The 72,089-nt window shown below is 41.6% G+C and overlaps 3 protein-coding genes and 1 pseudogene across 5 annotated transcripts in view; all 4 read right to left on the bottom strand.

Moving 5' to 3' along the window:
- LOC144702461 (oxidoreductase, zinc-binding dehydrogenase family protein) overlaps positions 1-1,860 on the bottom strand; it is a 6,615-nt gene extending 4,755 nt beyond the window's left edge. The window contains exons 1-5 of one of the 3 annotated variants that reach the window (XM_078574518.1): positions 1,640-1,860; positions 1,342-1,575; positions 1,143-1,238; positions 958-1,046; positions 323-451 (exon numbers count right to left, since the gene is read on the bottom strand). In XM_078574518.1, the coding sequence (XP_078430644.1) occupies positions 323-451; positions 958-1,046; positions 1,143-1,238; positions 1,342-1,575; positions 1,640-1,720 (629 nt within the window). In that variant the 5' untranslated portion in view covers positions 1,721-1,860. Of the gene's footprint in view, positions 1-322; positions 469-957; positions 1,047-1,142; positions 1,239-1,341; positions 1,576-1,639 lie in introns of those variants that run through there. The other 2 variants (XM_078574519.1, XM_078574520.1) reach the window with 2 other exon arrangements.
- A 22,271-nt stretch (positions 1,861-24,131) lies between these two features.
- Positions 24,132-25,675, bottom strand: LOC144702570 (small ribosomal subunit protein uS4m pseudogene; annotated as a pseudogene).
- An 11,356-nt stretch (positions 25,676-37,031) lies between these two features.
- On the bottom strand, positions 37,032-65,603 carry LOC144702458 (fatty acid amide hydrolase-like). Its single transcript, XM_078574513.1, has 21 exons — positions 65,213-65,603; positions 64,995-65,104; positions 64,830-64,890; positions 64,476-64,666; positions 64,268-64,397; positions 64,129-64,206; positions 63,910-64,057; positions 63,017-63,129; positions 62,867-62,942; positions 62,455-62,526; positions 54,743-54,794; positions 48,530-48,610; positions 48,373-48,456; positions 48,141-48,241; positions 47,926-48,018; positions 47,397-47,465; positions 37,927-37,991; positions 37,780-37,841; positions 37,609-37,704; positions 37,409-37,519; positions 37,032-37,327 (listed from the first exon to the last, which is right to left on the bottom strand). The coding sequence occupies exons 1-20, from the start codon at positions 65,298-65,300 to the stop codon at positions 37,433-37,435; spliced, it is 1,857 nt and encodes a 618-aa protein (XP_078430639.1). The 5' UTR covers positions 65,301-65,603; the 3' UTR covers positions 37,032-37,327; positions 37,409-37,432.
- Positions 52,394-54,217, bottom strand: LOC144702459 (uncharacterized). The gene is made up of 2 exons (XM_078574514.1): positions 53,008-54,217; positions 52,394-52,669 (listed from the first exon to the last, which is right to left on the bottom strand). Exons 1-2 carry the CDS (start codon positions 54,128-54,130, stop codon positions 52,641-52,643), a joined length of 1,152 nt encoding a protein of 383 aa, XP_078430640.1. The 5' UTR covers positions 54,131-54,217; the 3' UTR covers positions 52,394-52,640.
- Positions 65,604-72,089: the final 6,486 nt, after the last annotated feature.

Below are 72,089 nucleotides of genomic sequence, written 5' to 3'. Positions count from 1 at the left end.
GAACCATTAACATAGTAATTGAAACCAGGGAACCACTTATCGACAGAGAAACTCTGGATGCCATTAAAACTGAAACGAAGCAAACAAAAACTGAGCAGCAGCAACCAAGTCCTGATCCAGATGTTCCAAAAGGCCATCAGGTTTGCTTTCAGCGATCCTCCAGAGTTTAGGGGGAAAAACGATGAGAAAACCAAAACAGTGTAATAGATTGACAATGGCTGAATTAAAAATTAGACGGATAAATCATTTCTTTCAAGCGTCAAATTTTTGGTACATGGATATAGCACGAAGACCAAATTTTGGAAACGGCTGAAAATGTTACCGTTGGTCAAACTTATAAATGCATCGAAATAATTGCAGAGAATCCAGCAGCTTTCCCCATTTGAAGTCGCAGGGCTTCAGACTAGTTGACACATTCATTGATGCTATCTCGCAGTTTCTGCAGGTCCACCTGTCCTGCAGTTGTTTCTGATGAGAAAGATTCATCTAACCAAGTGTAAAACCAAGAGGAATAAACGGGGCAAAGGAAAGGAAGAAATAGCATTCGACAACAATGTCTTACGAAGGGTAAAAGCAAACAGTAAAGGAAAAAATAGATAAACATTACAAGAAAAAACAATGGAGAAGCAACGAACATACACAACAACCGATCAGTGTGTTCTCTCCAGAGTCCAGACTGCCCATTTGCTCTTCAGTTAAGAAGAATTGACAGAGATAATTATAGATCCCATGATTCGAATGTAGGGAGAAATTCGAAAGCCAGCGAGTCAAATGCAAAAGAAGCAACGGACATCACTCCGAATCGAAAATCAGGCAAATTCAATGGAGAAGCAAGTAAAAAATGGAAAAAATGATCCAATAGCCAGAATATAGAACGTCACGGCAAAACAGGAAATAAAAATAGCAGGCAGACATCGTCTGACGTTCAATTAAAATGGTGACAAGATAAAAGAACACCTCCTTGGGCTGTACGATGCATGGACGAGAAGTCTTTCCGGCGGATTGTTCGAGTAGATGGACGCCGCCCGAGCCACCTCCCTCACTGTCTACGCGGCGAACATTACGCGTAAAGCAATCATGTTTAATAAAGAGATCTTGCTATGCTCTACGACAGGGGAGGGTATTGAAGGGGGTCTAGAGACCTGGCAGAGAGCCAGCGTAGATGCCTTGAAAGAACTTTCGGAAGCCCACACGTAGATCCCCACGACATGCATGCCGCCGAGCAACAGCCTGGCAACCTGATAATCGACGAATTCACAGAGCGCAGGAAATTAAGAATCGAGGATGGAAGCACAAAATTGATAACTGATGAGTTTGGATCGATCTTCCGAAGACACAAACCTGACGAGCGTGCTCGGCCACCCAGTCCACATCGATGATCAGGGGAACCGTCGCTTCCGCAGTCCACATCGATTTCCCGGCTCCGCCCTTTGCCCCTTTCCTCTTTTCGGAGCCGCCGGGAGGCCCAGGAAGGGAGCAAGGGGCCCGACCATCGTCGGTGGGCGGAGTGGGAAGTAGGTCGTAGACGAAGCCCCGGTCCAGGGAGGTGCTCAGCTTCCCAACCAGCAAACCCACCTGCAGAAGAACATCGTCCGCGTAAGTTCGGAAACGAGAAGAGAAGAGAAGCGAACCCGCCGACCTGCGCCAAGTCCGTCGATCGGAAGAGCCTCTCCTCTGCAAGCTGCAGCCGTGTCTCCTCGGCGACGACGGATTTCACCATTCTCCCGGTCAGATTGGTGATTTCGCCGGCTCAAACAGCTCCAAGAGACCGGTTGAGGGGGTGTTGTTCTCGTCTGCCCGACGATTCGCCGCCTGCATTGATCTGTCAATAGTTGTAATGCTCGCTCCTCTGTTGCATAGATGCCGGTCAACTACTTGTGACAAGTATTTATCGCATGGATGACTATTTACCGTAGAAAACCTATTTGACAGTGCAGAGCAATAAGGTATTTGAATGAGTATAATTCTTTTACCATAGGTGAGAATATAGTCCTAGAAACAATCCCCCCGGATTTTCAGTAATTTTGACCATTGACAGGCAATAAAAGGAAACCATCCATGGTTACTTTGGGAGTAGATTGTAGCTTGAACTCTGGGCAGTAAAGCAGGATTTGCGCCTGAGTAACCATCCATATTGTAGTCATGTCCCCCCCCCATTGTCAGTTCCACTAACACTTGACATTGAAGAGGGTTAGGATAGACCTTTCCTTGGACGACTGGGCTCCTTGGTGGTGATCAAATGTTTTTGACTTTGGTAAATTGCAGCTTGATTTCCAGTTTTTAGAGTCATATTCTTGGTCTTGGGATTATGGCTTTCTGTTGGCTTCTTTAGACAAAATCATGAATTTTTTGCCTTAGTTTGTGTTTTGAGAATGCTATTTGCCTTTGCCTGCTTATAGTACTTTTGGATTTTGAAACTCTTGGCTGCTTTACACATAGCTCTGTTTATGTTCATCCATTTGACCCACAATGTTGGGTCCTTCCTTCTCTTTTGATTAAGGCCCATTTAGATTATTGTTTTCCCCATTCGTTCATAAGTTTCCTGACGAAAGAGCCCATTGGAAAAAAAAAATCACTAAGTTTAGCTCTTGACTCAGAGTCTGATTTACTACTTTGAAAGGCAATGACATCCCATTCCCAAGGTGAACATCGAGAACCTTCAATTGTCTGGCTTCCACTATCTTCATCACATCATATGAAGGGATACTCGACAAGGACATCAAAGTATCAAGATATAATAGCACTATCTACCCCACCCATATGATGGATGATCATGTACCAACTGGTGTGGAGACACTAAGGATACATAATGAGTGTTCTTTAGTAGAAAGAGTTCACTAATTGAGCCATATGGATCAACATGTAGTATTTTACCAAATTATCAATCACGATAATTCATGTAATGACTGTGTAAGTGGTCCTTAGACTTGAGACACCAAAGATGTCTTGTGGACGTACTGTTGTATTTTGATTATGACCTATAAATTCTTAGAATTCCAAATACTTTTAGCTCAATCCAACTAGGAGTTCACAAAGGTGATTGAGTGGTTAAGATGGGATTGTCCACCCTCGGTTTATGAGGAGATAACACAAGGAAGAGAATGAGAAGATGTCCTTGGTCAATGCAATGGCATAACAATGAAGAGTTTTCTAAGGATTTCCCAATGCATCATGATTGAGTAAGATAATTTACTATGATTTGGCAGTTGACCATATCCTAAGTCCTTATATTGCATCATATAGATGAGGGACAATACATATATGGTTATCGATGACAAAAAATTCATGATAGAACCATTATACTCCTTTGTATCTTCTAGAGCACAAGGTGTAGCTTGACAGCCCAAAGTTTTCATATCCTTAGTTGTCAACTAAACCTATCGATTGGGTCAAATTGATCAATAATTAATTAACCTATGTGTTGATAAAGATAGTTAATTAGGTTATCCAATAAAGGTTATTGAGTCTTTAGAGTTGCTAATTAGGTTATCCAAAAAAGTTTATTGGGTGATTGTGTTTTATAAAAAAATATATCAAGTATAAATGGAAGAAAGCCCTTAAGAGTTCGTCAAGTTTATATCCTTATTTTTCCTTCTCTTCTTGGATGCCTCTCAGGATGTGTTTGAAATGGAAAAAGAATGATGGCGGATGAGTAACATGACACATCGCAAGATATACCTTGTGGGGATGGTCCCTTGGGCATAGTCCTTGAAGGCAGTGGCTGTTTAGTCCATGGTCCATTCGATGGTCGGTGCAAGGCCAGAAATTGGAACACATTGATTCCACTTGTTCCTGTCTTTCGCTTCAAGGCCTGTTCCAAATTAAGTTATTAGTCTTATCCGGTATATATATTTATATATGATATAAGATCGTCGTCTTAACAAGTTTATCAATGATCACATGGATATGACTAGAGGTTGAAGACTTGAACAGTTCAACATGACTTGTCAAAGTAAATGAAAATTTATGGATACAATCTATGCAAAGTAATTCGATCATCATGTTGTTCAATTGTTTAGAAATCCTTTTCATTATGTTTGGCTTCCGTGGTGCAAATTGTATATGTAACATGTTGATCTCTATAGATGATATATGGTTTAAGATATTATCTGAAATATTAGATGTATTTATAAACATTTAATTTTTAAGTAAATAATTAAGGTATGTGATCTATGTTTCTTTAAAACTTTCAATGGATAAATGTTTTTATATTTGATTTTTTCTTGATGATTTAGTCCGCACATGAGATTGTAACGACCTTGAAGTTCATCAAGTCATCTATCTGAATCAACTTATCCTTTTAGTTCTCATTGGTAGCAGAAGTATTTTGAAGATTCCCATTATAAAAATCCCTGACATTACCCTTAAATGATTCAAAACAAAATGAAGTTATAAACTGGGCTGGTTGAGGGTACATGTCAAATGGTACTAATGATTAAATCATTGAACATATCAACGGGATTTCCACCTGTTGACCAAAGTATTTTTGGTAAACTCAGCATTAGTAAGTAAAAGAACCCAAGGTAATTTTTGTTTTAATAATTCATATTTTATAATTGACTAAATCTAGAAGTATCACATCATCTGTTTAATATGAGGAAGAACTTTCATTTTTTAACCCGTCATGTGGTCCAATTATTTTAAAACAATAACTGATAAAAATTAAGTATTTATCTGAGAAACAAATTAGGCAGCCCGTGAAATTTCACATTTTGATTGAAAAATTATTTAGTGTGATATATTAATCAGGAGTTAATTAATAAAATAAACTATCTCTTTCTAAGAGAAATAAACAAAACCAAAGATTATCTAAAGACCTAGTGTTATTGGCTTACATTCTTCCAAGGACTACAAATACTTTAAATTTAACTGTATTTGACAACACACTAATTATTGCATCAATATCATGAAGTCTATATGTTTATTTGTATTAAAATTATTGTAGATGTGTGATAATAAGCCTAATATGATCAAAACTATTTTTACAATGATATCCTACTGTATACATTATTTTGGTATTTTATGGAATTTCATGACATCATATCTACAAAGAAAAAAATCTGAGTTATAATATATGTTTCTGAACGTTCTAAAATTATATCCATGTAGATATCATTTTTCAAAGTCAGAATATATTTCATTTTCTTATGAACTATAATTTATTTTATGGGGAAGGTTTTAGGGTTTCTAGGTTTTTTCTGTCCTGGCCACCTGCCCCCATTTGATTTTATATAATGATGACCAATCAAGTTTTAACTCAATGATTAGCACAGTTTATCACTGCCAAAATATCTCCTTATGGCATTGCACATAGAGATGCCTAATGGACAATCATTAGCCGACACACTTTAAAATTGTAACTGCGAGGAATGATGTGGACCAATAGAAAAATATATGAATAAATGTGATTACAAAAAACGAGATGGAAAAACATGTAGCGGCTATCAAAAACTGTCTATTTATCTTTCATCAAATGTTTTCTAAATAAAATTGATGCTGCTAATATGTTGCATCACATCATTGCCCAAAAATGAAAACATAGTTATGTAGCACTTTTGATAGAAAAGAAATTGGGGTTAATTTACATAATTTAAGGTTTCTAATTTATACAATGATATTAATAATTTTCCTTATGAGCATAGAGCGTATAAGGTTTGAATCCCTATGGAACAAGTATTAAATAACTGAATTTTAAGTTTAAATTTATTTTTTAGATTACATATATTTAAGAACTAATTTTATTCAATACCATAAAATAGTCAAAATTAATTTCAAATTCGCCCCATCCCTATAAACTCTCCTAGAAATTCAACCTTACATATATGAAAACCCCAAGGGTGGCATCGAGATATTGGTGGATTGGTCTAGGAGCTAGTTTCAAAACAATGTCTTTGCCATTTGATCCAATAGCCTTCTGTTAGATAGGTTATAGAAAGAGTTTGCAAATAAAAAATTTAATTTCAAAGAGTTCAAAAATGAAGATAAAATAAATTTAGCTATTATCCTAATTTATTTAAAAATTTTAAAATAATTTTTTGAATTTAGTAATGGAAAATACCAATGAATTATAAATAAATACCTTAGTTGGCGCTTTAGCAGTGCTGGATGATGGTTGATGGCGATGGCCTAAATGGAGTGAGCAGGTGAGTTTGACAATCACAGATTGTAGAGGAGATGGCTAAAGCTACACGCTATCAAGCAGTGGAGCGAGGTGAATGATGATAATTTCATCCTCAATGGTGGTGATGGAGATGGAAGTAGATACACACCGTCAAGTAGCAGAGTCAGTGGTGACATATGTGATGGTGATAACGTAGGTTGTTGACAATGATAACCTAGAAAACAGGGTAAACCTGTGAGTCCAAAAAACAGAAGATCTTACTAACATCTCTGTCATGTGCCTAATGGACTGAGTGGTGCTTTTTATTCATATGTCTTGATCAGAGCATCGATCTTTTAATCCTTCACCCTCAAAATGCAAGAATAACCCCAAATGAGATTTTGAATAACCATAGTACTCTAATAACTATTATTAGGAGCAAAGTCCAAGGGTGTATTTTTTACAGCGATCAGGGTCTATGATAACATGAAAATTAAGCATGATAATTCATGATTAATCATACATTTCAGAGCATAATTAAGCTATTTATATGTATGTTATCTTAAATTATAGGTAATTTTAACCAATAATAGATAAGTTCACTAAACTATCATTATTTACATTAAAATTATTTTTTGGGGTTTTTATGGTTTTAGTGGATAATATATTTAATTTGGTGAAAATTTTGTTTTAAATGAGTTCTAAGTTGAGAGATATTTAAGTTTGAATTTTTGGATTTTTTGTGGAATTTATTGAATATTTTATAGGTATTTTTTTCAGGATACAAAAGAGTAAAAAATAGGCCCATTATCCACCAGGCTGATGTGGCATGCTTGCTATGCAAGCGCACATACGTGGCGTGCCAAGGAGGCACTGACGGGACGCACATGTGTGCGCACGTGAGAGGAGATGGGGGGCGTGAGAACTGTTTCAAACATGTGAACAAGCGCCGGCTTTATAGTCAAGGAAATTCAGCCCATGTGGGACTAAGCCCCGACTTACCTGGAGCATGAAGTGGAAGCACAAAGACCGCCTAATCGTGATCAGGTAAGGCGATTAACTTACCTCTGTTTTTTGTCATTTTGTGTAGGGTGATCAAACGGGGTGACGTGGCAAGATCGGGCGCGATGGACCTCAAGTCCATCACATCCAACATGCGTAAATGCACCTGGTTGGATTGCTGACGATCGGACGGTTGATCACAAATTCGCACTTGATGAACAATCAGACTACCCAGATTCATCCTGCACTTGATGATTGGACGATCGGACAAGTGAGGATGGCAACGATCATTATAAACAATCAAACGGCTGAAAAAAATTAGAAAAACTTTGGGAAAAATGCCTTAAAAATTTGAATCAGTATCCCTCTCTTCGACAGAACCAATGGCCATTGTAAAGAGGGCACAGGAAGGTCGAGAAAAGGGTACTTATTTTGTCTCTCACCATTGGGTGACCTTGTGAAACAAGACTTGGGAGTGACATTCTCAGTTTTTTATCTTCTTGAAAACGTGAATTCCTTCCCTTCATTGATCAATCCTTGTGTCTTTTGCAATATGCCGAGCTCTGGGCAAAATGTATGGGCTGACGAAGTGAGATTAGGGCTTGGGAGCATCACCAAAGAAGGAGGTAAATATTAGTAACTAGGCTTTCTATCATGTACATTCCATTTCTCCCATCCTCCATCCTTCCCTTGTTCTAAACATCATTTCCACTCTCTGTTATAAGCTCTTCATGCCTAGGGGTAGCAATCAAGAGCCTATACACCCATTTCATCCTCCATACTCATTATGTACCCCAAATTTGGGTGTTTCATCTTATACATTCCCTCTATTTAATTCTTTTATCATTCCAACATCCTAAAATTATCTTATCATCTATGTTCTAAGTTCTTAATATCTAAAACTAGGAATTAAGAACTTATGAACACAAATTATCTATTTAAAATCATCATATGCACCTAGTTATCTCTCCTTTCACACTCTCTTACTGTGAGTTTAGGTGGCCAAGGAACAACCTAAGAGGGGGGGGGTGAATTAGGTTCTCTATTTATATTTATTTTTGTTTTAATTAGCCTAGAATTTTTCTACTTAAGAAATGAGGTAGAGGAAACGGAACATACATATATTTTTTTTAGACAGCTTAGGCTAATCCTTAATGCTGTTCAGGGATATCCGTCACGAGGTGATGATGTGACCTTACCAAGTTTTTGTGAATGCCCCCAAGAAAATCACTTGGAAATAAGGCTGAACAAGGATACCAAGAAAAAAAAAAGTCGATGAAGTTTTGTCATCCTCAACCCTCAAAGGCTTCCACGGAATGATGCTGCTTAATCTACTTCAACTTAGCCCCCAAAGCCTTCTCCTTATGGCCCCCAAAGCCTTGACCTAAGTGATCACAAAGATCTAGCAATAGCCGTATATTAATGAATAATGTATTCTCCTCAACAACACTTAGTGTTGATGGCTAATCGAAATAGTATTCAAGACAGTGATCAATTTTAAGTATTTAAACAAGAAAAATTATATGTCAAAATTATATTGAATTAAATATTCATAAATCTAACTATGACTTCCCTTTAATAATACCTCCTTGTTTGTGGTCGTTCTTTCTTCAATCCTTTTCTCCTCCATGTTTTTCTTTTGATAAAATCCTTGATTCGCATTTGACCTTTGATGCATAAAATGCAATGCAATGCAATGATTCTACCTGCACCAAATCCTGCACCAAATGCAATGATTCTACCTGGAACAGTTTTGTAACACAATTTTGCACATATATTGTCTCTCACAAAATATCCAAAAATGAATTAGAGAAATCTCCAAAGATCAATCTTTCAACGTCCTTTGTTCAAAGCTCGACTCCATCGTGTTCAATTTCAAACCCCTGTAACTCTTTCTAAACTCAGACAAAAAATTTCTTTGGTTTTGTCTGGATGTTAGGAACAATTCATATGTTGAAAAAAAACTCAAAACAAGTATAAAAAATATGCTAAAAATTATAAACTTATCATAGGGTCGAGGATGTGTGAAGTTCAGATCCCAGCCTTCTTTTCTTTGAATCTTGAGAAACCCTGCACCAAAAACCACGATTCCAAGTTCTATGGACTTGGATTGATGTTATCAACAAATAACCTCTTTAAATAATGCTAAAAAACTACTTGAAAATTGCTCCAAGAGTTGAGAGATCTCTCTGTCTTTTGGACTGCGATTTTCAAAGGGCAAAGAGAAAGGAGTTTGAAATTAGGGCTGAAAACTGCATGTATGGACTTGGAAATCCAAAAGGGGCATAATGGTAATATGTCAAAAGTTTAACAGTCATATTCATTGATTATGATTAAGAAATATAAAATAATAATCATTTTAATTTCAATTTTTTATATTTACAATTTTTCCATCAATTCAAAATACCTTTCAAGAGTTAAGAGCAAAAACTAGCCGTTATACCAAGGATTTGAGATTTAAAATAATATTAAATTTTTAGATATGTTAAAAAAAATTAAAATAAAGATATCACCATTGGATAATAGTATCTTGATGTAATTAATTTGCATTAAAAAATCAATCAATTAAGCTTTAAATATTTGAAGGTAGTAATTAAGATTTTGAACAAATTATTCAACAAAACAAATGAAGATTAATTTACACAAATATCTGAATAGTGGTAATGACTATGTTTATCTTCATTTCCTGAAATTACAAGTCCTAAATACATAGTTTGACTTTTTCTGTGTATGGCCAAACTAAGTAACCATTTAATATATCTATTCTCTTATTTTATCTTTACATACAATCAGTCAACTACTTGACCGAGGGCCTATTGTGCTTTGATCACAACCCATATTAGGCATGCATCACTTTGAACATTCATCAAAACACATATCAAAGCATTCTGTTAAAAATACCCTTAAAACGTAATCTTCACTTACCTTGTACACTTTCTTAACCATTTAATTGCTTTAAAAAAATCAATCTTAATCACATATCCCTCTCTTTGGTTTGACCCCATACTCACCATTTACATTAGTAATTAGTACAAAAGGGTATAGTGTAAATTTATTGTATAAGTCTCGAAATTACACATCGACTAGGTTAATCACCTAAATTTTGACTTATCAGTCTATTTATAGATCAAAAGATTGATCGAGCAGGCTGGTTGATAAGATGATACTTTAGGCGTGGAGAATGGTTCTTTAAGAAGTCAGAACGAATAAAAGATATAGTGGTAGATGTATAACAGATCATAGTCGTTGATATTTTCTCTGTCCTTGTCACGAAAAGGCAGTGTGACATAGAATCATAAGATTTTACAAAGATTTCATATTGTTCTCTCCAATTGGAAGCATCTTCTAATTATTTGCTTTAAATTTTATGCACAATTCCCACCTGTTATGTGTACCTGCAAAACAACAAAGACAAAATAATAAAAGTCCATTCATTGTGCATTTTCTCCTTAATCCTTTGATGCCACTTGTCCTATGCTTCAGCACACATCTTGATGGCGCACGCCAAGGATCACTGATGATGTCATCCACGCCGCCGGTCCGCCGTCATCGAAAGTCGGGTGAAAGATGCTCGATTATCACATTTTGTTAATCATCATTCTTTTCTCGTGTTTTGTGTTTTCCCGTTCTCATCGTTGTGTTTTCACCGTGTTTGCGATGCATCCTGTACGTCCGTCATTTTATTGTCATGGGAAAGGGGCCTCCCTTTTTTCCCTTTTCCTATTTTATTTTAAATCCCCGTTCCCTTCTATGTGTAATGGGGGTCCAGTTTATAAGGGCCCCCTAATGGACCCATTTTCCCCTTTTTGACCCACTAAGGGGGCCCAATTGACCTGTTCCCCTTTATAAGGGAAGAGGGGGCGCCCTAGTTCAGCAGACCAGGAAGAAGAAGGAACAATTTTGTGTTGAATTTCTGGTCTCCCCCTTCTATAAAGAAGAGATCTCAGAGAGGAAGGGGAGAGAAGGATGATCGAGCAAGACAGGGAAGCAGAAATTTTCACTCACAGTGGGATTCTTTGCCTCCTGTTCGAGGTAATTGTGGAGAAGAACTAGATCCAGCAAGAGTTTCCGGCCATCCTCAGGCATCGGTGGGAGAATTTGACGACGGGGTCCTTGGAGAATGTCCCTCTCCCCCTCGGTCTTGTGGAGGAACGCCACCTCAATTCGACCATCTGACCGATCAGAGGCGCCACTGCTTGGCCGAATTGGCGGTGGATCTTCGCCGACTGACCATGTTCAGATCCCACGGAGGCCGATTGACCCCCCCTGCTTCTGCCCCGCACCGGTGGCGGACATCCAGGATGGCCTTTGGGTGGCTGTTGCCTGCCTTCGACAACGTCGAAGCTCCCCGTCAGATTGCTGACTCGACCACCCCGTCGGTGGTCCTCCTCCGTGACTGGCCCAACCGACCGACCGATCGGCCAATCGTTCTCCCGATCTGATCGTCCGCTCTATAATGGTTCACCAAGTTGACCCAGTCAACGGATCCGACCAATCCAGCAGCCAATCCAACCAACTCGAGCGACCGGTCCGACTGACCAAAGCAACTGAACGACCAATTCGATTGATCGACCCAACCGATCCAGCTGACTGATATGACCGATCCGGCCGATCGACCAGACCAACCTGACCGACCCGACCGATCGATCCAGCTGACCGATCCAACCGGTTCGGCCGACAGGTCCGACCGACCCAGTGCAAGACGAAGTCAACCAGTGTCAACTCGGATGGTCACCCTCGACTCGCCAGACCAGTTGTCCGTGTGAGTCTACGTCAGCCACCCACACTACCTCGATAGTTGTCGCACGACCGCACAGTACTCCCTGGAAGGGCGACTCCATTCGTTGCCGCCAAGCGCTTTGGCTGACCATGCCAACTTGATCGTCTACTAGCTTGAGCCGCGACCGCTGCTGATCGCATCTTCCTCCTCTCCTCCGATCTTTATCAGTAGCTCCGGCACCTACATCGCTTGTCGAGCTGCCATTCGCTCTCCGGCGCCTCTCTGCCCCATCCGCTTCGACCACCGCCAACCGTCGACTAAATTCTGCATGGCGAGCCATGCCAACGAGGTACGTCGTCCTCTCCCGTCACTCATTTAATTATCGCTGGCAGTATAATTTTGTCTTGACTCCACCGCGCTCGAGCTAGGTAGATGAGAGAGATATTTGAGAGAACTAAAATATATTTGAGTATCTTACCAGTACAAACGAGTCCGTCCGCTATGTGCGAGCCCAACGGATTGATTCTGTTCGGTCATAGATGTCCGTGTCACTCTGATGAGGTTCGAGAGGCCACCGTCGCCGTCACCCATCGACCCCATCCAAGCTTGGAGCACGGTGCCTCCTTCGAGTCGAAGCCTCCACGTACGACACGTAGGGCACTCATTTATCACGTCATAGCCACATAACCCATTAGGGTTTCACCTGTTGGACGATGACACCGCCGATGTTCGATACCACCATCCCTTATCGGTACCGAGCCATCATACTCGGTGCCGAACGGACGACATCCTAGACGACGTCCGACATCACATCTATTATGAAAAATTATTTTATTGTATTGGTTTCATGTTTCAAGTTATTAAAAATAATAAACCATATTGAAGACCTAGTATTAATCATTTTGCACTATCACGATGAATCAGATTGTGACACGTAATGAAATAAAACCACAATCTTTCATTTTTAAACCCTTGAAAATATTAAATTAATTCCAAAAGTATATATTCAGAATTATAAAAAAAAATTACTCTATGGTGTTAACATCATAATATTCCATAAAAATACAAGAAAATCCGTAAAATTATGCCATCATTTAAGTGGTCTAATAAGCCCTTGTCAATATTTAAATACTATTTTGAGTAGTAATTTTTTTATTAGTGAAATTAATATCATACCATAAAATCCCGAAATACCAAAACTCATTTGGAAAATATAATAATCCATGTCAGAATTTAATAACATGCACTTGTGATTAATTGAATTCAAATAAACACAAAATAGGCATGAAATTACTAAAAAAAATTAGCATTCTAGTAGCGATTATCAGCTCACTAAATGTGTTGCAACATGAATGTGTCAAATGTGATAATTATGCTGCGTATGTTTTTGAAAAAATGACATGTGGCATCATGCCATTTGTCAAAATCACAAAATGTGTTAACATGGCAAGTAGTGGCATGTTGCCATGTCATTCATTTAATTATGGTGATTGTTTTCTTTTTGTCTTATTTCATGTAGGGGCATATGTTGCATCTTGAGCCACAGATCAAGAAAAGTACATAAAACACATGGCAAATGATTTTTGAAAACAAAAAATTCAAACATTGATATCTGATGATCTAGAAGGCCGATCAAGCTGAAATTTTGAGGCAGCTTTATATGTCTCTCCTCGTTCCATCCTTGAACTCTGATCTATAAGATGAGATGTGGAACTAAATAAAATTGTATTTTAACATGTTTTCTAAATTTATAGGAAATGGAAAGATAGTGATTTTGAGAGATCTATCAATTGTTCATCTTGGTGTCTTGCAGGATTGATTGAGGATATCACTTCCATCTATAAATTGCAATGGTCCCAGTGGAGCATTATAACATAGGGTTAGTATCGTTGGCCCACATATTTTATCTTCGCCCTCATATCCATATCCTCCTTTCTGAATAAACTAGTACATGCCTTTTATTTTCCTTCCCATTCACCACAACATAGGTTATATCCATATCCTCATTTCACCACATCAGTTTACCTCACATTTACCATCACACACTCATCTCCGTATCACTGTGCTTTGTCATTATTCCATCAGTAATTTTCAAAAGACTAACATAGACTCAAACATACCCATCTCTGTGTCCACTTCATCTCCATCATCATCTCTTTACTCCACCATCATCTCTCTTTGTCATTCTCTCTTACATCACTATATCATACCTTCTATATTTCATATTTATCATCTTAATCTTTATTAGCATTAGATATCACAACCTTGTATTTTAGAAGTATTTCATCTCACCTATTGAATCCCCATTTACAGAGTATTAAATTCTAAATCAGTGTTCCATGTGGATATAGTGTTCAGTGATCACCGTATCGGTTTTATAAATACTATTGATTAAATCCAAACACTGATATGGACGCAATTTTTAACCCTAATTTTTAGTTTATTGATATCCTTTAGTATTTATTATTATTTTTAGCTAAAATGTGTCTTAAAACCAGATCCATTTTAGCCACATAATTCTTCATTACAAACTGATAATGTATCTTTCATATTTAGAAAATATTTATTTATTTCAAAATGACTTGCCAATCCTACTTGAAAACTTTCCAATCTATGAAAATTCAAACATTGTGATAAAAAATATTATAAACTTCAACAATAATCCCCCATGGATGTTATATTATTAGGGAAGGACACAGTCCCGTCTTGGTCTGGTTTTATAAAAAATCTAAGCTTATACCTGAAGTTTGATCTAGTCTTGGTCCAGTTCGTTCAGATAGACTAGTCAATGTGAAAGTCAATGTCTATCTTCAAAAATAACTTAAGTGAGTCTAGAAATTATGATGTCCCCATTTATATGTGTTCCACTGAAAGTAGTCTCCCTTTATCCTTAGCTTGTCGTTGCTTCAATTGGTTATCTCACCATATAACTAGACTTCATTTGAATGTCACCGCAAGGGTCAAAAAGTGTTCCATAATGACAGAATGAGAGAAAGAGAGAGAAAATTGAGATGGACATGATGAGCGAATGAAAGAGTGTAAGGATGAGAAAGGGAGAGAGTAAAAAAGTGAAAGAGTTGGGGGGGGGAGAATAAGAGAGAGAGTGTGTGTGATAATGAGAGAGGGGTATAACGAGAGAATGAAAGAGTGTAAGGATGAGAAAGGGAGAGAGTAAAGATTGAGAGAGTTTGAGGGGTATAGAATGAGAGAGTAAGGGGGAGATAATGAGAGAGGGAGAGAAGGAGAGAATGTTGAGAAAGATAAGAGAGAGAGTGAAATAAAGAGAGAGGAAGAGTTAGAAAGTGGGAGAGGGAGAGTGGGAGTGTGAGACTGAGAGGGAGGGGAGTGCAAGAGAGAGGGACATCGAGAAGGAAAGAAGAAGATAGTGAGAGTTAGAAAGAGAAGGGGAGAGAATGAGAGAGCCAGAATGAGAGGGTGACACTTAGAGGGAGATCAATCAAGAGGGAGTGATTGTGAGAATGAGAGAGGAAGAGAGGGAGAGTGAGAATGTGAGACTGGGAGGGAGAGGAGTGCAAGAGGGAGGGTCAGCGAGAAGGAGAGAAGAAGAGAGTGAGATTCAGAAAGAGAGGGGGGGAGAATGAGAGAATGAGAAGGAGAACTAAGAGGGAGAGCAATCATGAGGGAGTGCTTGTGAGAAGGAGAGAGGGAGAGAGAGAGAGTGAAATTGTGAGACTGAGAGGGGAGGAGTGCAAGAGGGAGGGACAACAAGAGAGGGAGAGCTTCAAGAGGGAGTGAATGTGTGATAATCTCAAATTTAGGGGTTTTAATTCATCGTTGGTAATTAAGATTATTCAATAAAAATATATTTATCCGTACTTAAGAATACTTAGTTAGTGATGAGTACGAGTCGTCTCCACAAGGAACGGATATTAGGGGAAATACGATCTGAATTGGATGAACTGTGAAGATGAGAAGAAATATGTATACGGTAGTGAATGTATGATGAGAGTGAACGAGAGATGGCTAATTAGGATATTACTAATTAGGGTTTAAGATAGATGAGAATGGAGAAATGAGATGGGTCATAACGATGACATAATAGATAGTGGACACCGTGATGTAGTGGTATCGAGAAGAAATAAGTAGAATTACATGAAGTATACGGGAATAAGGTAGAGGATACGATGAATACGATAGTAAGATTGAATGCACCAATGGTATGATGGTAAGAAAACGAGATAATGGGGACGTAAGTAAGTGAAATAATAAATGAAAAGTTGATAAAAACTATAATTATGATAACTATGATGTGGGGAGAGAAACAAATTAAGGCAAAGACACTTACCTTAGATCCTTAAGTTCCACCAGGATCACATGGATTTGAAGTGCCGGTACGTTCCCCCTCTTCTCTTATGCCTTTTCCCACACACCCAAGACACAAAGAACACACTTGATGGATCTCAAAACTCACTATCTTTCAATCAGCCCACACAAGTAGGAAGCAAGTTCAAGATGGATTTTACAATGATCTAGGCCTCTATTTATAGATCAGAGGATATAGATAGAAAGAGGAGGGGAAGACAAAGCAACACTGAAAATTTTAGCTCAATCGGAGTTGTAGATCAAAAGTTATGGCCATTTGAAGTTGAAGAAATCCAAGCCCTTGAATTTTTCTCTCTCCTCATCATCGTCGTCATTTTATGCGCACGTTTTAGAAGTCAAGGTGCTTTAGATCTGCGTTGCTTGGTCTTCCGCACACACTTTTTGTATTCCAAGCGGCGCTTGTCATTTTCTGCGCCACATGCGCCTAGAAAGAAGAGAAAAAGACAAAAGAAAGAGAAAACACAAAAGGAAAATAAGTAAAAAAAGAGAGTGAAGGTTCGTGCTGATGTGGCGACGCATCAGCGCGTGCCATGTCAACACATGATGGATTTTTTTCTAACGACTGGTAGACGTGCATGCGCCATGTCACTACTATTGGAATCAAAAGAGAGAGAGCAAAAAAACTTTTTTTTCTTTTGCTCCTCAGTCCACTTAGCATTTATTAGAAGAAAAAGGGCGCCTTTTTTTCTATTCGTCCATATCACCCTGCACAGAAAAATCAAAAGTTTATTTTCATTAGCATTGATTGCAATCATCACTTCGCAAATTGCAAAGCGATGATTGCGTGCTGAAACGATTGGCTGACGCCAATCATTAAAATAGCTTCTAATTCATTGTCGTTCGATGAATCGAGCGGTGACACGTGGTGAACAAAGTAAAAAAAGGCTTAAAATATATATCAAATATTTGAAAAATTCATATTAATTAAAATAAAAGCCCAAATAAATATATATTTCAACTTAATAAATTCATATATTTCCAAATTTAATGTCGAAAAAATCCGTAAAATTATATTCTGTCTCTAAAATAATATTATTTTAGGATATGTGGTTAGAAAAATCCCTAAAATGCAGAAAATTCTGAATTTCATTCTAAAAATAGATTTAATCATTTTAAGCTTGATAACGTGCAATTATGAGTAATTTAATGCAGATAAACATGGAAATATAATCTTATAAGGCACTAGAAATGTATGTTATCAATGTGACAAGGATAGAGGAAGAGAGAGGAACAATGGGAGAGTTAGAGGGTGAGACTGAGAGTCCAAAGCAGATGGAGAGGGTGATGGGATACTATGTGGTCGTAAAGCCAAATCACACCATGTTTTTATTTAAGTTCATTAAGTAAAATATCATCTCATTATTATTCCAATGTGATGTTTATAATGAATTCCATGAATATGTGCAATGACCTAGTGAATTATGATGAGATCATAATACAGTGAGTGATTGCTGGTCTTTAAACATGCATTCTAAATATTTTTATTTGATGGATAGTCGAGATGGACATCAGATTATTCAGACGGAATAGCACAAACTAATCCTTCTTATATGATAAGTATAACTGATTCTATGGCTATTATTATGGTGACACTAAGGACAGATAGTGGGTGTTTTTTTTAGAAAGAGTTCACAAAATTGATTCCAAGAATCCCTGAATGGTATTATCCCGAAGCGTCAATCCAGTTGATTCATTTCACTATTGTATAAGTGATCCATTGACCTGAGACACCAAGGACATCTCGTGGATAAACATCTACATGTTAACTACGACTTATGAGTTTCTAACCATAGAATTTCAACAAGTCATGGCTTGGATGTAGAAAGAAGCTCACAAAGATGATTGGGTGGTCAAGACAGGATCCTACGCCCTTGGTATAAGAGAAGATTGACTCAAGTAAGATGATCCAGAAAATCCTGGTCAGAGTAGTGAGGATATTGGAGAAGGCTTTTTCTAACGATCCCCATTACATAGTAGTGCGTCAAATGATGGATTAGGGTTTGATGATAAACCATACTCCAAGTCATTTGAGAGTCTCGCGTGGAGTAAAAATCATACATATATAATTGATGATGGTAAAGGTTCCATGAGAGATTTTGAACACTACTTGGTATCTTTCTAGAGCACAAGGTGTGGCTTGGAACCCCACGGCTGGAAACCGATTTAATTAAATCGATCCTTAGTTAATTGATGTATATGTCAATATAGTTAATTAATAAGGTTGGCAAATAAATTTTTATTGAGCCAATAAAGTTATAAACTAGAATGATACATGGGCTCCATCAACAACTTTATTTTTTAAATGAAAGAAAATAACCTTACCTCTTTCGCTGCAGTAGTATGAGCTTTCCCTTTCCTTGATGTGACATAGGATGCTCAATGGGATAGTACAAGGCACGAAGCGACATCATTAAAGTACAAGAATAGAATAAGATAGATGTGAAAAGGATCATACGCATAGCTCATAGGGGCATTGGTGAATATATTTTACTTTATGGGGTTTTGAGAAAAACTTAGGTAAAATATAAATAGGAGAAGGGACACCCATTTAGGCACCCACGACAGCCAGAAATGGGAGCTTATGCGTGAAGTTTACGAGAAGGTTTGATTTTAAGAGAAGGATAAGAACACTAACCCCCTCGCCCACACCGAAAAGGCTTAAAACTATTTGAAGGGGGAAACCCGGACTTTTATTTCATACTCTTTGTATAGCGGAGAGCTGTATGCTGAGTTCAGGAATGATGGATTGCTCCTGAAAAAGAATCTATTAATTCTCCCCCAATTGTTTACTTCACGGACGAGGCACGAAAGTGGGGGCGTTAAGCTATGCCTACGTTGTTGGTACTAAACTAAAGAGTTATCTCACTTTTTTTAGATAAGTTATTAACAAAAATAGCAAGCTCGGATATTTGGGACCACAAGCGGTTAGCCGTGATTGGCATCGCCTTCAGTGGTGAAAAGCAAGAAAAAGAAGCACGATGAGTTCTACCTTCTTTGAAATAGCTTTATTTTCATAGTTTACGAGGTGCGACTACTCTTATTTATACTTTTCTTTCTATATATTATTTTATTTATACATGAAAGTTAAGAAGGAATATATATTAAAGTTAAGAAAGACCATATAAAAATTGAGAAAAAATGGTTAATTATTTTTTAATCTTTCTTTACTTTTATTTTAACTTTTCTCTCTTTCAGAATGTTCTTCAACAATGTATTCTTTACTTCGCTTGATTTTAAGAGCAAAAGAATGGAACAGCTTGGGAGAAGGAGAACTCTTTCTCTGAAGCAATGGCACAACAAATAAAATTTTGGAAGCATGTATCTATTGATTGACCCAACGCAGAATATCGACCTTGAAAGTAAAGCAGAATGGTTCGAGAATAAGACTAACGAAGTAACCTTCACTCCCGCTCGCCTGTAGGAGAGCTTTCTTTATTTCCTAACGTGTGTTTGGGATTCCTGACTTCGTTGTTCAGTGGTAACAAGTGGAGTAGGCTGTGAGTCGAGTGCATAAGCATGGAATGAACTGCAAGCAGAGAGCAAACAACTGCTTCGACAATACTAACAGGTGGGGCATCTATGATGTTTTGAAGCTGATTCAGGGAATTTGAATCAGCTCCAAAATAAAAGGTATGGCACACAACGGCCTTCCTTGAAGCCTCAATGTGCCATACCTTTTATTTTTAGTAGAAGGAAATGCACCTAAGATCAAATATTTTGAGCGTGGAAAACCTTTGGTTACCTAGTGAACATGTAAAAAATGCTTTGCCCCTTTTGCTCTTTGCTTTGCCTCCCGCTCCTAAAGTCGTGCCATCATGCCCAATGCAACTTTATAACCATTATGACACCATTTTGCATCCCCACATAGAAGTATGAGAAACGAGTGGGGGGAAATGAAGTAGGTGAAGTGGTTAAATTTTGCGGGTCTGCTCTTTCTTTTTGGGAGAGTATGCCAATATGATCTTAATGAGGTGCGGGGCTTTGCATCTGACATTCGTTGGGCTTCCCTCTGTGGGAGCCAGTTTATGTGCAAATTTATGAGCAATCGTGAGTTTTTACGAGCGGGAGCGATGAAGATGAATTTGAATGGAGCTTAACTGAAAGAAATGAAATAAAGAACCTCGCACGCTCCAGCTTTGAAGTTGCTTGGTGGTGGTATTAACAATAGCCCGAACCTTTTCTTCGAAACCTTTTCACTGTATGTACACAGGATGGCGTCCAATCCTGGAGTCAAGTTAGGCGAGAGTTCACGAGCAGAAACAATGCACGACGGAGCGAGGTTACGAAGTAACTCATGATTTACTTCTACATCAAAGGTGTGGAAGGGACAAAGCGAATAAAGAACAGAAATAAAACCTTCAGGTTCTGCAATAAAAAAACCTATGGATGGCACCTTTTTTGAGACTATTGGCTTAGGCTGAATCTACTATGTTATTCGCATCCCCCTTGGCATAAAAAAGGTATAAGGCATGCCTTTAGGAGCAGAACAATGAATGCGGCGCGAGTTTACGATCGGGAGCGGAGCGATGAAGGTTCGAGGATGCTTAGGAGCGTGGATAAGAAGTCTAAGATGAAGTAAAATGAATAACTTAAGCATCCTCAAATCTCTCTCGACGCCAAGAAATTTTTATGTATGTGTCTAGGTCCATCAGAGGTTCGGCTTGCTTCTTCCCCACCCTTTAATGTTATGGGGTTATAAGTACCCATTTGGATGGAGGGGCGCGAAAGAAGCATCAAAGGTTTATCCAGTTTTCATGCGTAGAAAAGAAGCTCGGTTTTCATCTGAATTTACTTCGTAACCCATTTGTAGACTCACCCATTCTGCTCCTAAAGTTGCACCCGCTCGTAAAATCACTCCTTCTGATTCATTCTTTTTTATCCGAGGCATCACCTTTTGCCCCTAAAGTCGCTGCCTATGATAACATACATTTTGGGATTAAAAAGATACATTTTTTTTTCTTGCATATACTTTGGAATGTTTATTTCATAAGTTACCTTGAAGATAACTTATTCAGATAACATGTTCTTACTTAAACTGAAATATCTTAATGAGGTACTCTACGATCTATTATTTGGTTAACACTTAGATTTCTTCAATTTCTAGACTGTAAACAACGACAATGGATTTTGTTTGAAAAATGGGTAGGTTTTGAGGTCACGAAGAAATTGCTTAGCGGCTGTTGCAACATCTCTTTTGTTGTTTGAGTCTTTTTTTACCATCAGCTGATCCCATAGCGTAGTTGAACCTTCGGTGGGAGGAGGCTCTAAAGTCAGACTAGAGGGGCCCCCAGTTTGGAATGTACGTGTCCGAGAATGGAACCGAGGTATTAATGCATACTTTGATGGAGATCAAATGGCTGTTCATGTATCCTTATCGTTAGAAGCTCAAGCAGAGGCTTGGTTACTTATGTTTCCTCATATGAATCTATTGTCTCCACCTATTGGTTATCCCATTTCTGTACCTAATAATAAGCCTAAAAATGCAAGTAAATATGCCATTGATTTGGCATTTTGACTTATACAATAAAATTTATAATTTCCCTTAATCACTAAATATAGAATATAGAGCAAGCAAGGGGTCGAACCACAGGGAGGCAACAAATAAGAATTTTTATCCAATTTCAATGAATTAATTCAAAGATGAATTAATTTTGCAATTAATAAATCTTAATTACGCTTAATAATACTTTTAATTAATCAAAATCAACTAAGCCTTAATTTTGATGTTAAATATTTCCGTCAAAAATCTCAAGATAGGAATATTTCAATTTTAAGATCAGATTAATTAGGATTATTAATTTCCCAATTTATTATAAAATTTTAACACAATTTTTATGAATTAAAATTGGGAATTTAATATCAAGAAGGAGATTTTTAAATTGGACTTCAAGATGGATGAATTTTTTAATCAAATTTTATTTTAAGTTTTTTTATATATGTATGAATACATTCGAGCACAATAGTTACATTAATGAGTTATGTGGTCATGCGCCCCTAACAGTTGCTTCAGTCTCCTCCAGTGAGAAGTTGACGGGGCTCTATGGTTTCCAAGGAGAGAGAAGCTAGCTCATGTTTCCATTAAAACTCTTCTTCATTTAAATGCAGTTCATACAAGTCAAACTTAACACAACTCATTAGATACATAATATTTTTTTATCAACGAAATATTTAATGCTAACAATTATAACAAAGATAAGAAAAATCAAAATCTAGAGAGAGAAACTTGAGAAATTAACCTAGAGAGAGAAAGTGAAGAATTTGGGGAAAAGATGAAATCCGACCCTAAATTCAAAATCTAATGAAGCAGAAATGTTTTAAATTGATGTAGAATTAAGAATCAAAAATCAGATCTTGAATAAGAATCAAAATTCAGTGCTAATTTCATTCAAAACCATGTACATTTTGCCCATGCCTTGGCATTTTAGAATTTTTCAAGAAGAAGATTGAAATACCAATCAGAAACTTACAACTTTGAGTGCAGAATCAAGAACTGTCGACTTCCAAAGCATCCCTTGTGTCTTCCTGGCCAAATCCTTGGAGAGAGCTTCAAAAAGTCATTTTCGCCCATTTCCAGACTCTATTTAAAGATCCAACTGTCTTGATTGTAGAGGGGGAATAGACAATCATGCCCTCAAAATTTCAGCCCAATCGGACGGCTAGATCTCAAGATATCGCCATTTTACTGAGGATTAATCTCAACCGTTAGATCTTTTATCTCTCTTCAAAATATCTCATAAATCGGCTTTCTCTGATTGGTTGGCATTATTCTTTCTCATTTTTCGCCGTCTCGGATCACGTCCTGACACGTGATTGTCCGCATCATCAGCACACAATCATTGGTACATAATGCGCCTTTTTGGATGGTTGAGAGAATGCCATGTCGCTCTGAAATAAATAAAAACAAAAGACATGTATTTTTTATATTTTTTTTATAGTTCAGCCGCAATGTTTGACCGCATCATTTTGTCGGCGCCTGAAAAAAATAATAATAAAATAAAAGGCGGGTAGGCTTACCACCATTTAAAATTTTTCTAAGAAAATGCGACATTGGTTTCCGCGTGCATTTAATGCACACGTCGAATCGACGCCGCACAATTGAATAAAAAAAATGTTTGCACGTGCATGTCGGTTGCCGCGTGCATTAATGCATGCGGCAACTCGACGCCGCATGCACTTTTTTCCAATGCATGTGCATGTCGGTTGCCGCGTGCATGTCGGTGGCCCAATTGATTATTATTTAAAAAAAAAATCAATCGCTCTCTCTCTCTTATTATTTAATAATAATCATCCACTCATTCGCCCGAATTTCGGGCGAATGACGTGGATGCCCTTTAGTATATATATAAATACATTATAAAATGCCAAATAAATTAAATATGTATTATTTAGATATGTAAAAATCATCTCTTGGCTATATAATGGTCAAAAAATTATATAAAAATATGGAAATTTTTCATAAAATTAGAAAAACACTTACCGACCTTTAGCCAAGTATTTAAAGCCCTGCAAAAAAATATTTCTTCACTGAAATGAGGTTAAATTCCATGTAAAAATGATAAAAATTAGAAATAGTAATAAAATCAAAGTATAGGTCATTTATCTTTATTTCTATATGATAACATGCAAATATAGTCATTAAAAAACATAAATATAATGTAAGATTCATCAATTACTGATGTTAATTTGCAGAACCTTGACTGATTTTAATTCAGATGTGAATGCTGAACATTCAGTTCTAAAATAAATGTTTTTATTCATAAAACTTATTTGTGACTCTGACATCCTTTTTCTCCCTCTCCTTAACGCTCGTAAACACCTGCCTAAAGTCTTGCCTTAATCATCTTACTTTAACTGTCCACTTCGGACTAGGAGCATCTACTTCCCCTCGAAGCAGAAATTGAAGCACGGAGTTGTTATTCCAACAAATGCTGAACCTTTTGCTTGGACTTGAAGATCGAAGGTGGCTCAAGTTTGTTCTTTCAGGTATCCCTGCATGTACAGCGATGGTTGTTGTTCTTGGTCTTCTATCCGTATATCTTTCCTCTCAAGCGAATGGGTATTCGAACCTATAGAGAAGAACGTTCTGAAAGAATGAAAGACAGAAACGAAGCATAAAAAATCGTCAGAGTATATATATCGCTCCCCAACTACGTCCAGTAGCTTTGATTCCATTAATAGCAATAGGTTCGGACATTCTTATTTATTTATGATAAATCAGAAGTTATTCTTTTAATCAGAAGATAATTCGAATCAGAAAGCAATCAGTAAAAAAGGTTATGAAGGTTACTTGCGGTAAAATAACTTACGTCAGAACCTCAATAATCATTGTGTCATCTCGGTCTGTGCCAATGAATCCCTATCTTTATCTCGATCCCCAGCTTCTGTATAAATAAATCGATCTAGACAATCCTCTATCCGGATAGATATGTCCCTATGATTGACTACACCGATCTTTTCGTATATGTTTTGGCCTCGTCCCTTGGAGCTCCGAAGAGGAAGGTTTGGATCTTTCAGTCTTACGTCATGAGGGATGTGACCTATGTTATGTCCATATGATATAACAGATTTTTTTGTTCTATGATTCACCTCCGAATAATGAGTAGATAGTTCGATCATTTTCATTATTCTCTTCCTAGTAAACTGATGGGGGGACCTAGAGCGATAGGTCGAATTTATGTATAAATCAGACTTATAAACAAAAGGTGCAATTTTAGGAGCACGAGTAGAAAGATTTAAGTTTTTCTCATTCCTTTTCAAAAATAACAGTAAGTATTTGAAATGATACAAATTCTGCTTCATTCTATTGTGCTCAGCGAAGGAGCTGCCTAAGCATACTTTTTCGGATCCAAAATTCTTTGTTCTTTCTAAGTCTTCCTCTTGCATAGAAGAACACAACTCTTGCACACACTGGGATTTATGTAGTAGGCGTCACCCTTTTTTAGTTTTGAGTAGGCAGAACCATTCGGTTTTGGTTCTTCTCCACATTCTTACCAGGAAACCCAGTTATAAAGTAATGAATTTGTCAACTGATATGTCCATATTGAAAGATCTCCTTATTTATTAGCTCCTAAAGTCACGCCTTGCATCATTTTATTTAAAATATAAGAGATCACCGTGGGACACTTTAAAACGAGTCATGCTTACAATGTCATTATTTACACAAAGCTTTCGATGACTTATAGGCTGCCTTGGCTGACTAATAGTTTCACAAAAATGGAGACAAACTGGAATAATGTCTGATCTTGTATCTGGATTGAGTTGTTAAGGTTATATGAAGTTCTTTCAGAACCTCTGTGCATCTCTGTGACGGCCCCATGAAAAAGGGGCAACTTTCATGTAATTTGGAATTTGATGCAACAGCTTAGATTTTCTCTCTCTGAAAGATTTATCTTAATGGATCTCTTCTTGTTCATCTATATTCTGAGAACGCAACATTGTATTTTTGTGAGTTCTATGTTCCGAACATTTCCTTGAAGTAGAAAACAGGTTTTTAATCTTAATGCAGGCATGACATATCCCATTGAATCCGTCTTTTTCACCACATGAGGGATATGGGAGTCGAACCCAATTCTTCCACGATGACCCCCCATGAATCATTAAGGACTGATCAAAGATGAGGCTATCCATTTTGATTGACATTTGACCTTGCTATTTAGTCAATGGCAGATTCACTTTGTTTGCAAGTCGTCTAACGTTTATGATTATTTTATGATTTATTTTATGTTTTATGTTTTATGATTAAAATCAGAACTGATTATCATTTATTAGCATCACTTTTCTTGAAGAACTTTGGATAACTGCTCCGTCGCTTCTTCGCTCTGCTCCCGAGTCATAAACTATGTGCCATCGTAAAAAAAACATTCGGTGTAGTTCTTGAAGAACGTTGGATAACATCAGAACCTTGCTTTTTGATATGTTTGCTGGAGAAGGTCGGCTAAACGTTGGAATGTTGTATGACCGAACTAGCTCTTGCTTCTCTTACCTTTTCTCATATGAACAATTTTACCTAATTCATGACGCTCCCGCTCATTAGAACCAATCTTGATTTCGGAAGAGGCTTGGTCAGAACGTCAGCTAGTTGATCGTCGCTGGTGATGAACTGGATCTTGATATTCTTGCTTGCAACTTGTTCCCTCACAAAATGCAACTCGATTTCAATATGTTTGGTCCTGGTGTGAAATACCGGGTTTGCTGTAAGGTACGTGGCGCTTATGTTGTCACACCAGAGCACAGGTTGACTTGTCGGTGTGAGTGATAATTCTCGTAAAAGAGACTGAATCCACAAATTTTCAGATGCACAATTTGCGAGTGCCTTGTATTCTGCCTCTGTACTAGATCTAGCCACAGTAGGCTGCTTTTTGGAGCACCAGGAAAACAAGAATTTTTCCAATGAAAATCAAGAAAGCACTAGTTGACCAGCGATCTAAATGATCACCTGCCCAATCTGCATCATTGAAAACACTGAGAGTAAAGTCAGAGTTTCGATGAAAAAATAATCCATACATGATACTTCCCTTCAGATATCTCAGAAGATGCTTTAACGCTTGCCAATCAGTATTGGTAGGGGCATGCATTTTCTGAGAGTCACTCGTTCGCTCGTAAACTCGCGCTAGAATCTTCATCTTCATCTTCACGCTCCTAAAGCCGCGCCTGTATCTTAATCTTCATATTCATCGCTTCCGCGCCTGAATCTTCATCTTCATCTTCACAATCCTAAAGTCGCACCTGAATCTTAATCTTGATATTCATTTCTTGCTTCGTAGCTTCTGCTCATAAATCACGCCTAAAGTTGCGCCTTCTTCATCAAGGCATTTATTCTTTATCCGTTCTTTCACAACTTGTTTATCCGCTCTTAAAGTCACGCCTCGAGGACCCCTTAGCTGGTAGCTCGTTTCTTTCTTTCAGATCCTGTGAATACCAGCACCAACATTGTTGGCTTTTTTGAGGTTCTGAAAGAAAGAATAATCAACGGCTGAAGGGGATCCAGAAAGAACAAGGAGCTTATGAGTGAAGTTTATGCTTCCTTCTCCACTCAACCAAGGAGAGAGTCTTCATGGTGAGAAGATCTTCAAGATTTTGAAGAAGATTTGGAGATGAAGAAGTGGAGATACAAGTGCAACCTGATCGCGTGGATACTTCTAGAGCCCAGGCACGCAAACGACTTCAGAACGATCTCAGAGTGAGTAAGTCAATGGTGGATCATGTTCCCTAAAAGGTACATGTGATGTATTATTTTAAAGATCAATTTGGAATTGATAATCACTTCCACTTGATGGAAAAACATGCTTTCCATGATTGAACCAAGGCACCAGAACCCAACAGAGGGGTGAGAGTGAGAGAGGGAGAGGGTAAGGCTGAGAGGGAGGGACTGGGAGAGGGAGAGAGTTAATATAATATAATAAATATAATATAATACCATACAATATAATATAATGTAATGTAATATAATGTAATTTAATATAATGCAATGTAATATAATTTAATGAAATATATTTTATATACTTGAAAAGGCTTCAGTCTTGTTAGCCATGCAATCCGGAACCCAACCAAATGTTCAATCAACTCAAAAAAGCTGACCAACGATCAGTTTTGTTCTGGTCTTGCTGAATCTTTTATCAGATTTTTTTCCTTCCCTAATCATTAATATAATATATGTAAACTATGTAATTGAAATCTAAAAAGTTTAAAACTTAGGTACAGTAGTCAATTATTAAAACATCCCCAACAATATGTATGTGAATTTTGTCCCCAATCATTTAATAATAAATATAGAAAATGGGTTTATACAAAATGGAGGTAGGTATTTAAATAATCATAAACTATTTGATATTATTTTTATTAATGTAAAATTTTTTAGCTGCGGAAGTACAGGAGAAGGTTGTGGAGCAGATGTGAATAATAAAATGCCAAAGACAGTAGGGTGCACAGTCAGGTCATAAGGTGCATATGTTGGTAGGGTGCTACATCCTACATGTTGCATGTTCTCAGCCCTAAGGGCCTGGAATGAGGGACACATTACATTATACATCAGTCCTAGATGATCCAGCCCTAAGGAAAAAGTTTCTCTGGACATCAAATGGGGCAATATCTTAGTGCAGGTGCCACCAAAAGATTGAGAAAAAGATATAGAGAGAGCAATAGAAAGATATACAAGTATAATGACAATGTTCTACTGTGACACGAACTGGTAGATTTATTCCCTGATGAAGGGTATTTAATTACCTTTAGGCAAATTGGCCCAGTGAAAAAAAGGTTATTTTGATTCCAATCAATGACATCATGTAAATGTGAGGTCAGTATACTTAAAAAATATACAGAATTCAAATGATGAATTATGTGTGTTTTTTAATTAGTTTGACAGGTCAACAATAATGGCACCAACCACATGACGCACGACAAATATTTTCATCTATACTCCTGGCACATGCATGTATACGTGGGGCATACATGTTTGTGTTTGATTGGCGAAAGAAAAAATGCATGGTTCTGAGGAGCGTTAACACGTAGCCACGTCACACGCATGGCATTTCACCAATTTTTTTGTCCTTTTTTTCACAGGGAAAGTAGCACATTGTGAGCTGATGATCAAGAATGACTTGTTAAAATACATTCCAATCATTGAAGAACCTCCATAAAGTTGAGGGGCGTCAAAATACAAATGTGATGTGGCAGCAAGGGCGGTGAGGAGACAGAAATTATTAGTTTTAATCAACGACCAGGAATCATATCATCTAACTTCACGAATTAATATCTAACAATCTAGAAATCTGACTGAACTTAAATTTTGAGGCAGCTTTGGCTTTCTCTCCTCTATCCATAAGAACAGCCCTCAATATTTGTAAAAAAATCTCCTTGAACTCGCTTCCTCCTTTGAGATGCTGATTCAATGAGAGTGAGGTTTTGAGGATCCATCATGTGTCCCTTGGTGCCTTCAGTGCTTGGGGAACATTAATTGAGAATAGGAGACGCTTGTCTGTATCAGAAAGTCACCGTGGTCCTAGAGGAACATAAACGCCTATGTTAAGTACTCTTGCGTTACATTAGTTTATCTAATATATTAGATCCACATCTGTTCTCTTCTTTAATTCCATTTTACCACCATCACCACCTCTCATCGTGTCATCCTCATCCCGTATTTAGATCTGATATCCAATTAATCATAAACCATAATTCACGCATTTCATCACTTTTTCCCATATTCATTGTCTACATCTCTCATCACCCTTTATGTATTTCATCCATTTCAGTACCCCTTACTTTCTCTATCCATACCATCATATTTTATGCTCTTATTAATACACATATTATTACTATTATTAAATAGATATTACCACCTCCTTACTGTATTACTTCCTTCATTTCACAATCTCATATTTATTTGTGGATCCTCTCATTATTTTTGAATCATCATTGAAAATGTGTTAAATCCATAACTGGCATTCCCTTTGGAGAACACTTGGATCCATCACTTACTAGATAAATTGCCATTTTTTTTTTTGCTGAATATATTGTAATCTATATACTTGAAAATGTTAAAAGGGATACTTAGGAGAAAGACATTTTGGTTGTATTAGAATGTTGCGCCAGACCTTTTATTAAGTTCCAACATCTAATCATACTTGTATTTCAGTAAAGAATGAAACACAACTTATGCTATATAATAACAGACACTGCTTATGCTGATCATGGTTGTTGGTTCGTGCTTTACAAAAAAGAATGAAACCATGAGCAAACTAATCCATTTCCCCAAAATATTTTTCATGGGACTACAATACGGATCATATTTCCAAGGATCATCCCGATGATCATTGCTATACCATCATTTGCTCTTTTATACTCCATGGACATGATAGTATTAGATCCAGCCATTACTAGGACATCAATGGTATCAGATTGTGCCTCTTTATGAGGGTGATTTAAGTGCAACAAAATGGTGAGTTATGAAGCATCTGCCCTACCTGTAATCTCCTATTCCCATTGTCGAAGGATTATAAGGCATGCCAAAAATGGGGCTACACATCCCTCTTCTAGGAGTGGAGAGGTATATGAGAAATAGATGCCAAGCCTGAAATGTTAGATAGCGGTGCTGAAGTAGTGTATCTATTGGCAATATAATAGTGGCATACAATTTTGGACCTAAAGTTTGGCCCTGTTACCCTTTGGAATGTGAACAACCACAACAGTAATTGCGAGACTACTAGGTCACAATAAACTTTGTTCTGATTAAAAGGAAAACATGTTTCTTCGATTTGGGGATAGAGGTCCTACAATAGGTAAGAATAGATACAAACTGAAGGAGACCAGCTCTAGTCCTCTACTGAGCTTATCCTTTGACTAATGTTACTTAAGTAACCAAAGGCTACCAAATCAATTTATCGGTAGGAGAATTTTAAGAGCTAGATTATTAAGGTTCTAAGGCACGAGTTTATGATCGAGGACTTTGCAGCATGGATAAGAACTTGGAGGGGCATCAAAATGAAAGGTTTTTTTTTCATGAGTTAGCCATTCCTTAAACACTCATATTTGAGGTTCGAATGTCATCATCAAATTGGATATGGAAAAGGCTTTTGATTGGGTTGAGTAGAATTTCCTTACCCAGGTGTTACGTTGTTTTGGGTTTACCGATGTAGTCATCGATCTCGTCAATGCCTGCATGAGAGAGAATCACTTCTCTCTCCCAGTGGACAAAAACTCCACTGGCTTCTTCACTGCCATGAGAGGTCTACGTCAAGGTGATCCTATCTCACTCATCGTTTTTATATTGATGGAGAAGGTCTTTAGCCGATCGCTCACACGAACGATCGTCCGAGGCCTCATCCAACCATATTTTACAAAAAGGGGATGCTCGATTCTCTTGGACTCCTATTTGCAGATGATGCCATCTTTTTCCTCAATGGAACTAAAAAATCCATTAAAGAACTTATGAGTGTCCTCACTGCGTACGAGCGAGCTTCTAGCTAGCTCGTCAATACCTCAAAGAGTAACTTTATGGTCGGTCCTTCCACCACTGTAAAGCGCTCTCAGATTATCCAACAGTATACTTGATACTCTCGAGGATCCCTCCCTTTCGATTATCTCGGATGCCCTATATTTCTTGGACGGGCTCGCCATCATTATTTTGATCCCTTATTAGCCAAATTGAGAAAGAAACTTGAGGGATGGAAACTTCATTTTCTATCCCCTGGAGGACGCATCTAACTTATCCGACACACCCTCATGAGTATTCCGCTACATACCCTCACGGTCCATTCACTATCCCATACAGTCCTCCGCTATGTGGAGCAACTATGCGCTCGATTCTTATGGTCCGATCACCTCAGGGGAGAGAGTCGCCACCATTGGATTTTTGGGAGAAAGCTTGTCGATCGACGGACAAGGGCGGTCTAGGGATCAGACTCCTTCAGGACATCCAAGACATGCTTCAGAAGAAGCTTGTGTGGCGAATGCATACCACGCAGTCCCCACATAGATAGTTTCATCTCAGTGAAATATGGCGAGTGGGCCTATAGAGAGTTGGATATACGAATACGGGGCCATCGTAGATGGCAGACTTCACAGTGACATTGGTTAGAGATCTCCAAGCTCACACGCTGGCATGTCGGTAGAGGCACGATTAGTGCTTGGTATGATACATGGCTCGCTGACGCACCCTTAGCCCGCCATCACCACTTTGAACCACATTGCCTTCGATTGACAGCGGCGCAGCTGCTCACAGGAAACACGCGCCACCTTTGGGAGCAGCATGGCCTCCCCTTAGACACTTTATCCCAGGCCCGGAGTATTGCCATCGGGACCACTCACGACCGTGCTATTTGGACGCTTACCCTTGACGGATCCTACTCCTGTAGATCTTCTTGGGAGCATTTTAGTGAGAAAACCCCTATCTAGCATTGGGGTCATCGCATATGGCATCCGTCAATCACTACTCGAGTATCCCTCTTCCTATGGAGACTCCTACATCGTGGTCTCCCTACTGACGAACGAGTGATCGGTATCGGTCACTCCCTCAGTTTGCGTCGCCATTGTTGCCCCACATCTCCGCGATTGAGACTATGGAGCACCTCTTCTTCCATAGTGAGACATCCATAGACTGTTGGCGCCAAATTACACATCATTGGTGTCCACTCCTCGATACCTCCCCTATTCTCACACCATTAGTGTGTTTTGGCAAGATGTATCTCTCGCGAACACGCTCTAAACAGAGCCCCTTCCTCCACATCACCATAGCCTACTTACTATGGGAGATATGGAAAGGGCGAAATTCCTCTCGTTTTGTAGGTACTCCCATGAGCGCGTTGGATATCATGCGACGAGTCAAGCTATGGATACAGCACATCCACCATCTTATACCTCCTCTCACTCACAGCTCAGCCCTCGAATGTGACCTCCTTCGCTCTTGTGGCATCTAGGTGACCCTCACCCCTACACGCATTCGATTATAGACTGTTCATTGGCATCCGTCGCCAATCGGCACCCTCAAGCTAAATGTGGATGGTGCGGCCAAAGGGAATCCTGGTCCAGCTGGAGGAGGCGGTATCCTCCGTGACCATAAAGGGAGTATTATATTTACTTTTTCTTCCTTCTATGGCATTCAGACTAATACAATAGCCGAGGCTATGGCGATACGTGATGGTTTACTCCTCTGCGAGGAACGAAACATTCACAATATCGTCGTAGAATCAGACTCACAAGTCTTAGTTGACATGCTTCGTGCAGGTAAATGCTCCCAGTGGAGGCTTCAGGGGGTCTGGTAGGACATCATGCGGTGCCGCCCTCGCACACCTAGTGTTAGTCACCAGCTATGCGAGGGAAATCAAACAGGGGATGCTCTTGCCAACCACGCGTTATACACACGTACCCCTACCTCCTTTTTCTATTCTTGGCAGGAACTTCCTCCGGCAGCTCGTGGATGCTATCGCGTGGAATGCCTTGGCTTGTTGGCTCTTCGCATATGTTGCACACTATCGAAGGAGAGGCCGCGAGAGTGGCGGATTGCATGGAGGGATGATGGCGGGAGAACTCACCCTCTTGTCTGATCGTCCAATTCGCCGAGCACCTCAACACTGACATCTGCGGATGACGGTTTGGACCACACTCCACGCATTGACTCTACTTTGCCGACTCATCATACTCGTGGTGGCACGCGTACATCTCCTGGAGACTTGCCCCCGCAGTTGGCATCTTGCATGAAGCATGGAAGGCGGAGCGCTCGCTCTCCCGCTTTATTGATGCCCCCGCCACGCACCTCATCGATGACACTTCTCGACGCGGGGGAGAGCTCCACACACTCCATCCATCATCACCACCGCGAGGAGATTCGGAGATACGCCAGCACGAGCGACCTTCTCAGAGCACTTGCCAGGTATCACTAATGTGTCTTCTCTCCTTCGTGCACATTGGCGTGGACGAGTGGCATCCGAGTGTAATTGGGATATTTATGCTCGCTCCACGCCTAAAACGCTGATAAATAATCCACTCTATATATAAAACCCCCCTGGGTGGCATCTAGGGCATGGCTGGATCGGTCTAAGGGCATAACCGCCGGGTTGGACGTACCCAGCACCGTGTTTTTGCCAAAAAAAAGAAAGGTTATTTTTTCACATCAATAAATGGATGAATCAACGTCAATGTTCCGACTGTGCGAATGATAATACACAAATTATCGGGTTATTTCTGTAACTTTTGCACATTTTACGCACTAATATAATTATAATTGTGTGTTATCAAGCTGTAATGGATTAAATCTATTTTTAATGGTATTTTTAAGGATTTTTTTGACATCATATTCATAAAGAAATTAATATTCTGATTCGGAATATATTTTTATGAATTTTTTGATCTTATCATCCTGGAGATATAAATTTTCTAAGGCGACATATACAACTATCATAGTTTTCTGGCTTAACATTTATTTTATAATGATTTATTAATGTACTTTTAGCCTTAAGAATGCAGCCCATCACATGTTACCATTCGATTGATGCCATAATGCGCCAATCATTAACTGAAAGTTTTGAATTTATTATTCGTAGGGTGATGTGGACCAACACAAATTGCAATAATTAAAATTCTTAGATCGAGAAGAAAAATTAAAAACAGAATGATGTGACGCCCAAATGTACCACCACAATAAATTAAAAAAAGATATATGTGTTGGGATCCCATGCAGAAACATGTGCCACACTACTAAATCATTGGGGAATATTCCCCTTTTTTGTACACGTACGACACATGTTAGCTTGTCATTCATTAGAAAATAACAAAGAAAAGAAGAATCTGGTGATGTGGCAGGCGACAACATGTCGCTAGGTCACAAGAATTAAATGATGATAATTATAGATTTTTTCTCTTTTTCTTTAATACAGATACATGTGGTGCTCTTGGAGTGCGCAATCACAGAAGATGGCATGATTGTGCTAATCATTAAATGATTGATGATTGGACAGTTCAACTGCCAACGGAAAACAAGTGTTAGCACCAATGATGATGATTATAGAGAAATAATGGACGACTAGGATTGCTTCAACTTCAAATCTTGTTATTTGACGATCCAGAAGTCTGATTAAGCTGAAAGTTTGAGAGACTCTTTGTTTTCGCTCCCTATTCCATCTATACCCTCTGAATTATAAATAGAGGTGTAGATCATTATCAAATTCATCATTGCGTCCTACTCATGTAGGCTGATTAAGATAGTGAGTTTGTGATATCTATCAAGCTCGTTGTTGGTGTATTGGGTGTGTGGGAATATGCAACAAAGAGGAGGGGGAGCTTAACTGCACTCACAAATCACCGTGATCCTAGCAAAATGTAAGGATCTAAGGTAAGTATCATTGCCTTACGTTTTTCTTTCTCGACATCATTGTCACATTAGATTGATTTCACCATTACATTGCCTAGCGTCCGTATAGTTTCTAGTCATATCTTATGATTTCCACTTCACTAGTTTGTCATTACCTCACTCATTTGACACACTTTTTACGTCACTTTCCTGGATTCCTCTTGTCATCATAATTTCATCCTTGTTCTTGTTCAATCTTCTAAAATCTTAATTATTACCATCTACTATCTACTATGATCATCTTAATTATACTACTCATTATCACCGTCTCGCCTCACATTTTCTCGTCACTAGGCTCTGTATTTTACGTGTCTCGTCTCAGCACACTAATCCCTATATTAAGAATATTAAATCCCTAAAGTACCAACGATGAATTATAAACCTTATTTAAATTATCAGCGAGTTTATGAGCGACTTCAAGAGCAAAGCAATGAGCAAAATGTGTAACTTTTGAAGCAAAGATAAAGGATGTAATAACTTAAGGTGGTTCCTTTCAAAGAATGACCACAAACCATTTACTTTGACTTTGTTTCATTCGTGGACAAATTCAAATCAGGTTCTGAAATATATCTGACTTTTAGATCTACGGGCCAGTCAACCCCGGCCTTGCACATGAGCATAGGGTACATAGACTCAACTTTTCCATAAATTTATGATAAATCAGTCTTGATCTACAGGGCCTACAACTTAACTGAGCTGACATGCTGCGCTTTCCACTATTCATTTATCGAACAAAGTTGAGTGCTTTGAAGATAACACCAAGTGATTTTCATAGGTGAGAATTCAATTGGCTTTATGTAAATTTATTAGTCAAACTCAAAAACACCAACACTATACCAATTCATAACTAGATAGCTCAAAGCTGGAGAGGTGCAATGAAGATCTAGGAGTGTGAGTAGTGCGAGCTCAAAAGCCTCTCATACTGTTTGGTGGGCAGGGGGCATAGATGCCAAACCTTACCTCTATCTATCGTCATAGAAGCTATTCCTTTGAAAGATTATGGTTCTCAGGTACATTATTCATTAATCATCCAAACCAACTAAACCAGGGAAGCTGAAATGGAAACGAAATTGTAGGGTGAAGAATTGGAAGTTTGATTGCACAATTCACTTTTATGCTTGTTTCATAGAATGCTCCTAAACTGGCACCTTTTGTTCGTTACTGTCAATCCTCTGAACCTCACAAGTCAAGTTCATACTGAACTTCTTGCATAATTTGCTTTGTCTTGCTTATGACGAAGCTTAACGTGTGTAGGCCTTCTTGTTGACTCCTTTGAAGGCCAACTACTATGTCAGAGCAACAGAGAAGCCAAGTCGTCAACAGTCAATACTGAACTTACTACACTCTCTTTCCACGTACATGCCATCACTATTGCAGCCAGAGTTACCACACCTGCATAAGAGAGGTTAGTGGAGGGAGGGAGGAGATATACATTTAAAACCATCATCAGTGTCAACAAAATGTCATGTCAAGTCAGGCATCCGGAGTCCATCAATCTCACACATCAAACCGGTAGCTCAAAAGCTAATGTTGCTGATTACTCATCATAAGCCTAATCACTGTTAAATGTAGTGATGCTCGTGACATGGTAGTAGGGTGCTACCATTTGGATAATAAACACAAAAATCAATATAAAAGATATTATCTGAAGCTTTGCTCAGCTTTTGTTTGTAATGGGGGAATCTGCGTTCGTAATCAGTTTTCCGATAACGGATAAAGGATAATTTTATGTCGAGAGAGCGAGAGAGTCTGAGAGAGAATGTGATGGAGAGAGAGAGGGAGGGATAGCATGAGAGAGAGAGAGTGGGTGTGAGAGAGAGCAGAAGAGCAAGGGGAAGGGACGAAGAGAGAGAGAGCAAGGGATAGCAAGAGAGAGAGGAACGGAAGAGGGAGTGAGAGAGAGGGCCGACTATCGTAATCGGTTATCGGCCCCTTTATTATATCTGCATAACAATATCCATTATCATGATCCATTTTCCATCCTTGAACCATTATCTGTTTTCAATAACATTTTGTTATTGGCCGCATTTCTCATTTTTCCAGATAACTGATATCAAGATATCCGATAACAAATATTGAGTGCAAATACCATTAGTAGCACCCTACATGGTATAAAGAAGACTTAGTTACCTTGTCCTGATGTTGCTGGTACGGATCACAGTCGTCATTCATCACATCTTCAGTTATCTCACGATCATCATGATACTTGCCCAATGAAGACACTTTCCTCTACTTCTGCAGACCTGTCACACCTTCTGCCCCTGATTATGAGAGAGGTGGACAGTTGCCCCCAGAGGGCTCATGCAAGATTGTTCTTCTAGTTCTGCAACAGCAATTCAAAGATAAAGCGAGAGTAGCATCACAGTACGATGGGACACTCACTATCTGCCCCATCCCACAGCACCTCATCCTAGATTCCTCCCAGTGCCTAAGACTTGTGGAGAAATCCCTGGCTGGTCTGCTGGAGGATGTCATAAAATGAAGAGGGCCTGCTCGTGCTGCCCGAGCACAGTTCCTGCATTGGAGATAGATAGGTCAACAACATGCGGGCACTTGCAGATAATGAACGCAAAATAAGTACAAGGAAAAGCTGTGGCCAGAGACATGGATGGCAGCAGCAGCGCGTAGAAGGGTTGCCTCTTCCCATGGCCGTCCAATCAGTTGGAAGCCAATAGGCATGCCTTGCTTATCCTGGCCCACCTACATATCCCACAAGCTCCTTTGTCAGGGAAATATCCAAAATTGATGATTTTGGATTCAATAGATTGGACTTACAGGCACAGAAATTGCAGGGAATCCGAGAAGATTTGGTGCCAAAACAAATCTCTGGAGATAAGCTGCACAGAAATGTAACTGAATATGACAAGATGACTTGCAAGGGCAACAGTTTTATAAGTTAGTCACGTCCAAAGAGCAGGGCACCTGTAACCTCAAAGTTTGACTCCCCACACTCCAAGGCGGCTGGGAGAATTATTGGGGCAATCATGCTGTAATCAAGAAAAAAGTGTAATTAGCTTCAACAGAACTTTTTGCAATCCTTAATCCTGAGACACCATGATCTTTGTCTAGTTTGATCCCAAATGATTGTTTTCATCAAGTTCATCTGTTTAACTAAACCTTTTTTCAAGCCTATCTGGCATCTATTGCAGATGAGGGAATAACAAGTAACACATAATAAATTCAACAAGCGAAATAACAATTTATTGGCAGTCACCGGCCAGCCAGATCATTAATTGAATGGACCATTAAATAAATCTCCATGCAAAAGAGGAATTCTCTAAGTCGACCAATTTTTGAAGAGCTGTGAACCAGGATCTCTCTTTCCATTATATATATATACATATACATATATATGGAAAGAGACACTTGTGAAATCATTTGTTGGAAAATGCTTAAAAAATATCATCCATGTTCCAAACATCTAATTCTAAAAGGTCTATCGCCAATCTTTGGTACTAGATCATAAAAATTGGATATAAGATATTCTAGCTACTACAGCTTATGGCACCGAGAATCTAGAATTATTGCCCCTACTTGATGGAAGCAGGTAAGGAAGATTATATAGAATGAGGCTAGAGAGAAGAGGTCAAAATGAATGGAAAATAAGAATGTCACACTCAGCCTGTGCGTCTTCCACTCCTCGTTTCGCCCAGGACCACCTGCAAGCAAAGCTGCTTGATCTGTGGCCCATAAGCTACCACATCAATAGTTTTGCCCAGCAGTTGGATCGCCACCTCGTCCACCCAACTCGACCCACATCTCCTGGAGTGGGGCTGTACACGACCCTACGAAAACTAATTTAATGACAGTGGCTGTGCAGAGGCAATAACTTGCATCATGGTAACCGTAGAGGCAGTACCTTTTGCAACTGGAGAAGCAATGGCTTTTGGCAACTGGAGACGGGCCACAAATGCCCCAGTCATGGCAATGGGCTGCACAGTGGCAGCCACAAGTGTAAAAGCTGTAGTGGATGTTGTGGTGGCATTGGCTTGTGCTGCGGTGGCTGGTGAGGCAGTGCAGCACAGTAAGAAGCAGCGACAAACATGGTGGAAGCTGCTGGTGTGGTGGCGGCTGTGGTCATAATGGTTGCCCCTGCCAGTGGTAGGTCATCTTCTCTGATGGGTTCTTGGGTTACTGAGCCCTTGGGGATTGTGGGCCTAATGGGCTTGTAGGCTGCACGAAGATGTGACTGTGCATCTCTTCAATGCACTTGAAGTGGGGGTGGTAGAACTGGTGCCAGGCAAAAGCACCAAAGCTTGAAGTTCAATATACTCTAGGTGAGGACTTAAGACTCTAATACTAAATTCATAATATCCTGTTTGGGACCCCACTACAGTGTATCTTAATTTATTGTTACAATGAGAATGATCCTGATTCAGAATAAATGCAGAAGGAAAGATGAGAAGAAAGGGAGAGGAGACAGTAAAAACATCGGCAGTAAGAGAGAGAGAGAGGGAGAATAACGGGAATTACTAAGAGGAGAGAGGGATAGAGAATGAAAACTTCAGAATGATGAAAGCTCTCATGGTTTTCAGGCCACCTTTGGGAGGGCTACATCTATTTAAGGAGAGAAGACTAGGAAAGGAGTAAGGACCAAAAGGCCCCTCAGAAGGACTGGGGTGGGCTAATCCAGGCCATCCTCCACCCAGATTGCCTCTAAGTTATCCTCCTCTAGATTCCATTCATCACCCTAAGGCATTCCATATCCATCGGCAGCTTTTCGGGGCCAACGTGAAATGAAGGGAAACAGATCGATTGAGAATATTCATCCACAAAGGTTCCACACACAAATTAATCACGAGAAAGAAGGAACAGATCGATTCAGAGGAAAAGGATGGGTAAGAAAGGACAGAAAAATGGAACTCCCAGATAAGCCTCGCGCCTCTAGATCAGAGGATCTCTGTACTCCAGCAAACAGCCTCCAGCCGCTTTGGGGAATTTTGAATCTTGAGTATCTTTGTTGAATGTACTCTGATCCCTCTTCCTTCTCCTGTTGATGCTCCTCTCTCTGCTGAGAGCAGAGAATACCTGGCGGCTAGGGTTTGAATAAACAAAACAAGACGTTCTTACCTTTCTTCCACGCTGGATTTAATACCAGCCAGTCACAGAGTCCGTGGGGCCCACATACTTTAGTCATGTGGACCACTAAACACAGGTATTGGCCACTTATAAGACGTGGCCCATTTACATCACTTATAAAGGGAAAAATAAAGAAAATAAATAAGAAATGAACTAAGATAGATAACTAAGACAGATAGCTCTAATCAACACCCCCCCGCAACTTGGGTATGAATGTTAATCATGCTCAACTTGATGATCAAATGCTGGAATTGCGGTCCTGGTAGCCCTTTGGTGAAGATGTCCACCGTTTGTGCAGCGGATCCCACAAACACTGGATTGATGACTCCAGCCTCAATTTTTCCTTTGAGAAAGTGTCTATTCAGGCGAATGTGCTTGGTTCGATCATGTTGAATCAGATTTTGGGCAATGGCTATAGCTGACTGATTGTCACAATACAAAGTGATGCTCCTTTTTGAATAAAGACCAAGTTCTTCAAAAATCTCTTGAATCCACACAGCTTCACATACTCCATGTACCATGGCTCTATATTCTGCTTCCGCACTAGAGAGAGATACAGTATCCTGTTTCTTGCTTCTCCAGGTTACCAAGCTCCCTCCAATAAATGCACAATACCTTGTAGTTGATCTGCTGTCAACAACGGAGCCAGCAAAGTCTGCATCTGAGTACACTTCAAGTGTCACCCCTCCAGCTCGTGTCAACAGTATACCCTGGCCTACTGTGCCTTTTAGATTAAGATAATACACGGCGCGCTGCCTGCATATGAATTTCACGAGGGTCATTCATGAACTGACTCAGCTGGTTCACTGCATATACAATGTCTGGACGGGTATGATTCAAATAAATCAATTTGCCAACTAGCCTCTGAAAGGACTCCTTGCTGACTGGTGCACTGTTTTCTCCAAGATCCAGCTTTACATTGATGTCAACTGGTGTCCCCGTTGGTTTTGAGGAAATCATCTTTGTTTCCTCCAATAAGTCCAATATATATTTGTGTTGTGACAAGAATATCCCCTCACGTGAATATGCCACTTCAATTCCCAAAAAATATCTTAACTTTCCCAAGTTCTTGATGTCAAATAGTTAGGCCAAATTCTGACTCAAGGTATGAATTCCATCCTCATCATCTCCTGAAATAATAATGTCGTCAACATAGACAATCAATATTGTCTGTCGACCATCAGAACTGAATTTAAAAAACATAGTATGATCTCCATTGCTGTCTGTAACCAAGTGCCTTCATTGCCCGAGCAAGTTTCCCATACCAGGTCCTCGGAGACTGCTTGAGCCCATACAACGCCTTCCTTAGCTTGCATACAACGTTCACTTGGTTAGTTAACTTATAGCCAGGCGGAATGGACAGATATACATCCTCTTCTAATTCTCCATGCAGGAAGGCATTTCTGACATCATATTGAAATAGACTCCAACCCAGCTTAGATGCCAAAGCAATTAATATGCACACAGTATTAAACTTTGCGACCGGAGCAAATGTCTCAAAATAGTCAATTCCTTGGGACTGAGTGTAACCTTTGGCCACCAGTCTAGCCTTATATCTGTCAAGTGTTCCATCTGCCTTGTACTTTGTAGTGTACACCCATCAACAGCCCACTGGTCTCTTACCTGGTGGTAGCTCCACTAATTCCCAAGTTTGATTGCGTCTAAGAGCTTCCATTTCTTCATCCATCGCCATTTTCCACTCAATGCTTTGTAAGGCTTTTTCCACATTCTTTGGCACCTGTGTACCCACTCACGAATTCACAAAAACTTTGTATCCTGGGTTCAATTTTTTATAAGAAATGTAATTTGCCAGTGGGTACCTGCTGTCGGTTCTGCAACTTCTTATTCCCATGCGTAAAGCAATTGGCCACCCCAGATCATCTTCACCTCTCTCTGCTGTCTGCTCCCTTTCCACAGTTATCAACTCTTCCTCCACTGCTAGCGGCATCTCTTCTGGATGTGTAGGGACACTTTGTTCTCTTGGATTCTCCCATGAAGTTTCCTCCTCACCAGACAGTTCCTCTTCACGCAATGGTTGACCCTGAAGATCTCCATGTAATGGTTCTATGTCCAGATGTTTGTCTCTGGGTATCACAAGAAATTGTAGACTAGATTCTAACCTTGTGGAATGTTCAGACTCCATTTCTTCATTTTCTGAATAGAACATAGCTCCTTCACTGAATGTAACGTCAGCAGAAACATAAAACTTCCAAGTTACTGGATGATAGCAGATATACCCTTTTGAGTACTGGAATACCCCACAAACACACACTTCCACGCTCTAGGGTCAAGTTTTCCTGTTGACATACCATGGACGTGTACATAGGCTATACACCCAAAGAGCCTCAGTGGAAGACCTGTGTCCAGTCTAGCACTTGGGAAGAAATGCATCAACAACACTCTCAGACTACGAAGACCAGTAGTCTTGGCTGGAATTCGATTTATAAGAGAGGCTGCAGTCCGAACTGCTTCTCCCCAATAATATTTCGGCATATTTGTCTGAAACAGCAGAGACCTTGCAAAGGAGAGAATGTGCCCAATTTTCCTCTCCGCCAGTCCATTCTGCTGCGGTGTATAAACACAAGAGGACTCATGGACAGTTCCGTGGCTTGAAAGATAGGAACTTACAGTTGAATTAAAGAGCTCCTTACCATTGTCTGTCCTGAGTCGTTTGACACTAACTTCGAACTGAGTCTTAATCATTCACAGAAGTTCAGGATAATCTGGGGAATATCTGCCTTTGACTTGAGCATATAAAGCCATGTAAATCTACTGCAATCATCAACAAATAGTATAAACCACCTACAGCCTGACAAGCTAGATATCGGGCATGGCCCCCACACATTACTATGAATAATTTCAAAAGGTTTCAAACATCTCACATTCAACAATTTGAAAGAAGACCGTCTATGCTTAGCCAACTGGTAGGTTTCGCATGAAAGAGTACTATGATTAATTCCAGTAAACATAGAAGGAGAGTAATCTTTGAGGAGATCAAAAGATGGGTGGCCCATCCTCCTATGGAGCATATAAATCTTCTCCCGCAAGCCGGTCGAACTTTCCACTGAGGAGAAACACTTTGAAGCGCAATCTTCCAACACCAGCAGTCCCCTCTCCCGACTAATGGATCCAATCCTCCTCCTCGATACCTTGTCATTCAGAAAACATGAATCATGATCAAGGACAAATCTCCATCCAGTATCAGTAACAAGTTTCTGAATTGAAAGTAAATGAGATTTAAGTTCTGGCACATGCAAAACTTCCTTTAAAATCCCAAGCTTGATAAATGCAACATCACCAATCCCAACAACAGGGAGATACCGTCCACCAGCTGTAAGAATTTTAGAAATTTCAACACTTCTATAGTTTACAAGATTAGCACGATCAGGTGTCATATGGTCTGTTGCTCCAGTATCTAAGATCCACCGGGTGCCGTCTGTAACAGATAAGGATGTAGTACCACAAAAAATAAAAGAATCACCTGAGCAGGTCAGGGAGGTTGACGGTTGATCCTTCGACTGCACTTGTTCACCACCTTCTGACGAAGTAGCAACATATGCATTCTTCGATGACTGCTAGTTCTTGTAAGCAAGCTTCCAGCATGTTTCTTTGGTATGTCGTTTCCTTTTGCAATAGTTGCAGAACAGCTCGTCCCGTGGATCAGCTCCTTGCACTTGACTTGGTGCCATCTTCAGGTTGGCATTCGGCTGTATAGATTGACCTGGGGTGTTACTCTTCATTGCTGGCCGAATATCCATCCTCTTAATAGCAAATACAGTCTGGGTTGATTTCTGAGTATCAGAACCAACTCGTAGGTGAGTTTCTTCCTCAGCTACCATGCCAATGGCATGATCTAAGTCTGGTATCCTCTCCCGATTGAGTATCTGGCTCCTCACGTTCTCATACTCTGAATTGAGCCCCATGAGAAAAGAGAATAGCCTTTGCTTCAAAGTATACCCTCTCTCTGCTGAGCGAGGATTCTCAACTGGCCAGAAATGATCTATCTCCCTCCAAATTGCCTTTAGTCGACAAGCATACACCATGACTGAATCTTTACCCTGCTTCGCCTGTGCAGCCCTTGCATTTAAGTCATATAGTCACCAATCATTGTTTTGCTTGGCACTATTCTTCTGGATTTCCTCCCACAATTCCTTCATTGTATTGACATATAAAAAATTCTTCCTCATCTCTGGATCCATTGTCTAATAAGTGCTTTCTCTGCTCGCCATATTTTGTACCCTGGCTGCCCTTTCATGACTGGTTCTTCGCTGAGATGATCCCCTAAAAATCTTCCCTCAATAGCCAGTTCTATGAGCTTACTCCATTCATAAATATTAAACCCATCTAGGGATCGCCAAACGTCATCCGTCACGTCACGCGTCACCGTGACGGACTCGTGACGGATGACGTGATGGTGACGGTAACGAACCAGATGAGCCGTGACGGTGACGGTGACGGTGATGTATTGCCCGTGACGGTGACGTGACGGTGACGGGGTAGTCCGGACGCGTGACGTGACGAAAAGTCCATCACGGATGACATCCCTGATGGAATTTTAATACAATTTTAATCCAGCTGGGTTTCTCAAAAGAAGTGGAATTTCCAACAAAATCTTCGCCCAGTTTCTCCCTGCCGGTAATCCTATCTCTTTCTCCCCGGCGTGCGATTGAAATGCTGTCCACGTTGACTGATTCTTGTCGAGTTTTACGTATGATCGTGAGCCAACGGTCGCCGCCGGAACGGAGACAATCTGAAGCAAGGTCCACGAGATTATTAGCCCGACTGGTCGCACAAATTTTATTATCCACGTCGTATTCGTAGCCAACGAGCCACGACAACTATTTCAAGTGGAGTATAATTAGTAGATTATTTCAAGTGGGTGCGTTAGCAGTTCTGGAAGCAAAGCATTTGTCAACCCAACGACTCGGTTTGTGGATGTGAATATGTGTGCTTTTCTTATTGGCCATTAAATTGTCGATGATACATGAAGAAACCCAGTTCAACGCTCATGTCAGCACCTCTGTCTCTCCCCGCAGCCCTTGCCTTGTCGTAACCAGGGTGGCTAGGTATAGATTAAAAAAACACACACAGGAACAAAGAAGTTCCTAATATTTTTTTCCATTTCTCATCGGGTTCACATGGAATGTCTCCCCGTCAACGAAACAGGGACAATTTAATGGCCACGTGGATAAACATTCCCTTCTACCGTCCGAGCTAGCGTGCAATGGGAAGGGGAGATTCCGAGTATGATAGAATAACTAAGGCAGGTGATCTTTTCTGGGACGAGGTCCTGTTCTTTTCGAGTCCTCTTCGCTGGAAATAGATACTGTCGATTGCGACACTGGTGTCCTTCTTCTAGCCCACCTGTTCAGGCCAGACCCACTATGAACATGTTCTCTATGACAGCGGTTGAGACATCCAACAACCAAGTAGGGGGGTCAACTTTATGTCTGCCGATGACCCTTTCCGGCGCCGCCAGGAAGCCACTGCCGCAGCGCCTCCAGCCCCTAATTATCTACGTATATCCTCCCAAGGTGGTAGACGTGGCGCCCGAAGAATTCAAGACGGTAGTTCAACGACTAACACGAGCCTCTTCTTCTTCGCCTCCTGAGCCAGTGGTCTCGCCGTCTCCCCCGTTAGCGGCGGCTCCATGCGCAGAGGAAATCGCTGAGGAGGATGATTTTGAATGGCTGGAGGATTATATCCTTGATCAACGTTCACCAAATCAGTATCTTACGACAAATATCCTTAGCAGTCCCGATCAAGTGTTGTACGCCATCAGTAGTAGACCTTACTCTAGTAATTTCCGTCACCGTGACGGTGACATGACGGAATGAGGATGCATGGATGCGTGACGGGTACGTGACGGTTTTTTTCAAAATCCTCGGACGCGTGACGTGACGGTGACATGACGAACATTTCGTCACGTCACCATTCGTCACGGCTCGTCATCCGTCCCGTCACGTCCGGGGCGTCACATTCCGGACGTGCCGTTCCCTAAACCCATCAAACTTAGGTTCAATATCTGGAAAAACCAGAACCCTTGACTGCGGTTCTGCTGAACAAACTTCTTCCTTCTCCTTCGCCATAACTGTGAAGGCTCCTTCTAGACTGTCCACAATAAGCAAGCTGAAGCAACAGGAACAAGGGGGGCCACAGACAAACCTCAAAGAGTGCAGGCGTTGCAGACTACAATCTCCGTCCTACACAAGACACTGCTCTGATACCATGTTGAATGTACTCTGATCCCTCTTCCTTCTCCTGTTGATGCTCCTCTCTCTGCTGAGAGCAGAGAATACCTGGCGGCTAGGGTTTGAATAAACAAAACAAGACGTTCTTACCTTTCTTCCACGCTGGATTTAATACCAGCCAGTCACAGAGTCCGTGGGGCCCACATACTTTAGTCATGTGGACCACTAAACACAGGTATTGGCCACTTATAAGACGTGGCCCATTTACATCACTTATAAAGGGAAAAATAAAGAAAATAAATAAGAAATGAACTAAGATAGATAACTAAGACAGATAGCTCTAATCAACAATCTTGAATTTCGGTTTCTCTTATGTATAGTACCACCCTCTCATGATCCGTCCTCGGGTGTATCAAAGGAAACGTCAGGAGATGGGTATAAGTAGTCAAGCGGAAAGTAAAGGAGGCAGACAGTAAGTTGTGGATGGCATAAAAGTTCCCCATTCAAACAAAATCTTCAGCAGTTTCTAAAGCAAAACTCAAGAAGGTAATGGAGTAAGGGAGAACCCTCATGAGCTATTAGACATTAAAAATGACTCATTAACTTATGATATGATCCTGGTTGGGATCCTATCGCACCGTAAACTTTTACTTGAGAAATGAGGAAACAATCCTTGATTTAGGACCATTCAAGAGGGAGAAGTGACGTCGATGATGAGATCATCACCGGAATGAGAAGGATGGGAGGGAGGTCAGGAGAAGAGCACGAAGAGATGTCGATAAGGAGAGGAGAGGAGAAAGGAGGCAGAGAGAGGGAAAGGGAGAAGGAACAGAAAATGAGATACAATTCACTCTTCTTGGCTGCCCTCCTAATGTGACGGTGGCCCTATTTAAAGGGAAAACGTGTAAAAGAAGGTAATTATGAAAAATACCCCTACAATAGAATGTTGATTATATACTCCTAGCCCAGCGTTTATGTGGTCTGAAGTTTAAACCAATCTTGGATAAAATGTAAAATAAGGAAACATACCATACTTAAAAAAAGAGGAATAATGATATTATTCAACAGAAAATTTTAACAATGGAAGAATGACAATTGGGGTTGCTAGCAGGTAAGTCATACCCTGTTGTGGGTGTCACAATGAGATCCACCTGCTTGAAAACTTGCATGTAAAAGAACATCTGCCTTCTCCTGCAATTCACGTGATGGAATAAGTGATACTCCAATTCATAACTGGAATTTTATGCAACACGACTAGGATAGGAGGGATTCTCCAGCTAACTGCACAAAACTGTACAACAGGGTATGACTTAAAAATCTTTCTAAATTAATTTTTGAAAAGTTTCCCGAGAGCCGAAGCATCACATGGACTTTATACCACGATAACATGCCACCATATTCTCAAGTCTATAAAAGAAAGTTTCAAATAGGAGATAAAAGCTGATTGATTATAAAAATATCTGTGAGCTATTCAATGCCAAGAAAAACCTGCTAAGCGATTTCTAACAAACTGAAATAAAAGACAGCAAAATGCTTTGGGGTATAATGTTTCATTGTTCATTCCACAGGGAAAATACTGCCTGTTGGAGAAATATGGCAATTTAGGTTGAAAAAAAATCACAGAATATCATGCAACAAATATTTTTCATACCTCAATCGCTGACCAGCAACATAATTTGCAGATGAAAAAGAATTAAAGAGGCAAACATTTGCTCGGATATCATGACACAGTTCAGTGCGCCTCCTGGATTATAAAGGAGAAAATGTTGTTGAGAATAAATTATTATTAACTGGATCTGTTTCACCACTGTAAATGTGAAGTTATTTGCAAGTGAATGCTGTGTAATCTAGAACTGAGACTGCCACCTTTTGTAATGAGGATTCAATGAACACCGCATATGCGACCCAATAGAAACCAGATGTGCGTTGCGGAGCTCCTCAAGCTCTGGAAGTCTAATATCAACAGTCTTCAAAAAACCAAGTTCATAATGATAAGTAATTCTCAAAGAACAAAAATTCAAGAAAACTATCACACAACTATGTCTATAGACATGCAGTCAATATGGAGCCATAAAAGTAGAGCATAAGCCAAACTGACCTTGCATCCATAATTACTTGAAAGCATGCTAAGTGTTTCTTCAAATTTTTCAGAGATATCAGGGGATTTAACATCAACAACCCACTGGAAAATATTAAAAACAGCTTTAGAATATGACTAGAACAACACCCACGACTTAATAGAAATCTAGGTTTACCTGAGCATATTTTCCTAACTTCAGCGTCCTCAATACATTGAATTTACTTGTAAGAGATAAGTTTGGCAAACAGATAGGGGGCTACAGCAATGAAAAGGGAGTTCTTAGAAACAGTTTCAATAACCAGTTCCAAATGAAAAAACAAAATTGCAAGAGTTATAGAAGCCCATACAATAGTTCTCCAGAGAATGTAGACTTAGGCCGGATTTAAATATAAAACAGAGGAAAACTATGGGTTTCACTATGAGCGACAAAAGACTCTGATAAGGGCCTCCCCCAATTTCCCATCGGATGTTTAAGCTACTAAAGTCAAGCGATTGAATTGTGTCCCTAGTTCTCAATGAAAAGTAAAGCATTTAACCTCAATGGATCTTCTTAGCAAAAACTGAAACGAGAACAGTTTCCTTAATGTTGAAAAAACAGTTGAATTTTGTGACTATGGATATAGACAAGAGATAGTTAGGTGACGGGAGAATCCCAAGCCATAAAACTAATTTGGGCTCAAAATGACACGGGCTCATTACATTCTGTTGGGAAATAGGTGGTGTGGCCTATTAAGTCCACTAGACCTTAGCCCACTAAGGGTTCCCTTTCTTAATCCCATATTTATAAATGTCCAATACTCTCTCTCTCAACCCTATATATGGGCATGTATCCCTTCTTTTTCTAAGTAACAAAGTTCTATCTTTTCTATCTTCTTCAACACATTCTATCCGCCTTACATAGGAACATAGGAGACAATTTTTTAGCCTAAAATCTCTGACAAAAACAAAAAATTATTCCCTCTTCCTGCCTGGCATAAAAACAATGAGGCGCTAAAATAATATGCTAGAATATAAACTTAAATAGGAAAATGCACAGGAGGTGCCCTCATGAAATAATTTTGGGTTAATGAAGACAAGAAGAAAGAACAATTCTTGATTCTCAAACAAAGAGATTACAAGGGGTTTTATAGGGAGCCCTAATGGGCTAATAATAGAAAGGGCCCTTAATGGGTAATTATAGAAAGGAGCTAATAATAGAAAGAAGAAAAGAAAAAGGAAAGGAGACAATAATGTCAACACTCCCCCTCAAGCTGGAGCGTGGATGTTTTCCACACCCAGCTTGGAACAGAGCTCCTCAAACCGAGGGGCATGAAGCCCTTTGGTGAAGATGTCTGCAAGCTGTTCAGCTGACGGAACATATGGCGTGCAGAAATTTCCCGACTCAAGCTTCTCTTTAATGAAATGTCGATCGATCTCAATGTGTTTTGTACGATCATGCTGGACGGGATCATGAGCAATGCTGATAGCCGATTTGTTGTCACAGAACAGCTGAACAGGGGAAGAAACCGGACACCTTAGTTCACGAAGCAGTTGGGTAATCCAAAGTGCTTCACAAAGACCATGCGCAAGGGCACGGAACTCCGCTTCAGCACTTGATCGAGAGACCACTTTCTGTTTCTTACTCCTCCAAGTAATAAGATTGCCTCCCAAGAAGGTGCAGTACCCAGAGGTCGACCGACGATCAACCACAGATCCTGCATAATCAGCATCAGTGTAGACTTCTAGACGCAGACCACAGTGGCACGAAACATTAATCCACGCCAACGGTGCCCTTCAAGAAAGCGGAGGAGGCGATGGGCAGCATGAAGATGACTCATTCGAAGGTTCTGCATAAACTGACTTAGAACACCCACTGTATATGCAATGTCGGGACGGGTGTGGGTGAGATAGAGCAGTTTGCCCACAAGTCTTCGATATTGTCCGGGCTCAGCCGGATCTTCATTCTCATCCGCACCAAGTCGATGACTCACATCAATCGGTGTCGAAATAGGCTTGGAGTCTTCCTTTCCCAGCTCGCAAAGAAGATCCACTGTATATTTCCGCTGACAGATGAAAATCTCACTCGAAGAATAAGCCACCTCAATACCAAGAAAATATCGTAATGGGCCAAGATGACGTATGGCAAAGTCCGACGACAGATACATAGCCAGCTGAGTAATGGACTCCGTATCATCACCCGTGATGATAATGTCATCCACGTACACAACAAGAATAGCCACTCCCTCGGACGTGGAATGACGGTAGAAAAGCGTGTGATCTCCATTACACTGACGGTATCCCCGGTTCTTCATAGCCATGGTGAAACGGCCAAACCAAGCACGAGGAGATTGCTTCAAACCGTACAGCGCTTTCTTCAGGCGACAAACAACTGAACTCGGAGTGGACGGCACTAAGGAGGCATATCCAGGAGGTAAGGTCATATAGATCTCCTCAGTCAAATCACCATGAAGAAAAGCATTCTTGACATCATATTGCTGCAATATCCAGCCCCGATCGGCGGCAAGAGCCAAGAGAATCCGGACAGTGTTCATCTTGGCCACAGGCAAACGCGTTTCCTGATAATCAATGCCATACTGTTGGGTGAACCCTTGCGCCACAACACGTGCCTTGTGCCTTTCAATAGAGCCGTCGGAATTGTGCTTTACAGCATAAACCCAACGACTGCCAACCAAGTGCTTCCCGGCAGTAGTGGAACCAGATCCCATGTGTCATTTAGGGCAAGTGCTTGTAGCTCCTCCTCCATTGCCCGACGCCAATGAGGAAGAGAGAGGGCTACGTCCACCGTCTTTGGAAGGGAGATAGTGTCAAGGGAGGTGAGAAGAGCGTGGTAGGATGGGGAAGACGATGAGATGAGATGGATGCGGCTAATGGATACAATGGAGAAGGATGAGGGCAAGACACAAGTGCTAATGAAGGATTTTTCAAGAGGAGTGGATGAGGAGGATGAGGGAACTTCAGGGGTAGGAGGAACACGAGGCTTGCGACGAGCAAGAGTGATACCATAGCGTTTTTCTGGCGGGCAACGGCGTATAGGTAAAGGGGCACAACATAGTGGGATAGAGGGATCCGATGGGGACTCTGCAGGAGGGTTCGATGAAGCAGAGGATGGATCTTTAGTAAGGACAGGTGGATTTGGGATTGGTGCAGGCAAAGGATCAGAGGACAAGGTGTTCATGGGAATATCAGATGGAGGCTCTTCGAGAGGAACAGGCAAGGACTTGGGACTGGTGACGAGGGAGATGAGTTAGGAAGAATAAGAAATTCAAGGGGATCTGATTGAGGTGGTAAAGAAGGAGAAGGTGGAGAAGAAGAGGGGTAATACGGAGTGAATTCGTCAAAGGTAGCATCCTTGGTGACAATAAATCGATGAGAGGGTGGATGATAACATCGATAACCCTTTTGAGTAGAAGAATAGCCGACGAAGACACATTGGATGGCCCGAGGATCAAGCTTGTCACGGCCAAGATGGTGGTTAGGAGCAAAGCAAACGCACCCAAAGACACGAGGGGTAAGATTGGTTCGGAGAGAAATGTTGGGGAAGGAATGCTGGAGACAATCAATGGGAGTAGAGTAGTTAAGTACGCGAGACGGAAGACGGTTGAGAAGATGAATGGCAGTTAGGACAGCTTCAGCCCAAAAATACTTTGGCACATGCATGTGAAATAAGAGGCTCCGAGCCATTTCAAAAACGTGACGAAATTTTCGTTCTGTAACTCCATTTTGTTGGGGGGGTGTAAGGACATGTGGTTTCATGGATGATGCCTTTTTCTTGGAAGAAAGTACTTAACGTGGAATTGACATAGTCTCGGGCATTGTCGGAGCGGAAGCGACGAATAGAGGTGCAGAATTGAGTTTGAATGAGAGAGTAGAACTGAGGAATAACAAGGGAGATCTCTGATTTATTTTTCAAGAGATAGGCCCACGTGAAACGAGTAGCGTCATCAATGAATATACATAACCACCGAGCACCGGACGTGCTATGAACAGGGGAGGGTCCCCACACGTCGGTGTGAACGAGAGCAAAAGGAGTCGTCAAATGGGAAGAAGAAATAGGATACGTAGTACGATGATGTTTAGCAATTCGACAAGCATCACAAACAAAGCGGTCCACAGAGTGGCCTTGGAAAAGTTTTGGAAATAAACGATAAAGAGTAGCAAAGGATGGATGGCCGAGGCGTCGATGGAGAAGCCACAAACGCTCATGAGACGCCGAAAGGGGAACTGCAGCGGCAGCAACAGCGAGGGGAGACAAGGGAGATCGAACAAGATAGAGACCCTCATGCTCCTCAGCAATGGAAATCGTCCTCCCCGACACCTTATCACGATAAAAACAGGTATTAGGAGTGAATGTAAGATCTTGGTTCAGATCACGAACAAGGCGGGATAAAGAAAGAAGATGATGAGCAAGCCGTGGAACATGAAGGACTTTAGTGAGGTTCATCGAAGGAGAGAGAGACACACGACCAATCCCAGCCACAATGAGAAGATCACCGGAAGCTGTTTTAACTTTGGAAGAGCCAGAAACGGGTTCATAGGTCACAAAAGCTCTAGGATTGGGTGTCATGTGGGCAGTGGCACCAGAGTCAAGAAGCCAAGTGGATGATGATGACGACTGAGATGGTGAAGGAGAAGGAGAAGGAATGGTGGACATACCCGCGTTAGCTAGAGAGCACGAGCCCACGACTGGAGGGTCAAGCAATCGCCGAAGACGTTCCACTTCTTCAGGTGTAAAGCCGGGAAGAGAAGCACTTGCCGAAGACGCTCCACTTGGAAGAAGACCATAGGACAGAGGCACTTGACCAGGCATCGGTACTTGGTTGACAGAAGGTGCAACCGTAGCGAGATTGCTCTGTTGTGTTCGCTTCCGTTGAAGCTTAAAGCACGTCTCCTTGGAGTGACCCCGCTTTTTGCAGTAATTGCAGAAAAGGGAAGGATCACCTTTGGAGGATTCCTTGGTCCGAGTAGATGGACCACGAGACGAAGCTCCTGCTCCAGTCGATGTGGTCGTCACCGAGGAGCGCGTGGAGGAAGACGAATGTGCTACAAGTGCAGAAGCCGGGGTCTGGGACTGCTGAAAGCGAGATTCTTCAATTCTCGCGCTGCGAAGCGCATCCTTGAAGGAAAGCTCTTTCTCCCGGTGTATAAGCTGAGCCCGTACCGCTTCATATTCCGGGTTAAGTCCTATAAGGAACTGAAAAACCCAAAGTTGAAGAGTGTACTTGCGATCCACCGAGTGAGGGTCCGGAGGCATGTAGTGATCAATCTCATTCCACAGAGAAATGAGTTCTGTGCTGTACTCCATGATCGTCCTGTCTCCTTGACGCAGATTGGCGGCCCGATGCACTAGCTCATACAGTGTGGCAATATTATTTTTCTTGGAGTGGATGTCAAGGGCCGCTTCCCACACGGCCCAGGCAGACTCAAGAGACAGAAATTCACCCTTGATACTCGGTGAAATACTATCCAAAAGCCATCGATGGACCACCCCTTCAACGTCTAGCCAGTCATAGTACTTGGAGTCTGTCTTGGAAGGCCCTTCTTCAAGTAAATGACGCATCAGTCGTCCCTTGAGAGTAATCTGGACATATTGCTGCCACTGAAGAAGGTTAAAGCCGGTGAACATCCCATCTGGAGGCATCCGAGGCAGAGAAAACGGTCCAGGTGAAGCCGACCAATTCCCCGACTCAAGAGGTGCCTCCGAAGCATTTGACGTTTGACCCACACTGGGTGGCGTCGATGCTGGCGTCACACCGGAAACCGATACAGGCTCCGTCATCTTGATCACAGAATGAAGTGTCGCACGAGGAGCACACGGCTGCAGGAACGCCCGCGGCTATTGGCTGCGTGCGCGGCTGAAGAGTCGAGGAGGAGCGCGGCGCAACCAAGAGGAGCGCGCGTCGAGGGAAGCGTACGCTGCCGAGAGAGAAGCACAGCCGAGGAGGGAGCGCGGTGCGGGAAGCCGGAAATGTGGCCGGAAAGAAGCTGCGCCGCCAGGAGCAGGTAGCCAACCGGAAGGAGAAGGAGCTCAAGATCCTGGCGAATGTAGAAACGCCAGAGATCGGAGCTACGGTCGAGCCCAGGAACCCGGATTAGGGTTAGAGTTAGGGCTCTGATACCATGAAGACAAGAAGAAAGAACAATTCTTGATTCTCAAACAAAGAGATTACAGGGGGTTTTATAGGGAGCCCTAATGGGCTAATAATAGAAAGGGCCCTTAATGGGCTAATAATAGAAAGGAGCTACTAATAGAAAGAAGAAAAGAAAAAGGAAAGGAGTCAATAATGTCAACAGTTAATAATAAGTTTTAAGTGTATGTCTTTTTTAGAGGACAAGATAGTTGTTAAAGTTTATCTCACTCAACAAATGTAAATTCAACTTTCCCAATTACCAGACTTGATGCAATCTTGTCACATGAAGAGGGATCTGCTATGGCAGCATATCTGAAATATAATTACAACACGCCGGTGATTCTTCATTGCAGGAAAACCAAGATTGTCATGTAAGAATTCTAAATGAAATAAAAAAGGCTCTTCATAATTACATAATTTTACAAAGGTCAAGCGAACAGACAAGAACAATCAGCCAGAGAATCAGACATCTTTTTGGTTTTGAACATTCATCCACGACATATCTTCTTTACCAGGAGAAAGAGTCCACCGAAAGAAGTTTGTTTTAAAGACATGTTCTCGTTCCTTGGTTTCTTTTTACGTTAATTTGGTGCATGGTTTTTTTTAATTCTGCTGTTAGACAAAGGCTTCTATTATACCCTCTCTGTCTTTGTAACCCGGTACTGAGCCATTACTGGCTCAATGTTATTTTCTTTCTTCTGTGTCCCTTATTTTAGGCTCATTATGAGTTACCCATAATAGGCCCAACCCTTGTAACTGGTATTTATACCAGAACCTAATTTGAGACAAGTGATGCCATTTCCTTCCATAAACTTGAAGGTCTCAAGAGCAGCAGCTAAAGCTAATATCAGCTGTAAATGCAACCACCATAACTTCATTGATATTGTACATGTTTTCAGTGAATATATGTTAAGATCACCATGGAGATCTAACGAAATCAAGAAATAAGACATGGGAGAGAAAGGAGAAAGAGAGAAGAAGAGAGAGCGATAGGTGAATAAACCCTCAAGAACTTCTGAATTGGGAGTTCTTGCCCTCACAACAACTGGATACAAATCGTGCGAAGAAACCACATGGCGAGCACTCATCAGAAGTCCCTCTATTGACCTTACAATTGGGTAGTTATAACCCTACAATTTCTCAACCTAAGGCTAAGTCGTTGACTGAGCCTTGTTGACCGGGTTTTCTGTGCCTTTTCTCTTACATGTGATGTTGGAAAAGGATAAGCTTCTTTTTATTGCCTTACATCTAGGCGATTCTGAGCCACCAGATTCGTCGAGACTGAAGATAATTTTGGCATGACCAATTGGCTAGAGTTTAAGGCCCATTTTGAAGGCCGATATGATTTGTTGACTTATATACTTCATCAACTATTATTTGAGATACAGCAAATTGATTCAGTTCATGAGTATCGCACAGAATTTGAATCTGTAGCCACATAACTTCCTATATTGGCCCTTGAAATCAAAGAAAGATCTTATCTACGTGGACTTAGAGCAGACATCAGAGATGAAGTTTTGCATTATGGGCCATTTACCCCTAAAAGTGAAGATTTTTGGATGGCTACTGATAAGGAGAAGAATTATGACAAGAGTCTTCTGAAGAGTATGCTCCCGGATTCATGGGTAGTTTGTCCCATGTGCACACTTGCAGAGGAAGAGTGTACTCGCCTCTTCTTCAAGTGCTCATTTTCCCAGGCAATCTGGAGATTGCAGAAGCTCACGAGAGTGGATGTGGCTTCTGATGAGGACTGCTGCAGCTTGATCAGGGAAGGCACATGCAGGAAACGTAGGGACTAGAGAAGAGTCCTAGCAGAATTATGGGCTATATGGCTGCACTGCATTGAGGTTGTGTTTAAGGGAAGGATTATATCAGAGGACAACGTCCTACATGATGTGGATAGCCTCATTTTACATTGGTTTCGGAGGCAGGGATGATGGGAGAGAGGAACATTTTGGTTGGCTTTATATTTCATGTTCATATATATTACTGATTTCAGTTTGATCACCGTTCTCGGGTGATCTTCCCTCTTTCTTTTAAGGAAAAAAAAATTACAGGCCATGTGGCTTTAAAGAAATTACGGAACTTTATATCAGAGCTGAATCAGATTTGGGAAACCCTTACGGACATGGAAAATGCCTCCACTGTATGCTGATCTAACACCACAAATGACAGCACGTCCAAAGGCCCCTCGGGGGTCACCGACGGAGAAGAATCAAAGGGAGAGGGATCATGGAATGAGGAAGAAGATGCGGGAGCGGTGGGCTCCAAGAAAGGAACGGGCCCCAAGTGGGGAGCCGAGGGGGCCTCATCCAACGGGAGGCGGGATGAGGAAGAGTGGTCCCCAAAATAGGGTTCATGCTCGGCAAAGGTGACATTTGCCGAGATGAAGTATCGCCGAGACGGCGGATGGTAGCACTGATACCCCTTCTGAAGAGAGGAGTACCCAACGAAGACGCACCTAACAGCACGAGCGTCAAGCTTTGTCCGCCCGGAGACGTGTCGTGGACATATGCCGTGCAGCGAATATCCGTGGCAAGGGACCCGTCCGCAGGCACGTGTCGGGGAAGGCCGCGCTCATCCGGTCCAGGGGGGTAGAGAACGCCAACAGCTGGGTGGGAATGCGATTGACGAGATGGGTGCTCGTCAGGACGGCATCGCCCCAATACGGCCACGGGGCCTTGGCATCGATAAGGCGTCCGGGCCGTCGAGGTGACATAGCCTCGCGGCCTTTCGGCTAGTCCGTTCTGCTCGGGGTGGCAGGGCATGAAGATTCGTGGAGGATCCCCCGGTCGGCGAAGAAGGCGTCGAGGTCGTTGTTGAAGAAGTCGCGGGCATTATCCGAGCGAAACCGCTGGATACCCCGACCAAACTGCGTCGCCACCATCGCACAAAAATGACGGACATTCTGCGCAACTTCCGACTTCGCGGTGAGGAGGTAGACACGTATAGCGAGTTGCCTCGTCCACAAGTAGAAGGAAGTACCGATGACCTTTCAAGCTAGGTTTCGGGGCAGGTCCCCACACGTCGCTATGCACCCGGAACAGCGGGACAGATGTGTGAGCCGAGGACGGAGTGAAGGAAGAACGGCGATGCTTCGCCAACTGACAAGCGTCACACACCAAGGTCTTAAGGTCCAAGCCAGAACATAATTCAGGGGAAAGACGGTGAAGAGTCGCAAAAGGCGGGTGGCCCAGCCGCTGGTGCGTCATCAGGAGTCGTCCCCACCGCTGCTCGGCCCCCGTCCGAAGTGTCTGATGCGCCGCGGCACTGCGACCGTCCCCCATCATCCAGCAACAGCAGCCCGTTCTCCCGCCTAATCCGTGTAGTCCGGCCGACCTTGTCAGACAGAAACATGCCGTCAGGTTGGAGATGAAATGAGCACTGGACGGCATCAACAAGGCGTTGGGGTGACAGAAGTACAGCCCGCAGGTCGGGAACGTGGAGGACGTTGCGGACCACACCAAGGCCGTCCACATAGACTGCCCCGATTCCAGCCACGCGTAGTCGTCCACCCCCGGCCGTGAGAACAGTACGTGCACCACTATGCCGGACGTAGGAGACGAACCGAGTGTTGAGGGGGGTCATGTGCTCAGTGGCCCCGAGTCAAGCACCCAAGTCGTGTCCGTCGACCGGCGAGTGAAACGCCGTATGGCCGCAATACCAAGTGTCGGCGGGAGGAAGACGCGCAAATGTGCCGAAGTAGGCAGTCGAAGAAGGCTGCATGGCTGCCACCTGATCCCGGAGCCGGGCAAGCTCGGCTTGGATGCTGTCCAGAGCCGTGGTAGACGTGCTCGGGGCCGGGGAAGATTCAGATTGGGCCAACATGGCCTTGCTGTCTGCCTCTTTCTTCTTTCGCCAGTCGTTGAGACGCGTTTAGTGCACTTGTTCTTCCAGTGGCCCGGCTTCCGCAATAGGTGCAGACGGGTGTTTTTGCAGGGCGGGCAGCGGCTGCCGGAGTCGTAAGAGGGCCGAGGACTGCCCAGCAGCGGCAGCAGGTGCTGCCAGAAGCGCAGAGGACTCAGCCGGGTCAGAGGTGGGAGTCCCATGGAGAAGGAGATGACTCTCTTCCTCCTGGAGCTCCTGAACCAACGTCTCGAGATCCGGAGGGCCATCTTTGTTGTGCAGGGCCCGGCGGCGAATGGCCTCATATTCCCGGTTTAGGCCGTTGAGAAACCCCATGATGCGCAGGATAAGCATGTTCTGATAGGTCTTGCACTTGGGGTCGTCCGTTGGCAGGTAGTGGTCCACTTCATCCCACGCTTCTTGTGTAGAGCATAATCGGAGATCGACAGAGAGCCCTGTTTCAGGTTGGAAGCTTGAGCAGCGAGGCGTAGATGCGCCACCAATCATTCTCCCGCCCGCAAAATTTCGTGGCTTGGTCCCAAAACCCTTTGACCGTTTTCTGATGGGGAAAGCGGTCGCGAAATCGGGGCCAATGTGAGCGTGGACAGCCACCCAGAATGAACTGCTCCTCGGCGTCCCAAGCCGCATAGTGAGGGTGATCGGCGGTCAAGGGATCCTCGGTGCAGTGCTTGTACAGTTGACGGGATTTGAGGGTGGTCTCGATGAAGCGAGACCACTGCAGAAGATTCGGGCTGCGGAGAAGAGTTGATTCCGGGACCAGAGGCAACGGATGAGTGATCTTGTAGGAGAGCGGCTTCTCCGCAAAGTCAGTCTCTGTGTAAGGCATGGTCTCTGTGTCGGTCTCTGCGCGGCTGACTGCGCGGCTGGCTGCGCGACTGGCTGTGCGGCTGGCTGCGCGGCTGGCTGTGCGGCTGGCTGTGCGGCTGGCTGTGCGGCTGGCTGCGCGGCTGGCTGTGCGGCTGGCTGCGCGGCTGGCTGTGCGGCTGGCTGTGCGGCTGGCTGCACGGCTGGCTGCACGGCTGGCTGTGCGCGGCTGGCTGCTGACTGCGCTGCGGGCTGCGCGGCTGGCTGTGCGGCTAACTGCGCTGCGGGCTGCGCGGCTGGCTGCGGCTGAGCGTCGCGCGGCTTGCTGCTGTGCGGCTGGCTGGTCGCGGCGGCTTGCTGCTGCGCGGCTTGCTGCTGTGCGGCTGGCTGGTCGCGGCGGCTGGCTGCTGCGCTGCTGGCTGGTCGCGCGGCGGCTGGCTGGCGGCTGGCTGTGCGGCGGCTGGTCGCGCGCTGGCTGCCGCGGCTGTGCTGGCTGCTGAGCGGGCTGCGCGGAGGCTTGCTGCTGTGCGACTGGCTGGTCGCGCGGCTTGCTTGCTGCTGTGCGGCTGGCTGGTCGTGCGGCGGCTGGCTGCTGCGCTGGCTGGTCGCGCGGCGGCTGGCTGTCTTGCGGCGGCTGGTCGCGTGGCTGGCTGGTCGCGCTTGCTGCTGCGCGCTTGCTGCTGTGCGGCTGGCTGGTCGCGCGGCTGGCTGCTGCGTGGCTTGCTGCTGTGCGGCTGGCTGTGCGCGGCGGCTGGTCGCGCGGCTGGCTGGTCGCGTGGCTGGCTGCTGCGCGGCTGTGCTGGCTGCGAGGAGGGAGGGAGGGTGAGATCAAGGGGATCTCAAACCCTAAAGGGTGATGTCAAACCCTAGAGAGGAGAGGGAAGATCAGGAGCCCTAGAGCTCTGATACCATGACAAACCCTAGAGAGTTTGGAGGAGAAGAAGGGTCGATGGAGGTTGAGAAATGAGAGAATAGATTGACATAAGAAAGTAAGTGGCTTACATTAGGGTATTTATACCCTATGAGAGAGAGGAAATAAGAGCTCCTAAAGGGCTTATAGAATAGGGCCCAAGAGGAGGATAAGCACTTAACTAACACAAAAAATACAATGCTCCTTCCATGATGCAGGCAGGCCAGAGTGCTCCCAATCAATTCAAATCTCAACATAATAGTAAAGCTGGGTCGTCTTCTATACCTCAGAATGTACCTTCATATTCCCAGTATGATAAGAACAACCAGCGAAGAAACTTGAAGATTAGTGACTCTCCGTATCTGCAGTGCGAGGATAAAGGTCTCTGCTACTACTAAAACGACCAATCACGGCAAGCCACTGTTGTAAGGAAAATCTTAATGTCATCTTGATCAGGGAAGGTGGCGGACCACTAGTACCAGCTGAAGTGGAACAGGATGATTTAATGCAAACAGAAGATGGTCCTTTACAGAAGGTTCACTATTTCTTGCTCATGGTAATCTCTGGTTAGCACAAAGAAGTTCATCATCAAGATTACTTAAGCTTTGGGGAAATATAAATGGTCTTCCTGTACTGGTGCCTATGGCGGAAGGGCAAAACAAAATCTTATTAATCCAACCATGTTGCCCATTATAGCCAAGCCTATTTTGGACAGAACCAAGTTGGACATGATACTGGGTGACGATTACCTCAATTCCTTGAGGGGGAAATGCTTGAATGTTCTTTTACACATCCAGAGTTCAGACTGGTAAAATATTTAGTGCCTCTGCAGTTGGGAAGATTTGATGTGATATTGGCTGTACAATGGTTAAAATTCTCAGACTGGTTTTATTCAAATTATAATCTGCTTACCCTGAAGATTCTATGGCCAAGACAGATTATTTGTGCTACAAACCCATCCAGTGTTCAGACCTCCTGATTCTTCATCAGCCAAACAGGTGCAGGAAATCATAAGCAAGCATCTTTTCAAAAAGTATGCCTTCCATTTGCTACCCTTCAAAACCCACAGTTTATCCAGCGTGTATTACATCATACAGGTATTATAGAATGGTCTTCAACTATTGGTCAAATGAAAAAACCTGCCAAATTACAAAGCTATATCTGAAGACGTCGATGTGTTCAAAAGGAAGTTCCAACTTTCCCGCATGGAAACCAATTGATCTTAGGGCAGGCCAGTTCTCCCAGAACCTATCATGATAAGAAGAGAAGGAAGTATCAGTCAGCACGTGTGCCAGTCCAGGAACGTGCTGATTCAAACACTTAGATGGCGGGAGCAGGAAAGCCTATAATTAAAGGGGCAAGAGCTGGATCGAAAAGGAGGATAAATCAGTAACAAGAAAAGGGTGTTGTGATCTGACTCATCCTATAGTTCTTAATCTTTCATCTCATCTGCTACATTCCAATCCACCAATTATTTTACATGATCATAACGTAATGTTGGTGCAATTGCCAAGTGAGTTGACCCAAGTCCGACTAAAAACTGCTGAATTTTTTTGGTGATTCAGTTCCATGAAACATTTTCAGGCTCAACTCTCCATTTCAGTCATTTTGAGGAAAGAAATGACATTTTTCATTGGGAAGAGAGGGGTGGATGATACAGTCCTCATCCTATGTTGGTTAGTTTCTCCATGCTATTCGTCATCTATGTATTTCCTTTAAATTGGGTAGCCCTCCCCCTAGAAAACCAAGCAAGAAGAATGAACTTGAGTCCCTTTTTTCTCCTCCATCCAAAGCCTAAGTCCCATCTGTCCTTCCATTATCCCTGTCCTCATGATCATCTCTACTACACAATATCTTCGGGCAGCTCGTCCTTGGTCGATCCCCTAACTCCTCTGTTCAGCCTTTCTTATCATTCCAGTTCAACTCTCCAATCACCGGAACATCTACCCTTCTCTATCCCCCTTCCTCAATACTAACCTACTTCAATGTTTGTATCAGTGGACAACGAAAAAATAATAATTAGATGTGCCGACTTTGCAAACTATCCTACTAAAGCGATCAGTTTATGAATAAAAAAGGGATGAGAAAACAGTAAATCCGGGACAAGCAAAAATTTAGGGAGGGGAAAAAAGTTGAAAAACCTGCAGTTGAGAGATCATACAAAAAGATATTCAAAGAAAATACAGGAATACCATGGCAGATAACCAGATGTTTAAAAAGAATATTCACTTGCAAAATGAAAGCTATGTAGCTAGAAGCCAGAACCATGGGCTGAATAACTGGTCAAAGAGATGCTTCTCTACCAAAAACGTGGAATTGTCTCGTCGGATGCATCAGATGTAAATTTGATTGAATAAAATTTGTATTGGTCTGAGCTCTAAGGAAGTTTACACAAGAATTGTGTCCTCAACAGTGGCAGCCAGAGGAGAGATAACGTCAACAGTTCCGCCATCGCACATTGAGCTACAAAAAAGTAACGAAAAAAAATCTCAAATTCCTTGTCAAAACTTTATAAATTTTATGCGTTGCAAACATTGAAGCTCATCCAAAAGCTTACTGTATATCCTACATGAAACTTCATTGAGGTCTCAAATTTTCCTTGATTCTCTAAGGCATTTCATATTACGACTTTAACAAATGCAGATAAAAATTTCCTTCTACCTATGCTAGAAAAATCTGTAAGACATCAGGATGAGTATCCCTCCCTCCCTCCCTCCCTCCCAGTTCTATACCGGAGCCATAAAGATAACATATTTCAAAGAACCACATAAATGAAATAAAAAATGAAGAACCCTAGCATTACCCTTTGGTGCTCGTTCGGCTATAAGTGGTTTTTAGGCCCACAATTCCACAAAGCGAAGCTGGAATCCTAACTGATCCTGTAAAGGATTTATCATAGGTTAAATATCCACATATTATAGATACCAAAGGGATGAAAAGGATTTCAGCCAACCTCCTCCATCTGTGCCTAGCGCAGCTGGGCACAACCCACAGGCTACAATTGCTGCCGGCCCAGAAGAAGAGCCACCCGTATATCTTTCAAAAGAGTGTGGATTCCGCACAGTCCTGAATCAAGTTAAACAAATGAAGGGGCGATATGATGGGGATAAATGAATAACAGAAATATTTTCCCTTCACTCACACTTTGATTACCCCAAAGACGAATAGAAATGAACTGGAAATAATAAAAATTGAAAAGTATGAATCATGACAAAAATAAGGAGATAATATCGGAATATTGGCCAAGTAGCCTCATATAGAATTGTTATAGGATTTTATCCGTTGGACTTGTGCTTCCTTCAGGAATACCTTCTGTTTTAAGCGTGTATTGCTCAATTGGGGGGGGCACCATTTTAACCAGAGAAAATATGAAAAGAAAATGACGATGAAGCATTGAATGCGACAAAAACAAGAGACCTAGTTTCAGAGAAAACAACTCATTTATCAAATGCATATATGTCGGTGCTCCCATTCCATAAATACCAAGAAAGAACCACAGAATCAGCAACATTTACGAGTTTCAAAGGTAGAAAATTCCTGGCGACTAAAGAATGTACATACTTCTGTACGAAAGCATTTATAACCAAACGTCACCAATCTCTCATGTCGAGGACAACGAGACTCCAAGAAAGAATAATATAATTAAGTGGTCAGCACGGTTGGATCATACGACAAACTAAAGATTTATTTACTTAAGTGAGAAATGTGAGCGGACGAGAGCCATCAACTTGAATGCCAAAGAACTCGAAGGAAATTGAAAATAGAAAAAAGAAAAGAAAAACGAGATAAGTTCGCTTCCAGACTGGTTGAGTTCACAATGTGAAAGAGATGTGACAGTCCTCTTACCCATAATGAGAATTGTTGCCTGTAACTCCCATCCCAAATTCGTGCATAGCAGCCTTTCCTATAAATATTACACCGCATCGTCGCAACCTGGAGACGCAAACAGCATCTTCTATGACAACGCCGACCTCGTGGTACCATGTAGTCCCACCTGCAAGGATCAATCAAAGATAAAAATTCTAACATAACATTTACACAAGCGGGGTAATGCGTAGATTGAACCCTTGGTGGGATGTGGCAAGCAATTCACGTCATCCTTGACAGCGATGAAGATCCCATCCAAGATTGACAGGGCTTTCCCTGAAGAAGATAAAAAAGTGAACAACAGTTCTGACAAAAGACTGGCTTCAAGGAAAAATGCCCTCTAGATGTCTCTGTGTTGACGCCGCAGCTTGTGCTATCAAATCCTTTGGGTCGAAGGATACCAACAGTGGCGCTGGAGGCTTCCTGCTGTGGAAATCTTCCACCACGGAGATGATACGCTCCGCAATCTGCATCGACAAAACATGCCCCCCATTAATTCAAGAGAAGTATTCAGTTTGCACGACGCTAAGGCAAAGAGGACTAACAATGGTGGGGGTAGTAAGGTTAGACTGATAAGCGTGTGCGTAGTCGCGTATGGTCCAGTACAGAAACGGAGAACCCGGCTGCGCAGACAATTCTCGACGTGGTTTGTGAGGGGGAAGGCACGCCGTCGCCAACCGAACCCGAGCAAGCGGATCTTCGTCTTCTTCAGTGCTGATAACGTCGTGTTCTGGCTCTGGAATTCGGCAGACGAACACAGAGAACATCAGCACGAATACCTTTTTCCCCGGTGAAGTCGTAGTAAAAGAAAAAGGGAGAAAGAGAGACACAGAGAGAGAGGAGAAGGATGCGATCCCGGAAACACTAAAAATTAAGAGAGTTGAGCAAGCAGCAAGTACCCAGTTTAGGAAACTCCGGTTGGAACATTGGCTTCTCAGGAATCACCGTTTCTTCCAACATCTGCGTCGGGGTTCAGCAATCGGGCCGGGATCAAGAGATCAGAGAAGAGAGAAGACGTTTCCGCAAAAACTCTTCCGAACGCGAGTAGAGAATGGAGATCGAACCTGAGTGAGGCCGTTGAGGCGCGTCAGGAAGGATAAAAGAAGGGGGCCGAGGAAAGCGTTCTCCAGAACCCATACGAAGATCTTGAGGAGAAGCCCGGAGAAACAGGGAGCTGACGGGAGCACCAAAGATGGAAGAGAAAATTGAAAACGCAAGACGAACAAAGAGGGGAGGGAAAATTCTAGAAAATGCAGACGACGGGTGAGAGGCAATCCATCACCTTTGACTTGCGGAGGGTCGTAGGACACGGCGGAGAGATCGATCTCCTCCGCCGGCGCCATCACGCGCGGCTTCCGCGCTGCACCCATGCTGATCTCTGGTTCTTCGATGAAGTCGCGAGATCCGTGGAGGGGGCGGGGGGGACGGAGAAGAAGGGTCTTGCACTTATTTCATCGCCGGAGGAGGACCGGACATTAGTTGCTGCGGCAGAGCTCACACCAACCCTCCACTGCTCGGTCGCTGCCGAGGCGTTGAGATCTTAAATGACGCGGGAGTTTGACAGGTCGGCCGGCGCCAGCGCTGCACCGATGACTGTTGGACGAGTGCCGCCGCCACAGATCATCATCCCTCTCTCTCCCTCACTCTCTCACTCACTCTCACTCGCTCTCTCTTTCAAGGAGTCTTACTTGGCTCTACGCTTGTTTGACGCCGTACAGACAGCAGTCAGTGATTTAAAATTTCGTCTTCTGCCGTAAAGTTTCGTCATCCATCATTTAAATTTCGTCATCCATCATTTAAATTTCGTCATCCATCTTCGTCCCTAGCGATTGACAGATCACTGAACGGTCTGTCATTGATGGATAATGAGACTACGGACGAATGACGGAGACGACGGATGACTGCATCGGTCGACGAAAATATTAATGTATAATGTTCGCCTTAATTTTTACATAAAAATGTGTAAAATATTTTTGCAGCGACATAAAAATGTATAATGCAGCGGCATAATTTTTTTGCAGTGTCAAATTAATGTATAATGTTTACCTTAATTTTTACATAAAAATGTGTCAAATATTAATGTATAATGTTTTCAGCGACAGACGTCGGGCCGGGGAGGGGGCGGTATTGAACAGACATTGTCGTAATATTTGAGGGCTTTTAAGACAGTTCACCAGAGCTGGCGGATGGAGACGAACGACGAAATTGAACAGACGGAACGTATCAGAACAGAATTCCGTTTCGATATCCATTTCTCACGAAAATTTTGTCATTTTCGTCATTCCTCACCGTTCCGTCATCTGCAGGTTTCTGTCATTCTTCCGTTCTGTCATTCGTCTATTGACGTAAACGGAATGGAATGGACTTTGCGGTAACGAAAATGTCTATGACGGGGACGGTGATGTTGACCACATGATGAGAAGCATAGACAACACTAACAACCACCGCCAAGCACTGGGACCAGGACTACTGAATAGGGACGATGACCAGTGACAACCAAGGATGGAAACAATGATTGTCAGCAACGCGGATGATGACCGCCGAGAAGGGGAAGTACCACTGTCAATGACGGAATCCGCCACCACTAATGACCGAACGAGGACTACGACCACTGATGACGGGGACAAAAACTTCCTCTTCGGGCACATTGGGAACATAGTTACTAATCTGAAAAGCCTATAATATCTGTAAGACACTTCCAATCCCATTTTATGTGGGTTTATGAAAAAGTAAACAGCATGAGTTGCACAATATGCTCGTTTGGTTTGGGCTGATCTAAATTTAGTCTTTTGTAATTAGGGGAAATGATATCTCTTCACCCTTAAAATTAATGTGTTTGACTCTTTTTTTTTAAATCAACCTAGTTTATATCCTCACGGACATGTCATTCATTATCTTCTCTAGAAATTTACTGAGTTCAAATGCTTCCCTAACGAAATTGCATAAACTGTAATTTAAATATAATTTCGGAAAACGAGCATCAACTTTTTGGTAGATATTTGAATCAAGCTTCATGAAAATCCTTATCTTTTTTTCGGTAGCTATTTGCTGGAGAACAATTTTACTCAATCTGTTCCATTCCTCGTCTCTCTCCTAAAACTTGTCAACTTCTGCAAGGAATATTGAGAACAACCACTTTAGTGAAGTACTGTACCACTTTAAATCTATTCCAGTACTGAAGTAATGAAAAATTACAAAAAGTAGTTGCTGAATTTTTTATATAGGATGACCTCGACTAAGTGGTCCCTAAGTTGTGTGACGGATGAGAAGGCGAGTAGGCAGAATGGATGTTCCACACAATGATCCTAATAGAAAGCCCTCGTGATTTAGGGAACATAATAGCCCCAATCTCATACGAGGATGAGATCACTGTCAATCAAGATCGTGGTAATCAAATAAATTTGAGTAGCTCCATGGTTAATTTCCAAGAATGGTACTCATGATACTCTATTCAACCTACATCTAATAGTACCGATCAAGCCTGAGGCAATGGCAAAAGCAAATATATTAAAGGTAGTAATGCTCACCACTAAAAAATGAAGAGAAGAGATGGACCTAGGATGATGTGACGTCAAAGGAGGGAGCGGAAGTGGTATGCATCAGCGACAAAGTACCATCGATGATAGAGTGCGGTAACGATTTTGGGTGATAACATAGAGGCATGACACCATGAGGCTTAATGGAGGTGGAATGTGGCATTGTGACAACAAAGTACGACGGATACAATGGCAAATAGAGATGAGGTGATGGCAATAGCTGGAGATGAACATCTGTTACAAGGCAATGATATTGGACAGCGCAACCGATCACTACAGATGAAGGTGCACGATCAGGATTCCTCTCGTGAATGCAGTGGTGGCAGCAATGATGACAGTTGCGATAGCGGCACTCGACAATTCCCAAGGATAAAAGTTACAACTCTAGACTCAATCTTTATTTGACCAAAAACAGAGGAGTTTTAGCAATTCATATAGAGCTAGAGGATGAGCAGGCAAAGGAGAAAGATGAGTAGTGGTACATTTCAAAAACAATTAAATGCAAGGTCTTTCAAAAAAAAGACTAGCGATATCCATATTACAATCTCATCATAATTCAATAAGTCTGCCCATGTATTTACAGACTTCTTATAAGCATCACATGTGCACTGTAATGAATATGTTTTATTGATGAAAATAGAACAAGATATGGAATGTGTGATTGGCTTGTCGGCCACATATATTTACATCAAATATGCTCATGCTAGTTGGGGATTTATAATGGAGGGGTGGTAATGGCAAGCTCACTATTACGGAGGTACAATAATAGAGGAGGCTCGTTGGATAATGATAACGGGATTTTTAGTAGTAAAAATGTACACATTTTAGAATTATTATATGCATCATTTTATTAATTATACATTTATTTTACCATAAAATTTCCCTCCATGAATTAATTCTTGAAAATATTCAACATGACCATTTTTCTCACTAAAATCATATCCAATGCTTGAAAGCCATTTTTTATCCCATTTAGAAAATATTTTGAAATTATTATGGCCTTAAACTTTAAATGGATTCAATAAATAAATAATAATAATAATTTTTTTTGAGTGGTCAGCTAGGGATGAGCCGATGGCACTCAAGCCAGCCGCTAGCCAGAGAGTGCACAGGGCACAAGCCGGCCAGCAGCCGGCGAGCACCGCCACACAAGGAGCCCAATTGCTGGCCTATTAAGTGCACATATGGCCCCATAGAAGCCCAACAGCAGGCCCATAGAGGCCCATAGAGAAGTCCACGTACGCATACGAGAGAGGTCAAGTAATTTCAGAAGTAAGAGGAAAAGGGCATTTATATAGTATTTGGTATTTTATATTTCTCCTAGATGGGAATAACAGATGGTTTGTAGTTTTCATATGCGCATTGAGCCGGGCTCAGAAATAATAAGAATGATTGCAACCCAACAAGCCGTGATCTTCAAAAATGAAAGGAGAAATTTTAATTGGGCTTCGATACGACCTGGCCCGAAGCCTGTGTAATTGCAGGCCATTTTAAAGTAGATGGACTTGATCTCAACTGTCTGATTTTCTTAAGGAAGATTGGACAGTTAGATCTCTTCGTATTATCTAACCAATTTCTTATTTATTTTTCAGGCTTTCTGATTGGCTGGTGCGAATGACAAGGATGAAGGGGCCACTAAACACCTGAATCGCGATGGCCAACAATAACGGGGCATGCTGATGGGGCATGGTTATGACCCAAAAAATGGTATACCGGTTAAGATGGGTCCACAGCAGAAATTTAATCACAGCCTTCAACCCAGCATTATGAAGATCGAACGGTCAGGGGCAAAGGCATCCTTCGCCACCCCAACCGTCGTCCCGGATAGCTGGCCAGCGGTGGCCGGTGATGGGGGGACCATAAGGCTGATCCAACAGATCCTAGAGAGCCGTTGGCTTGAGGAGCCAAGAGGACCTATCTTGACCCCTTAAATAGGGATTTTAAAGACTCTAACATCATCTTCTGATACAAAGAATAGGCAGCGGCAGAGGAGCCTTCATGTGGCAGCAAGAGCAATAGGGGGAGAGTGACACCACTCTGACGACTCCCTCTGTTCAGGATGGCGCTGGAGAGGGTTCAAAGAAATGAGGTGTTGTGCCAGCACGGAGGTGAAGAGTCAGAGAGACTGCACACCAAACTTCAGCGGCGGTGACCCGCGCCACCACTCTTGCTCATCGAATCAGGGCACATCAGGTTGGATCTCTGCTCGATATGGTAGAAAAACATTTGATGCACACTATCCAGTTGATTAATTTCAGTTCTAATAAAAAACAAAATCAATTTCATAGGATTTCTGCTATTTATTTGTGTTGGCATTTGAAGATATAAATCCATTTATCTAAGTTCCTATTGATTCTACCTTATACACACACACACACACACTTAGCTAACATGTTCCTGTTTTGTGGGTTTGTAGAGGCACTCTGTCGAACACCTGTTAGGTGTCGACAGATACACCCGAATAACTTCCGGTTCTCCTATTAGAAAAAAGCTTTAAAAAATATTTCTGAAATATAATACTTATCTAAATTTTCTTATTATCTACCTAAGATAACTATAAATATAAAAATCATGAAAACACCTTAAGATCTATCCACTTTATACCCCTTCCTTCTTTCTCTAAATGTTTTATCAATTCCTCAATTCTCTTCTAAATTAGGTGTTACATCTTACCCTTAAACTCTGAACATCTAGATCCATAAATATCTATATAGAGATATACATACACCCCAATCTCTCTCTCTCTCTCTCCTCTCATTACTATCCTTTTCACTTAAGCTTTTTAAAACTAAACCAAAAATTAACTCCCCTATCTATCTAGTTAGCTATACTACTTAGAGATTATTCTGATCTATCTAGATAGTTTTCTTACTCATTAAATCATCTGTATACTTCCACTTATCTTCTCTACTCCTAAAATTTTTATCTTCTCATCTATTCTAATCTATCATCAAACTTACAATACTTACTCTACCTATCTTTATAATACTTATTCTCTCTTTTTATTCTTCTCCTATCTCTTACTAAACTAAATACCTCTATAAACTAACTACTTATCTCTTATTTCTATAAGCTCTTATTCCCTATCTCACTAAAATATTAATATCAGTATCCTTACATCCACCTCCTATTTTTATATAGCTTACTACTAAGTAATAAAATATCTAATATTCTATCTCTTATATCTAGTTCTCTCATCATCTTAATATCTCCTCTACTTACTAACTACTTACTATATCCACTATCTATAAAACTATTAATCCCAACTCATGATCTGTTTAACATCCTACATATAACTATCTCACTTTGCCCTTCTACTATTAATTTCTCTCTACTTCTAGTATTGCTTATTATCATAGATAAGCCTAGCCTCTTAACTTCCTAGTCTACTGATCTTCACTTACTATTATTTAACTTTCACTATCTTTATTCCTATTCTTACCTCCTCTTCACTATAACTCAGTTGTAAAATTCACATCTAAAGGCCAGTCCACGTGGAGACGACCTTGCTCTAACTATATATATGAGCAAGTGTTATATCTTTTATGAAATTTATTTGATTTACACATATTAAAATTACTACAAAGAAAAAAATTACATATGTAATTCACCTTTATCAGATACATGGGGTGGCGATTTATAGGAAAAAAAATCAAAAAATTAACGTGGAGCGTATTCTCCAATTTGAGGATATAACAACGACGTAGATATTTTTCTCCTACTAACTTGAGAATTGGGAATGGCCCAGCGCTACAAGCATGTAATTTGTGGCTCTTCCTGTACATAATCTCTTCAACCTCAACCACACCATCACTAAATCAAATTCTTCAAAATTTTGGTGGCTCCATGGGAATTTGATGCTTGCTTGTAAGACTTTTTACTATGCATGATGCATCAATTAATGTCATCATGCAGACTTATGATTTGTTGTGCGAATGACTCGGCATGATTTGACACTCTAAAATGTTTTGACATGGAGAAATTATCAATGAGTTTGCAAGGGGGATACTCATCAACAACCTCAAATGGACTCATGTTGATGGTGCAATCAATGGATGATTTGTAGGCAAATTCAGTATGAGGAATGACCATGTCCCAAGACTTGAGGTGTCTCTTGACAAACAATCAAATAAGAAAACCTAGACTCCTATTCATGTCCTATGTTGGCCATCGGTTTGTGGGTGGAAGGCCTTCGAAATTTCCAACTATTTTCCAAAACGATGCCATAGGGGTTTCCAGAAATAACATGTAAACTTGACAGCCTTATTGGAGACAATTTATTGGGGAAGTCCATGAAGACAAACAACCTCATTAAAGTATAGAGTGGTGACCCAAGAAGCATCAGAGGTTTTGGAACAAAGGGTGAAGTGGGCCATTTTGGAGAACCTGTCAACAACGAGCATAATGGAGTAACATCGTAATAACAACTTTGGCAGACTCATAGTGAATTTGATGCTCACATCTACCCAATGAATGTGGGGAACTGGGAGAGGCGTGTAGAGGTTTGTGTTTTGCTTCACCTACTTGGCTAACGCACATATGTAGCACTAGGATACAAGTCAACCCGCATCACATTTCATGGTGGGCCAATAGAACTAATGTTTGATGATTATCTCAAAGTTC

This window comes from Wolffia australiana, chromosome 4 (assembly GCF_029677425.1).
Source record: "Wolffia australiana isolate 7733 chromosome 4, ASM2967742v1".
Lineage (NCBI taxonomy): Eukaryota > Viridiplantae > Streptophyta > Magnoliopsida > Alismatales > Araceae > Wolffia > Wolffia australiana.
The sequence above is the reverse complement of the archived record's forward strand: the minus strand, read 5'-3'. Positions and strand labels throughout refer to the sequence as shown.

What these genes read in the sequence shown, in the direction of transcription:
- LOC144702458 (XM_078574513.1), bottom strand. Translation starts at nt 65,300, where the DNA reads ATGGGTGCAGCGCGGAAGCCGCGCGTGATGGCGCCGGCGGAGGAGATC. An exon ending in ACCTTACTACCCCCACCATT is followed by an intron (nt 64,398 to 64,475) that starts GTTAGTCCTCTT and finishes TTGTCGATGCAG; the next exon opens with ATTGCGGAGCGTATCATCTC. An exon ending in CAAGTAATTATGGATGCAAG is followed by an intron (nt 48,242 to 48,372) that starts GTCAGTTTGGCT and finishes GGTTTTTTGAAG; the next exon opens with ACTGTTGATATTAGACTTCC.
- LOC144702459 (XM_078574514.1), bottom strand. Translation starts at nt 54,130, where the DNA reads ATGACGGAGCCTGTATCGGTTTCCGGTGTGACGCCAGCATCGACGCCA. An exon ending in GTGCTCTCTAGCTAACGCGG is followed by an intron (nt 52,670 to 53,007) that starts GTATGTCCACCA and finishes TATCGTGATAAG; the next exon opens with GTGTCGGGGAGGACGATTTC.